Source organism: Hydra vulgaris, chromosome 07 (genome assembly GCF_038396675.1).
Source record: "Hydra vulgaris chromosome 07, alternate assembly HydraT2T_AEP".
In the NCBI taxonomy this organism is placed as follows: Eukaryota; Metazoa; Cnidaria; class Hydrozoa; order Anthoathecata; family Hydridae; genus Hydra; species Hydra vulgaris.
The window spans coordinates 12,798,903-12,870,991 of NC_088926.1; the positions used below are offsets into that span (position 1 = coordinate 12,798,903).

General features: G+C 28.9%; 1 protein-coding gene across 1 annotated transcript; it reads left to right on the forward strand.

Moving 5' to 3' along the window:
• The first annotated feature begins 3,642 nt into the window (after positions 1–3,642).
• Positions 3,643–51,195, forward strand: LOC100214881 (protocadherin-23). Its single transcript, XM_065801088.1, has 12 exons — positions 3,643–3,777; positions 3,987–4,520; positions 7,914–10,020; positions 10,610–11,338; positions 12,336–12,517; positions 19,941–20,092; positions 21,909–22,050; positions 25,732–25,866; positions 35,564–45,968; positions 48,874–48,909; positions 50,319–50,377; positions 50,610–51,195. Exons 1-12 carry the CDS (start codon positions 3,711–3,713, stop codon positions 51,074–51,076), a joined length of 15,015 nt encoding a protein of 5,004 aa, XP_065657160.1. The 5' UTR covers positions 3,643–3,710; the 3' UTR covers positions 51,077–51,195.
• Positions 51,196–72,089: the final 20,894 nt, after the last annotated feature.

The following is a 72,089-nucleotide window of genomic DNA, read 5'->3' on the forward strand; positions in this document are numbered from 1 at the left end:
TCCAATCTCTTAAAGCCAAAAATTGCTCACTTGCAGAGAAAAGGTAGATTGCTGTCTTAGAAAAAAGAACTTTAATTTGTAACTGCTATGTTTATACTAAAAAAAGTATAGAATACCATTTCAGACCGACCCTTTATAGTTTTTTTCAAGAAATCAAGAATATCAGTAGAAGCAGTGAAAATGCCAATAAATGATAGTTAACTTTTTGTTTCTAATTTATATTAACAGCCTTTTAAATGCTTCAAACAACTTTAAAAATGTAATGTTTACAGATTATACAAACTTGTTCTACTTCTCAACAACAATAGAAAACCTATTTAAAAGAAAAAATATTGAGATAAAAACTAAACATATGGTTTAAGATAAAAAAAATACCATTAAATATAGAAAAAATAAAAGACACACTCTTTCATTTCATTAAGCAAAAAAAATAACCCCAAATTCGTCCAACAATTAATATGGAAAACATAACTATTGAAAGATCTCAGAATACAAAATTTTTTAGGGGTTTTGATTGATAAAAATAGTTACTGGAAAACCCCAAAACATGTCAAGACTTGTGTACAACAAAAACAAATTCACTCATGCTCAGCCCTTATTGGAACAAATGAAAGCACTAAATATCTTTCAAATAAATATATATCAAAATATACTGTTCATGTCTAAATACAAACTAGATCTGGCGCCAGAGCATTTAACGACAAATTTTTTGAAAAAAACAATACAAGAAAATTTAAATTACTTTTTGAAACAAAAAAACTCTCAAGATTCTCGATTTCATATTGAGGTCCTCATTTATACAATAAAATACTGTTTAGTAACGAATCGCTGATAAACTTGAATAATGATAACTCTTTGAAAATAATATCAAAAAATCAAATTATTAAATTGAACAATTATAAGGAGTTTTTTCAAACTAGTTTCATTCAAAGCAAAAATCTAAACCAAAACCAAAATATAATCTAATATGAGAAAAAAAAAAGAATAACAAATTTTCTAGGTGATATTTACTTCATTTACAAAGTAAACTTGTTTACTACACTTCTAGTATAAAGAAAGTAAAATGACTTGTTTACTACACTTCTAGTATAAAGATACTCGATGACAGAACTGATTTTCAGTCTTATGCGAGCTCCCTATGACTGCGTATAAGTAATTTCAATCAAACTTTTTTACTTATTTAAAAAAGTAGATTATTTGAAACAGTTCCATAAATTAACGCAAATCATAAAATGCAAAAAGTGACAAGATATAGTGATATAAGATATATTTTATTTGTAATAATATAGAGATATACTTTTCGGAGCATTTTCTTATATTTATATCATTTTATATTGAAGTTGTATTCGACTGTTTCTTGTATACTTACTTTGTATATTTTAGATTTTTATGCTTACAATATTTATTTTTTTATATATCTATACCATCAATCTGTTATTTTTGAATGACTACTTGTTATATTGTAGTTGTAAAATATATAAGTACTAAAAATATATAAGTACTAAAAATATTTAAGCACTAAAAATATATAAGTACTAAAAAAATAAAAAAAATAAAAATAAACTTTCTGTGATCATCAACTGTGATTTTTAGAAGGATTTATTTTTCGTTATTAGAAAACTTTAAATATGATCTTGAATTGTTAAATTTATTTTTTCAAAATATAAAACATTAAACACATTCCGGCAAACATTCTATGACGGAATTTCAGTGGACCTATATATTTTAGACGGTCCAATGTAGTTTTGCTCATCGGTTACTTAGTGGAACATTAGTGGTAGCTGCAAAAATTGGAAATGTTGGAAAGTTATTGGCTGGCCGCTTGTAGCGGATGCCACTAATGGTTCACGTAGTAACCGATGAGTAAAACCCAAATGCACCGCTCAAAATGTCTATATAGGTCCCCTAAAAATCCTCTACAAAAACGTTTAGTGGGACAACATATATTGTAACTAATCCCAAGAGACACTATTTGTTTGTTTGTTTTACTTCTTTACTTTGCACTGAACTGGTACTTTGATAAAGAAATTTGAGAGAAAAAGTCGACTTTCTATAATTTAAAAATCTCTCTAATTCAAAATTTTAATTTTCACATAACTTAATAAATTTCCGAAAATTTTAAATTAGAGAGATTGAACTCAGTTTTGTGGCTAGTAGCCAAACCCAGTTTTCAAACTTGGCTGGTTCCGAGCCCCCCCCCCCCTCCACCTCCAAAATAAAAATCTGTCATTAAGACTCTAAAAACTACTAAAAAAAAAAAAAAAGCTTCTAAAATTTGAAAATGGCTCCCTAAATTCGCTGGACCCCCTCCCCCGTTAATAAGGGTGTGTGAAGGAGCCTATTCACAGCTCTGATAGTACTGCAACCGTTTTGGGCAACATTAACGTCATTTCGGACAATATTTAAATTACTCAAACAGATGCTCTGTATAATAGTTTTCAATAAGTCTGTTTAATTACGTCAAACGGGCAAACATAAATTTCTGTTTAACTTTTTATGCTAAAAGTTGACCAATGTAAAAAAAAATATGCTTTGCTGCAAATTCATACAGAAATTTCTGGCATTTAAAATTGTTGTTTACTTTGATTGACATTTTGGAACAACTTTAAAGCCAATTCTGCTAAAATGTAGTTAAAAATCAATATGGTAAATGTTTAGTCAATCTGCTAAAAAGTAGTTTAGAGTCAATGTGATAAAAATTTAGTCAAACAGCTAAAGTGTTGTTTAGAGCAATGTGGGAAAACTGTAGTCAATCAGCTAAAAAGTAATTTAGTCAATCTGTAAAAATATAGTTTAGAGTCAATGTACAATAAACCTACACTTGGACGTTAAAAAGATTCAGAAAAGAATTAAGTTATTATTTAATGTTTATTTATAATCCAATAGTTGCAAATAAATTTTGAAGATAGTAACAGTAAGTATAGGAGGGGGAGAAAGGGCTTTTTGAAATTAGTAGGGGAGGTGAGAGGATCAAAAAGAAGGGAAGGCGTGGGATTCAAATTTTTGTGACATTAATTTTTTTCAAAATAATAAGCCCTAACTTTAAAAAATAACCAATATGTCTACAATATTGCAATAATATAAGCTAAGATAGATTAATAAAATCTAATTTAAGATTAAGTAATGCTTGTTCAGCTAAGTTATTTAAAATGAAGGTTGCCTAGTATAGCTGGAAAAAAATGTAAAGAGCTATATAAGCAACCAACATTTTATTGTTCATAAAACTTAGAAAACTACCTTCTTCAGAGACATAACTGGTAATAAAAATGGTATAATTGGTAAAAAAAAAAACAGATTAAGACGTAACTGGTGTAAGTATAAGTTCCAAAACCTAATAGCAAAACGATTGCCAGACGGCTGAGGTATTAAAAGTAATAAAGAAACAAAAATTTAGCGACCTGACAAAATCTATGGGTGTAAATGCCTAAACGTTTAATTGTACTAGCTTCAATTTTCTCAAATGCCACAAAAAAGATTCCTTTGAATAATACATACCAAGTTTTAAATATTATTTTTAAAATCTCATACGCAGTTAAAGCATAGTACCATTATTTAAAATAAGGCATTTGAACCTGTTAATATATAGTCTGCAAATCATATAAATTTTTGGATAATTTATTCGGTAATCTTTTTATAATTTCTTTTTTTAAGCATTTAGATAAAGTGAAAGAAATAATTATAAATAATTTGAATATAAACAAGTTGAGAAAATGAAATCAAATGGTGTGACTTCATTTTTCGTGTTGTCCTTGCTTACAACGTACTTTACTTTTATCAGTAAGTTTTTTCTTATCATTTTACAACACATTCAACATAGTTTATTCATGTATATTTTTATGCATTTTTCCATATATATATATATATATATATATATATATATATATATATATATATATATATATATATATATATATATATATATATATATATATATATATATATTTATATAGATATATATATAAATGTTTATTTATCTAAAATTACAGATAACGAATTAACTGGATTCAGTGGTCAGCTAACAGAGGATATTTTTGTACCAACACCTGTTACACACCGTATGATTCCAATTAACAAATGGGTAGCAAGCAATGAAATTTTTTATAACAATGATGTGTTTACAAATAGAATTATAAAAATACCGAAAGACGGTCTCTATATTTTAACAGGAAATATAATCATTAAAACTGATGAAAGCAATATGTTTGAAACAATATGGCATAATGAACTATATCTAAATTTTTGCAAGTCTATAAAATCGTTGAGACAAAAAACGACTCAAACATTAAGCTTAGGATGTTTTGCGCGACTTCGAAAAGGAGAAACAATTTCAATCTCAATCGTAAATAAGTTTGAATTAAATGTTATGAGTGGTTCATCCATTGGATTACAAATGGTCAGTGAAATTGGACATATTCTTTATTTTTCATTACCAATTCCCTTACCAAACAACACAGATGCCAAAGCTAAATTTAAAATGAAAGAAGTTTTTTCAAATTTTAACTTTTACAACACTCTAACAGGTACAAATTTTAAAAAAAATTTTTGTTAAAAATATTTAGACATGTTTTTATATATTGGAATAGGATTTAGTTTAAGAGCAGAACTTTATTGTTGTTTTTGTTTCATTTCTATCACTTTGTCATAGAAATGAAACGTAAATAACATATACAATAAAAAGTAAACAAGCTTGTCTACAGTTGTTTAAAACTCATATTGAGATAAACGTAACGTTGTTTACAACAAATATAAATAATACATATGTTTACAATAAATATAAAAGTAAAAAATAAGTTTTGGAATAAATAAATAATAAAAATGAGTTTAACATTTTTTAAAAATCAAATGGACTCAAAATACATTGATGAAGACGGGGCAAGGTGGCGAACGTTTTGAAAATCTAAGTTTTTGAAAAGCTGTCAGCCATAAAGCAATAAGCACTTAGCATGTTTTTTATCATAATTGTTCATTGCCAGAATGAGTTTTCAGTTTGCAAGTAGAAAAGTTTGAAATAAAAATTAAAATGTAAAGTTCGTAAATGTGTCTTCTGGTTGCGTGACCGGGGCAAGATGACTTGTAATGCGTTTTCTGTCTTTGATTTTATAACATTTTTAAAACTACCGACTATTTTAACGAGAGTAACACAAAATAAACTTTGCTATAAAAAAATAAAAATATAGTGAAAAAAAATATATCAAAAAGAAAAACTTTTTTCTTAACTCAGAAAAGAATAGTACAAAATTACGATATTTAAAAAATTACGTTTACAATATTTAAAAAAACCAACTATTGTTTTAAATACAAGATATAAATACAGACTTGTTTCCACCCGTTTAGAAATTTTTTGTTGAGCTTTTATACGAAAAGCTATCTTGTCCCGTTTTCCCTTACCTCTCTCTCTCTCTCTCTCCCTCTCTCTCTCTCTCTCTCTCTCTCTCTCTCTCTCCTCTCTCTCTCTCTCTCTCTCTCTCTCTCTCTCTCTATATATATATATATATATATATATATATATATATATATATATATATATATATATATATATATATATATATATATATATATATATATATACAAACCAATGTTGATAGCAAAAAAAAAACTGTTTTCTTGCGGTATATTATGGCAATTGCATTATTACTAGAAAACATTTTAGTTCAAAAGACATAATTCATTAAAATAAAAAGAAATTAAAAAATCAAAGTAAAAAACATGTTTAGGGAATTTGTATGGGCCACTCAAACTTATAAAACAGTCTGTTTTTGGAACATGAAACGCCGCCACTTTTTATCAGTCCAATCCTTGTGATTTTTGCAAAATTAGAGGCAACCACTAATATTATTTTTAGAGATACTTTAACGTAACACGGTACGATTGAATATAAATGTCCTTGGCAAGACGCCTTTGAACTTTGAACTAGCATTCATACAAGTAGACAATTAAATGAGAATTAGTGTATTTGAAATATATGAATGTCTTTCACAGCCAAACGACGTATCATGTTTTTGAATTTAGCAATTTTTGGTTTTTCATATTATTTTTCTGTATTGATTCCATTTGTTGACTTGTTGTGACAAATGGTATCATGAAAAGTTATCTTAGGCATCGTTCAGACTTGCCGTATTAAGTTAATTAAGTAACAACTTAACGGAATAAGGCAAGATATATCTTTAAATATGTCTGAAACATCACATTTAGCAATTGATGTTGTAGACATATTTTAAGATAACAACGATTGAATAGTGCATGATGTTAATGTACATAAAGCATTTAAGAAGTTTTTCTAGTTGTGGATAACTACGTAGTTATTGACACAAAGCGTAACTATTGTGTGAACGATTGTATATGTGTCGCCGTCATGGATGTTTTGCATTTATAAGTAAATAATCTATAATAACTAGAAGTAGTTAGATCTTTTTGACCTCAACTTTTGTTGTATTAGTTGTACACATAAAGAATTTAGTACATGCTATATTTTATATATAGAATCTATATAGCTATATGTTATATATGCTATATGTTAGATATAGAATCTAATGGAATACCGTATAAGATAATCCTAATATTACTTGTTTAAAAAAAATATAATAATGGATATAAAGATACAATAATTGCCTAAACGTTATACAAACAAAAAAACAAATAGTATATGAAGTAACATCTTTTTTTTTTTAATTAATTTTACTCCCAACAGGGTTGCTAGCAACCGCTAAATAAGTTGGGAGTTGACATAAAGCAAAGTAGTTCTTGTCAAAGAACAAGAAAGTGGTTGACAAAAGATTTAAAAAACTGGAAATAGCATAAGATAGAAAAATATGAAACGGGGAAAGAATTTCAAAAGAACGATGTTTAAGGAAAAAATTAATACAATTCTTTTAAGCATGAAAGAACAGTTAAAGTAAATTAATGCAGATTAGCTGAATGACTGAATGTCACGCAATAATTGCACAATTAATGCAGCTAAATGACTGAATGTCACGCGAGATTGAACTTTATTTGATGTAGCAAGTGATAACTTGAGCAGTAATCATGGTAATATTTGTAGAAAAGAGAAAAAGATTTTTCCAAGAACAGGACAGAAGCTAAAGTTTAGCAGCTAGAGTAACATTTGCATTTCGTTTTTGGTCTAAAAAAAAAGACTTCATTAGAAAGACAACTCTCATACAACCGCAGCCATTCATACATAGGTGAATAAGAAATTAATAGAGGTAAAGAATGGAATCAGGAGTATGAAAATGGCGAGCAAAGTAAAGAGATGCAACGTTAACAGATGCTGTTTTATATATTTTAATATTATTTTTATAAAACCCAAGTCACCCAATTTTAAAAATATATTTGCTTTTAATTTGTTATATAGAATATTATTTTTTTGTGTATTAAAGCCTACTGTTTCAGTGTAATGTTACAGTGTTCCCAGTGGGCGCAGGCGTCGTCCGGAGGTAATCCGTAAGATGTCCGTAAGACGGGGGACGTCCGGCGGACGTCCCCCAGACGACGCATGCACACTGGGTTTTGCTTTTTTGGGGACAGTATAAGATTTAGAGTATCTAAATCTTATATTGTCTCCAAATCTAGAATAATTATGTTAGTTTACATGAAAGAATCTAGCTTATAGTTTACATGAAAGAATCTAGCTTATAGTTATCCCAATAAATTTACTTACTACTTTTCTTTCGATTGTATTATTTTCGATTGTATTAAATACTACATATACTATTAAATAACTACATATACTATTAACTATATTATACATACTATAAATAAATTACATATACTATCATGTATTTAAAAAGTTTTAAATTATATTTTGCTAGTCATAGAAAAATTTTCTTGACTGAAACTTGTAAACAATTTTTAAATTTTTTCGATATCCGTGTTAAAGTTTAGTTTTTATTATTATTATTATTATATATTTTTAGCTTTTGCTGGTATGAAAACTGTTGAAATACCTATATCTGGAATTTATAGTTTATCTTTAAACGTAATTACTAAAACAGACAAGTATGAAAGGAACAAAAATAACAGAAACGGAAACAGTCGTTTATGGCTCGAACTGAATAGCAAAATATTAGAAAGCATATATATTGAATCTGATATAGTTGACACAATTTTTATTCATAAAACCTTATTGCTTCAAAAAAATGACGTTATTACCTTTCAGTATATAAACGTTGAATTACTTAGTGGTGGATCATATAGCATAACCAGACTTAGCGAAGCTGCTGAAGCATCGAAGGGAATTTCAGTACTGATTCCTGAAAAAATATTTTTAGCAGAAACCTCATTAGTAAATCATTTTTTGAACTTTGACTATTTAGAAAACAGCGTGCAAACAATGCCCTATTTTTATGGACAGTCTTCTTTTTTAAGTCATCTAAATCAAAATCCGAGTGAGCAACTAAACAAAAATCCAAGGTTAATTGTTAAAGACTTTGGCGTATATTTAATAACACTACAAATTGATATTTCTATGGAAGTTAGTGATATTGATGTAATCTTGCATTCTGTTATGGAAACGGAGAAATCTGAAATCAGTTTATCAAGCGGACTAAGTGCGTCTTTTAAGTCTGCGCGTGTGAAAAATAACCGGTTCACATTAAACGGTTTTCTACAGTTGCGTAAAAACTCTCCTTTGTATATTACCATAAAGTGTAAAGATTTTTTTTCAATTAGAAACACGAGTTATTTTTCAATAACACCAATAAAAAATGAGATTTTAGCATTTTTTGGATATGTAAAGAAAGCGGAAGAAGATGCGCTTATCTGTAAAAATCAGTGGATGCCATTAAACGGTATTTATAGTCATTATAATAATACAATGAGCAATTTTTTGTCAATAAATCACAATAAATTTATTGTACCTACGATCGGAGTATACTTAATATTAATTAATGCGCTAGTCAAATCACCAAGAACACGGGACGGAAAAATACATCTTGCTATTTTTTTAAAACGTTTTAATGAAGAGAAGGTAGCAATAGCGGATTTACAAAATTCCTTGACAACTGAGTCTAATGAACTGTGGATATCTAATATATTTCAACTAAAATCTGGCGATGAATTAGAACTAATGACTAAATGTACAGAAGGCGTCCAATTTCTTGACGATGTTAAACTTGAAATTTATTTTTTAATGCATGTTGAGAAATCTGAATACTTCATCATGAAAAAACCGACAACCGGTAGTTATTCCGATTCAAAATCATCTGATTGGTCATTACCCAAAAGTATCTTACTGGATCTTACTTCTGGAGTGTACTATGTTTCTCTTAGTTTTCTTTTGGTGCACAAGGCTATTGATGCGGAACATGTAATTTTGGAAACGTACGTTTACAAAAACAACTATGAAAATCTGAAATACGGATTATACACAGTGTTAACATTGAACAAAAATAATCACAACGAAGATGGATTTGAAACGGTGAATGTATGTGGTTTTATGGAGCTTTCACAAAGCGATATTTTATACATCGAAGTTGTTTTTACCCCCTCATTTTATTATAAGTACATTAAAGAGTTTAGTGACTATCAATTCTCCGCAATTTTATTTTCTGAGATCCATAGAACTAGCGTAAGATTTAAGACAATAGAACAAAATGAAAAAGTTTTTACTTTTGTTAAAAATATTGAGCCAATAGAAAATCTACAATTTACAGAAGAGAGAGGTGGTTTTAAATCAGATTCAGCGTCATTTTTAGGACCGTATATGGTAGTGGAAAGGTCAATGTATATGATGTACGACGTTAGTGTTCAATTGAAAAATGTCATTGGTGAATTTGCGCTTTGCTTTCGCATAAGACCAAGAACAAATTTAGTTTTTATATCTAAAAAAATAGTTAGTTATATAAAAAAGTCAATTATACTTGAGGCTCACGGTGTTATAGATTTAACAATTGGAGAAACCGTCCAACTAATAGTCTATGGCGAGAAACAAGATAAAATGATATTATGTACAAGAGTGGTATGGTCTATGGTTGAAATTCTCCCCCCGATTCCACAACAATCATTTGTTAGCACATTAAAGAAGTATATATACTTTATTAATTTTTCTTAACCTTTTTTTTTAGTTACTATTTGATTCATATAAGGTACCATTTCAAATATTACTACAACTTGTTACTGTTGTCGTTATTATAATTTTTGTTGATGACATTCTCTTTGTATTTGTTTCCAGTCTTAATGGTTTTTTTTTGAATTTTTTAAATCTATTTTGAATTTTTTTAAATTATTATTATAGTTATTATTATTATTATTGTTGTTATTATTACTATTATTGATATTATTAGTATTGCTGTTATAGCAACAATACACAAATAACAACACAATAAACTAAATTTATTGTCATAGTAGCGTTTAAAAATTTCTAAAAATATAAATATTTTTAATAGTTTAGTAGGTGGTACGCACTCTTCCATACCGAATTAAAATTCGTATTTTTTGGGTTCATACAATAAATATTTTTATTACTGCTTTTAATTTTTTTCTCCTTGTTCTGTTTTAAATTGTTATTAATTATTAATTTTCTTTGTTCGGTTTTAAATTGTTTATAATTGTTAGTTTTTTCTTTATCTTTTTTTCCTACCTTTGATTAATTTAAATTTTTTTACATTTTTAGTTCCACATTGAATATTCTTGGAGACTACTTAAAATTCAATGAAGACGATAAAAGTCATAATTTTGACGTCGTGCAGTTTCATGATAAAAATTCTGATGTTAAAGATTCTGATCTAAATAGTGAACTAACAAGTTTTTATCAGATAAGAGATAAACTTAGTTTGGTATTTAGATGTTCTGAAACTCTTGATGACTTGGTGTTAAACCCTTTTCAACATATTTATACAAAAGCTTCTAATGAAAGAAACACATTATGGTCGTTATTAAATGAACCAATTATATCGCTGTTGATAATTGAGCCAAAAAGAAACGTTATTGATCTCATAGAAATAACTTTAATAAAAGAAAATGGCGAAAATTTAAAGCTTTTTGAAGGTTATATTACTGGAAAAAAAACTTTTATTTATGGCCACATGTATAAAGATTCAATACAAATTCGTAAAATAACTCACGAAAACAAAGCTCGACCTAACGTAGGAAAACAAACTGTTCACCTTGTTTTAATGCCACTTAAGCAGCAATCGCAAACAGATGGATTTTCAGCCTTATTTTTAAATGACAAAACCATCGAAGTTTATAATAAAGAAGTTACAATTGGCCCATGGGTTATAACCTCCCTTCCGTTTTTTGACTATAGTTTAGGCTTTAAAAATAACAGCGATGTGTTTTATGTGCAAGAAAACGGATACTTTTTAATTTCTATCAACATAGAAATTGATTTCATAACCAGGTTAGTATAAAAAGTAAAAATGTTACAAATCAAGTTACAATTTCAAAAAAACAAAAACAAAAAACAATGTATTAGATACAATGCCCTAGTCGGCTTTTGGTCTGTAAGACCCGTTTTTTCTACTTTTAAAAAACGTTCAGAACGTTCAAAAAAAGTTGAAAAGAGGTTTGTTGGACCATTTGCCGGCCTGGATGTTAAAAAGCATATTTTTATTATGCTGCTATGCATATTGTGTGGTAAGTTTAGGATTTTTAGATAAAAATGCAGCATGTAAAAAAATAAAACCAGTTTTTTGCAATTTGCAAAAAGCAAAGTTTATAGCTGTTTATAAATTTCTAACCATAATCTGTAAGTATATGTTTGAAACAACAGTCCGTAGGAATATGTTTGTAACAACAGTGTATAAACGCAGGGTTACGGTTTATGTTTAAAGCAAATTTTGGGAAAATTATTTGAGTGTATTAAATGTCAAATTAAATTGTATCCCTGTTCTTATTTTGTGTTGAAGATAATTTCCAAGCAAACTGAAGTTTGCAGCATGTCAAACTTTCCAAATGTCAACTAAAGATGTTTCAAAAAATATTCACAGTAATTAAAAGTTAGGTACTAAAATATCTCAAAATATTTGCCTGCCCCTAACCCTGTAGTTTAAAAAAAACTTTTCAAGACTTTTCAACTTCTCTTGAGTTCTATCAGTTTCTTGTTGTTTTAAAGCGATGACCTTGTAAAATTTACAAATTCTAAAGTTTAAAATGGGTTGTTTAAATCACAAATATTTTTTTCGGAAAATATAAAAAGATTTTAAAATTTGGTATAACACACCATATGATTATATTAGTATCCGCAACGGAGTTTTCTTAGAAATCGATGTAAGCATATATTTACGTTGTAATTATATATATATATATATATATATATATATATATATATATATATATATATATATATATATATATATATATGTTTAAAGTATTGTTAGAAAAGTTTTACATTACAGATGCGAAGTATATGTGATGTTGGACGAGAGTATATACTTTTTGATTGGAGATCAGCAATCAATAAGTTACACAAATATGTTATGGCTTGAAGTAGGGATGACCATTCAATTAATATTGAAGTGCAGTGCAATAGAAATAGTTACGATAAAGAAACTTTCTAGCTTTTCATTGATATTGCATGGTGAGTAATTATTTTTCAAAAATTATTTAAATTTAAATTGTTTCGATTATACATTTTATATCATTAGGTTATAGTGTATTAAAAAGTTCAACCTATTGAAAATTCAATCAGATTTTTCTAAGAAAGATTCTCTGCTTGTCGTTAAAAATATGCCAAAAACATCCGGCTAAAATAGAAGCTTGAAAGTTAAGATGCCTTGAAATTAAAAAATAAGTTTGATGAACAATATCAAATTCATCCACAATGAAGAATGCAAATATTTATACTTTACTTCATAAAATAAAGAATAAACGACAAAAATGTTGGAGAGGAAGGAAAAACCTCTTTCTAATATTTCCTAAAAAGCAGTGATAGGAAATAATAAGAAGATGACGTTAATTTTAGATTTGTGAAATGATGATATAAAAAGTTTATATCATACTTTCACAAATCTTTATAAATGTAATTGTAAATATTTAATTATAAATATTTTTTGTTTAGACCCACCTGTCGCTTCATCGCAGCTTTCCGACCCGTTACTTTTAATTGAAATTTTTTTTAGTGAAAAAGCGCTACCTTTTTTTTTTTTTTTTTTCAAAAACCACAGCTGTTAACTTTCAACTTGTATATATCAATCAGAAAAATTTAATACAAAATATTTCATAAAGCTTACATTTCTTGTCATTAAAATGGCGAGAAATATTACTTTTGAGACTATGAAATAATAGAATGACGTAACGATGACATAATATAAGTGTGAGTTTAATAGCATACATGAGTGTAAGTTATAATAATTTGTGTATGTTTCTGAGTCAATATACGTAAAGCTAAATGTCAGTTCTTCATCTTTTAACCTATTTACATTTACAATTCATTTTGAAGGCAAATTTAAAGTTCTTTATAATGAAAAAGGTTCACAAAACATTTTCAAACTTGGAGAAAAAATTGTAAATTATATGAGTAAGGAAAACATGAAGATGGGAGTGAGTGCTAAATGTACATTTTTGCTAATAGAATAATAACTAAAACTTGGTAGATAGTACAGATTCAACTACATTATAAACATGGTTCCTTGGACATTGTTAAGAAGAGAAAGATCATTTTTAGAAGAACCGGCTAAAAAGATGACAGCAGTATTTCATACAGTTTAAGCTTACTAAGTTTTTTTTATAGTCAAAATTCACAAGTCATTGCAAGCTCCAAGCTGTTACAGCAGAGAGAAATTCAATTAAAACAAAATTTCAACGTCTACACAATACTAGATTTTTTATCAGAGGAATGTTTCCGCTTAAATTAAAACATTCACAGGATAAACCTAGTATTTCTCTATAATTTTAAATGATTTTTTGTATTACTACTTTATATAATTTTAATCAAATTAGAATGATGAATTTGAGTAGTCATAATTACATTAAAAAATTATTCATTTGTTTAGATAATCAAATTATCAGAAGAACTTTACATGTTTCGGAAATACTAAACAATATTAATATTAATAAATCATAAATAAAAGAAAAGTTTGTTTAGTCTGGGATTATTAACTTATGTGAGGATCTTTAAACTCTAAAACTTTGTTGATACAGCATATGCAAAAGGGATCAGCAAATGCAGAATGTGTTGCTCCAAGTCAGTGCCGTTGCTACTTGGTCTGAGGCCCGCCCCCCTTCCCCAAAAAAACAACCGTTTATTAGGGTTCTAAAATCTTAAAAATTTTTCCATTTGGTATGACTGAAAAAAAATTAAAGCTCCTTATATTTGCAAATGGGTCCCCTAATCTCGCTTGGCCCTCCCCAATTAGGGTGTGTGCTCCAAGTATCTTAAAAACCAAAATAGAAAAGTATTTTTAAGAGAGTCGAATTCAGTATTGCAATTAGCACAATCACTAAAAAAAGTGATTGAGCTGGACTTAAGCAAAAAAAGTACCTTTAGTAAAAATTTAGAAGTTTATAAAATGTTTAGAAATATCCCAGTGTCAAACCATAAAAATATGTGTTCTATTTTGGAAAAAGTCTGAGTTATAAAGCAGTATTAACAAGGGTCGCGGAGTCGAATTTATCTATAGACGATGGGGTGGAGCATTATTTGAAAAATTTGAGTACGAGTGAATGGAAGTGTTCATGGTTTCCCTTAATGTACCCCCCTCCCCACCCTCTCCATTGTTGCTCCCTCGGCGAAGGAATTTTCAAATATATTTGAAAATTTAGAGGTTTTATATAAGGAAAAAATATTTTTCATGTAAAGAAGAAGAATTTTTAGAGGCTGGTGATTTAGTAAATAAACCCATGGTTTATATAAAGGATATTGATGAACTTTTTTATGCTATATTTGTTGAAGAGAATATTGACCTGTTTCTATAATTGTAAGAGTAATTGTAGATTCTGGTAATTGTAGTAATTGTAGATTCTGGTAATGGTTTTTTGTTTGTCACTATGAATATTTTTAATCGACATAAAAAAACTATTAATCAACCTTCATGATGCTGCAATTAAACGTTGTTTTATTATTGCTATTCTAGAGAAAGTTTTGCTGGAAAATATAGCTATATAAACTATAATTGATTGTGATGCGATGTATTTGGATAGTGGGAAAAAATGAGCACTTAGTTCCATTGATTATCATTATAGTAAATACACCGAAGTTAAAATCCAAAATCAAAGATGATAGATTATAAAAATGTAATTATTTCAGGAGTTTTATATTTTGAAATCCAAATACAATTATAGAAACTTTTATTCCAATACTTGCAGTACATGAACTAGATCTGTTACTATTTTTGGAAAAACTAATATTGAAATTGTAGTTTTGAATAATAGTTAAACTCAAATTATATATATTTTAGAGGCTGCAATAGCTTTGGATTTATGTTAACAATATTGTTGCTTGTATTATAAAGATAAAGGAAAACTTGATTTGTTTCCAATATTTGAAAGTTTAGGGAAGTTTTAAGCAAAAAAGCAAGCTACTTTTATAAAGAAAAAGAAATGTTGATATTGAATCTGCTGCTATAAAGTTCATCTTGTGCAACTTTATCATGTTAATAACTCCTTTGGAAATACTTTTTAGATACCCTGAAAGTTCATTTACAATTAATCATATTGTACCATTTCTAAAAAGTAAAGTATTCAAATAATGGACAGGTGTTGTAGAATTTTTAACACTTAGTTGAGAGTTAATGAGTTTTTTTTTTTGGATTCATCCCAAAATTTTGTCAAAGTTGTTATTTGTGTATGTAAATTTTTAAGTGTTTTAATAGCATGAAAGACAGAATGTTAATTATGAAAAAATGTTAATTAAGTATTGATAAACTTATAAGCTATATAAAAATGTGTATTATATAACTTAAAAGCTATATAATACACTTTGTTTATATGTAGTGTATATAGCTTAGTCTGATTAATATTATCATGGAGAATGTATATAACTATTTTTAATATTAAATGCATTTAGTAAATTTTTTCAAAGTTAGTTGTTTTTATTTTTTGCTATGTAATTTGTTTTAGAGAATTATGTACAAACATATTTTAATACATTATTATGGGAATACACATAGTACAGAGTAAAAATTAGGCAATGACTTGTGATGCATTTTTTTCTCTTAAAATTACGCAAAATATGTCGATAAAGTTTAGCATGCATGGTTCCTCCCTTTTTTGTCTAAAATTTAAATATTTGATATTTAATTTGATTCATTTCTATAGGGGTTCTTAATACATTTAGTTTATTTAACCAATATATTATTTTAAAAGAAAAAAAACTGGTTTTGGGGTAATTCCATGTCAAATGACCCAGAAAATTTTAAAAATGTCACTCAATATCTCAGATTTTACTGATTTTCATACAGTTGAGAATACTTAGTAAAATAAGAATTCCTTGAAAATTTTAGGCTCTGGCTCCAAGTAGATCCTGAAATATGACCATTTTATTTTTAATAGATGTTAGTCAGGCCCTTCTTGTTCCCTCAGAATTGCAATGTTTATTTAGGCGTTTCAAGTTACATAACTTTAAAATATGGGTAATGAGCCCTACTTTTTTTGTAGTGGAATCTTGTAATAGATTTTTTACTACCTCCCAGACAAGCTAGAGCTCTAAAAATTTCAGCATTTGTGTAGTCCTAAACATGTATTAAAATTGTTTCCAGGGCAGAAGAGGGTTGAAGCACTGGAGCCATGCCCCACTAATTTTTTTTTTGTATTTTCAATAAAGTAAAGATAATGTTTTATATTTTTATTTGCTCTCTTCGGTTTTATGGATTTAAATTAAGTACATGGATTAAAAAAAGTCATCCATCTAAAATGACTTGAATTAAAAAGAAAACAGACAGAACAACATTGATCTTTCAGACAACAACAATTGAACTATACAAATTGATGTTATCAGGCAATAAACAAGAACAAGTACAAACCAAAAAATTTTTTGAAGACAATATTTTCAAAGTTATTATTACATTATTGAAAATGCAAAAAAAATAAAGTGCCCCAGGCCATGGACACTCTGGTCATCTGCCCTTAGAAACAATTTTAACTTGCGTTCATCAGGACTACACAAAATGCTTAAAGTTTTAGAGCTCCACTTTGTCTGGGAGGTAGTGAAAAATGTATCACATGGTTGCACAACAAGAAAGCAGGGCACTTACCCCAGTTTCCCTCTAATGTATTAGGGCCCTGAAAACAATTTTAACATGCACATTCATTGGCACTACAAAAGTGCCAAAATTTCAAGCTAGTCTGGAAGGTAGTGAAAAATTAATCACAATATTCTGCTACAAAAAAGTGGGGACTGCCCCGTTAATAATATAAGCAAATCCATATACTTGCAGATCAAAATCTTTTTATTTTTTAAAAGATCAATGAATATAAATTAATATGTATTGTTTTTTTTTGTTTTTGTTTTTTTGATATCATCAAAGCCACATGGGTTTCTTGAACATTAAAAGCAGGTATATAAAAATTGCTAAAATTTATTAAAATTGATAATTACAAATACTTAATAATAGTTTTTAACACTTCTGATCATTTCATTTGATTTGCCACTCCCAAAAATAGCCACTTCCATGTTTTTAAGAAAAAAAATCAAATATTTTTAAAATTATGTTACTTGAAACCTCCAAACAAATGTTGCAACTCTGAGGAGACAAGAGAGGCCTGGCCAAATTCTGCTAAAAGTAAAACGGTCATATTTTAGGATCTTCTTGGAGCCAGAGGCTAAAATTTTCAAGGAATTCTAATTTTACTAAGCACTCTCAACTTTATAAAATTCAGCAAAATCTGAGATGTATGGTTACATGATCTGGGTCATTTGACATGGAATTACCCTGTTGGGAGATTTTAAATCAGGCATTCAGTGTGTTTTATTGTGGCAATCTAGGGGATTTTTATTTTGTATTTATTTTTGTTTAATTATCATTAGTAGTTGTAGTTAAACTGTAGCTGCATTAACAGCGAGTCAGTTAAAAACTCACTTTGACAGCTTTTGATAATATACAACAATCTTTAAGAACGAGAACAATTTAAACAAAAATAGTTTTTAAGTTAATATTTGATGCTAAATATATGTCTAATTTGTTCTTGAAATTGTTTACATTTGTTGAATTGACAATTTCCAATGGCAAAGTGTTCCATAAATTTGCTGTTCTGTTTATAATGAATTTGTGTCTCGGTATAAACTTGGTTTGTTCTCTACTGTATTTCTTATCGTGACTTCTGCGTGATTCTGAGAACGTTTGCTTGTTTAAAAGTTATTTTAATATTTATTTTAATTTTTAAAAAAAGTATTCTTATAGCTTTGTTATCTTGAATAAATTTATTTAAAGTTTTTAAATTTCTTTATTTATGCGTTTTTGACAAATTCAATTAATTTTTTTTTAGTTACTACTTAAGTAACTAAATTTAAATCAGAGATGGAGTAGAGAAACTGTTGATTCTTTGAATATATTTACACATGCTCTGTATATGTTATTATTGTATAAACTCTAAACTTAATTTTTTGTTGCAACTTGAAAATGCAATCCTAATAAACAAATTACTGCATGTTAATATATCAATTTAAATAGTTCTGCAATAAAATAGTTGATGAACATAACCGAATGCTTTACACAAATCAATTATAGCATTACCAGTTAATTTACCCAAAACATTTTTATACACCTCAAAGTTTATGCTAATTATCAGTACTTTAGAGAAAGTAGATTTTTTTAGATTCAGAAGTTTCAGTTTTTATGTCTACCTAAATAGTTTCTCTTCTCATTAATAATACATTAAATTAGAACTTGAATTAACTAAAGCAATTGTTTTTCTTTGCAGAAACTTTTAAAAACTTAAAGAAAAAAGGTATAAAATAGTTTATAAAATAGTTTTTTTTAATGTCAGTTCAACCTTATCAGTCAATCAAAAGATAAATTAGATAAGGTGAAAAATATTTTTCATAATTATTTTAATAATCAGAAATACTTTTTTTGTGTGTTTGTGTGTGTTTTGCTTTTTGCTGTTGAATCAAAGCATCTTACTATCGTTGTGTAAAATTGAAGTACTAACTAAAGTAGATAAAAATAGTAAAGTATAGCAAGCTATGAAGTGTAATAAGGTAACGATATTCATAGCTATCAAAAATAATTTGTAACATTAATTTTTTTTTAACTTAGATTCCTAAGCTATTTTTCTAATCTTTAAATTTGTATTGTTTAAATAAGTAATTTATTTTAAAACATAAATGTGACGCATCTGACCAAAACCAGTCAGATGTCGCGTTATGTTATATTGAGAAAACCATCAAAACATCTCAAAAATTCAATTTTTATCATTATTTATTTTTTTGCATAATTGTTTACATAATTATGTTAACAAATGTCTAACAAAAAATATTAAATGTGCTGGCAAAGTATCCCTTACATCCTAACCCATTGGCCTAATGTCAGTCAAATCTGTTTCATTAAATATGTTCCTATTTTCAAACAATAAACTAGTTAGTTACAGAAAATACAATGCTTGTATCTATGGTTGAATGGAATTTAAATAGACGTAAAAATATTCTTTAAAATTATGCTCTTAAATATATTTGTGCACTATGATATAAATCTATATTAAAAAAATTTATATACAAATTTTATTATGTCAACATGGCCTATTAAAACACTTAAAACATTTGTGGGCTAAAATGTTTTAAGTATTCCCCATAAATTTTTAGAACATGAAAAGTTATGTAAAAAAAAGATTTTGTTATCTCTATCTTTAACATACTTGAATGATTTTTGTTTCAATCTTAGTTAAAATTTGTTTTTTTTTTCCTATTGTCAGCATACTGCTTTGTAGAGTGAAGTCATTGATGACTCCACTTTTTGTCATTGATTAGTGATGTCACTGATCAGTGACATTTTGAACTCACTAAATACACTCTTGATAATACACACATGAATAATGTAAATAAAATTATACATTTTATATTGTTTTAGCATCAACTGGGACATTTGACATACTTTCTCAATACACAAGAATAAAAACAAACATCAATGGAAAAAATTTGAACTTTCAAACTAACCACACGTTTTATTGTTCACATTCTAGTTTGTTGCTAAGTGACTTTAAATGGATTAAAGATGGTCAGGTATGTCTTTTAATTGAATTATTTAAAGATTTTTTTAATTTATTTTAATGTTTTGCAATTGCTTTATTAAAAGGTTTAATATATTCATTATAAAGTTAATGCATCTACATGCAGTAAGTTAATGCATCTACATGCGACAAAATAATTTCTCTATACAAAATAGTGTGTAAAGTGATATTGGTTTTCTTTAATATAAACAGATTAGTTGAAAACTACTCCAAATAACTTTAAATGTAATTTGATGAAACTAAAATCTTAGGAGAGTTATTATTTTTTTATATAAATAATAACTCTCTTTCGTAAATTTTCCAAAGTTGGATTTGGCAAATTTATAAGGAAAAAAAAAATTTCAAATAAAAAAGAAATGAATTCAAAAGTAAACAGAAAAGATATCTAAACTTCATTAATTTAATTTGTTTTACTTTTTAATAAATTTGAAATCATTTTAACTCATATTAGTATGACAAAGACATTTTTTTGGCAATGCTGCCATTATTCATATTTAAGATAATTGTTCTGTCAAATTACAAACTCAATTAATTTTGAACGCTTGGTGTGGAGAATTAATTTTAAAATAAGAAAATGTTGGGGGGGGGGGGAGGGATATGGGATGATCCAATCCTTAAAAAAATACCAATATCCTTTTCTTTTTTTATATATATATTTAAAAAAAAAGTTCTTAAAACTAAAAATCACCTGACTCAAATGTGTAAAATGCCCAACTATATTCCTTAAAAAAATTAACTATAACTTGAAAATTATTTTATTTGGGGAAAGTATGACATCCTCTCCCCCTCCCCAACACACGCGCACACCTGTATAATATATCACGTCTGTATATACATATATATATATATATAAATATATATATATATATATATATTTATATATATATATATATATTTATATATATATATATATATATAGAACCCTTAGATGTTGTCCGAAAGTTTTTTCCATATTTTGTTGACAAAAAGTAAAAATTAAAATGCAAGACCAGAATTTTTTTTTTTTTATAATGATAGACTGCTTGCCCCAACCAAACCCTCAGTCGATGTAGCAGCACTCCCTTGCGGGTCAGGCTATTTGTCAGTCGATGTAGCAGCACTCCCTTGCGAGTCAGGCTATTTGTCAGTCGATGTAGCAGCACTCCCTTGCGAGTCAGGCTATAAGATAGTCGATGTAGCAACACTCCGCGCTTGATTTACAGTAAAAAAATAAAAATAAAAACATTTTATTTAAAAAAATAAAAATAAAAACATTGTTTATATTGTTAAAAACATTCAGAATGTTTTAAAAACATTCAGAATGTTTTTAAAAACATTCCGGTCAATTAAATTTGCGTTTTTGTGGTTTTTTTATATAACAATTAATTTGTAATTAAATTAATGGTTTTGACTTTCGTCCGGAAATGTTGGACGAAAGTTAAAAGTAATTAAAAGTGACGTATATGTTGGCGTAAGAATCACTTTTTTCCTTCCGCTCTTCCCAAAGCCAACAAACTATAGATCTATACATATATATATATATATATATAATATATATATATATATATATATATATATATATATATATATATATATATATATATATAGTTTATATATATAAACCATAAATTTAAAATTATAGTTTTAATAAAATTTGAAATAATTACAATGATAACTATTATAATTAACTTTATTAATTATTGTTATTTTTATGCACTAATAAATATAATATGTTACTTTAACTCAGCAAGAGTTATTGTGCATTTCATATGGAAACATACAAAAGCGCTTTTAACAATAGAATAATAAAAAAATATTTAATATTGTAGGTGATACTTGAGAGTAAATTTTCCAGAACTTCTGTTCTTGCATTGAGTTTTATTAATCAAACTTACAATGGGTTTTATCAATGTATCATGGAGAGGGGGAAAAGAGTTGAAGTTACACCTTTTAGTCATGTACAAAATACAGGTATTTTATAAAATGGTTGATTAGTCTAAAATCATTACTTTTTAATTTAGGCATAATTTACTTTTTACATAAATTATTTAACTTTTAAATTAAGTCAACTAGGGGATCATGTGTATATGTATACAACCCTTGGAATTAGGGTCAGCATTCGGCAATGCCGTTTGAGGTCGACAAAAAATTCCCGACCTCCTTTCTATGTTTTATGGTCACACCTTTGTATCAAACAATTATTGCCAACCTGATGCTGACCTCAAAAAGATTGAGGTCGGCAAATTATTGCCAACCTCATTTTTCCTAATTCCGAGGGTTGTGTATATAAACATGCTCCCCTAGTTGTACACACACACACACACACATACACACACACACACACACACACACACACACACACACACACACACACACACACACACACACACACACACATACACACACACATAGATATATGTATGTATGTATGTATGTATATATGTATGTATGTATGTATTAAGGCAGTTCCACTGGACAAAATTTTTTGAAAACAAAAATTAGTATTGGTGTGGAAGATTTTATGTAAAACCAAACACATTTTTATAAAAAATAGTTTAAAAAAATGTAAAACTGATTCAGGCTTCAGCATTTAAAAACTGACAAAATTGGGAATAATTTTGCAAACATAGTTATATTGAAGTATATTTTTGAAATATACTTCACACTTGAATATAGCATGTTGCAAAAATTGGCTAAAATATAAAAAATTAATATAAATATAAAAGCTTAAATGCTTTTGGATGTAACCCATAAAATATGGGTCTGATAGAGGCACTAAAAGAGACTAACTATCAGATCAATGCATAGTAAAAAAGTAAACTTTAAGAAACTCTGTAACTCTGTAAATCTGTAAACTTTACAGAGTTTATGGCATTAATCGAATAAAAACAAAACATCAGTTTAAAGATTTTTAATTATCAATCAATTTATCATTTGCTTGGGATGAATTATTTGGTTTTGTTAACATTTCTATTTTTTCATTTTAATTGTTTACTTGTTCCAATGAAAGAACTGTATGACTTTTAGACATGTAAAACTTTAATATATTGCTCATTGTCTCCAATTGTTTGATAAACATCGACATAATTCCTAAAAAACCAATCCAATATTGAGCTAAGCATCAATATTTCACATTAAATCCATGTTGTACATGTTATCTGGAATTACTCCATTTATTTCATTCTCTAGGTTTTGAAAAACTGAAAAATAATTTTATACAACAATCCTGCAGTCATGGATATCTGTCAAGATAAAGCTATTGCCATTTTCAACTTGGTTGGCCATATTTAAACTATTGTCTTGTTTTTTCCGTTATGATCCACATATATTTTAACAAAACTTTTTAGGTCATTAAACACCAATTGGTATTTCTTTTAAACTTATATAAAGTAAGTGATTTTTAAAATAATATTCCTAATCAATACTAAAGACAATACAGTGCCCATTGATTTACAGTGTTTATTTTTTAATTTATAAAATGTTGTTTTGGGTACTTCAAAATATTTAGAAACCTCAACAATCAACATTTTTTCCAATTTAATTTTTGCTAATTGCCTCTTGAAGAGTAGAATTTAAGTTATTGGATTTAGTAAAATATTTTTATTGTGCCACAATCAATTCCCAAACATTTTTTGACATTTTTGAATGCTAAAAATATAAAGATAATTGCTATGTTGGCCAAAATTATAAATATTAAAAATTAAAATATCAAAGTATGTTAACAATAGTTACTTAATTACTACAGTAAAAAGATGTCTATTATTTATTATGTATTATTGCAATGTCTGGGTAAGACAGCAAAAAAAAACATTTTTAGGTAAAATTGAATATTCAAAGTTACTCTGATTTTGATTATATTTTAGCTGAGTGGAAATATATATCTCTTTTGTAACAAAAAACATGTGAGTTTATACTATTTTGAGTTTATGTTAAAGTTTGACAAATTTGTTTCTCCGCGCAGCGGACTTGTTCGTCAAGGTTCGTATTTCGGAGTTAAAGAGTTGAGAGAGGGTTATAACCACAAGTAGCCTCCTCATCTGTAGTGGCCTTCTTGGCCTTGGGGAGGTGAATTATTAAAAAAAAAAAAAAAACTCAATAAAATACAAAAAATCTTACATAATATTCACTATATAATTCATAATATTCACAGTATGATACAAAAAATTTTTTAAATATGATATGAACCTCTGTAAAAAAGTAATATATCATATTCTCGTTGATGGAACTGGCACAGAAATTACCCAGAAAAAAAAAAATGAAAACATTTACTGGTTTAATTTAATGTCATCTGCAAGTTTAATGTTACCGAGAATGACTTTATGAAAAAGTTTATTATTTTACCATTCCACACAGCGTGCTAAAAACATAGTTTGTTCAGCTTTTAATATTTAATATGTAAATAACACCTAAAATACCATTCCCATAATCAGTTTACATTTTTAATTAAAAAATAATTACATCATTGTTCTTAGTTTTATTCACAGAATTTTCCTCATCTATACCAATGTTTGATGGAAAAAATGGAATTGTCCTAGTATGTATGTATGTATGTATGTATGTATGTATGTATGTATGTATGTATGTATGTATGTATGTATGTATGAATGTATGTATGTATACCAATGTTTGATGGAAAAAATGGAATCACCCTAGTATGTATTTATATATGTATGTATGTGTGTGTATGTTTGTATATATGTATGTATGTATAAATATATTAGAGATTTACATATTTGAGTATATTATCCCTTAAGTATATATTTAACCATTATTATTCAATTATTTCCAAAAATGTTTTTTTTTACATATAGAGGACATTTTGCAGATTTGATGTCATATTTTGCAAACTTAGATGAATTAATGTCATCCAAAGGTTTATTAATAAATAAATCTTTCAACTTTTTTTTTCTCTTCCTTAAAAATAATAAAAAAACAAAAAAATTGATATTCAAGCTCGTTTGTTCAAAGTTTATTTTTCAAATTACAAGCGTAATTTGAAATAATTTGTTGTCCTCCTGCTTACATTTTTAAATTTTCGCAAAGTTTATTAAAAACATAAATTTTTGCTAATTTAGCATTGATAATTTTTTTTTTTTTCTAATAGCAAAATAGCAACTGTTTGATTTTTTCAGAGTTTTTAAAACATAAAAATGTGAAAGCACGTTCTCTTGTTACAAATTTGTCCTTAATAAAAATGTGAAAGCACATTCTCTTGTTACAAATTAAAATTTCTTTCAATAAAAAGAGATTTTAATAGTATTTTATTTTTATAATCTTCAATTTATCAAATATGAAATTTTTATTCATGGTTTTTTTTTATACTTCTTAAATAAAAGCACTTACACACAGTTATTATTATTTCAAAAATATGACATGTATTCCAAAATATTCTAAATATGTTAACTAAAAATTATTTTACCATAGTTACCATTTAAGTTAATAAGTCTTAACCTCAGTATTATACTATAAGTTAATAAGTCTTATACCCCAGTAGTTCTCAACATGGTTCTTTGAAACATTTTATTTGTCAACATTTGTGTTTTAGAGATAAAGAGTAAAGAAAAATTCCTCTTTCTACCCTAGTTCTAGTAGTTGTTTCATTTGTTGTCAGCTATGACTTTTAAAAACTTCAACTGCTTTTGTATATTTTAGATTCAAGATCTATTATAGCATTATCATCCACCACAATCTATATTTCAGAAAACACCCAGTCTCCATCATTACTTGCAATTGCTACAGTAAAAACAGTTAACAGCAATCAAAAAATAAACCTTAAAGTAGTTTCAGGTAATTTTCAAAATAATTTTAAATTCAAATATTTGAAAAATTGAGTATTAAACTTGATATATATATATATATATATATATATATATATATATATATATATATATATATATATATATATATATATATATATATATACATATATATATTTATATTAGTAGTAGAAAATCACTTAACAAAAATTTTTTCCATTTAACACTGTGTTTCATCAACAAAGATTCATCAGAAATGGATGATCAAATTAATAAAACTTCAATTTATACCAAAAATTAAATTACAGGAAGTTGCAAATGTCTTAACTACTGTAAATTTTCACACATTTGTGGAATTTGCTGACACTATTATAAAAAGAATTCTTTAGAAATGATTACTTATGCTATATTTTTAAATTGTTTTTTTAAAAAGGGTAGTTAATGTAAATATTATTTTAACTCATTTATTTTTATAGTTTTTTAGGATATATATATATATATATATATATATATATATATATATATATATATATATATATATATATATATATATATATATATATATATATATATATATATATATATATATATTATATATTTATATATATATATATATATTTTATATATATATATATATTTTATATATATATATATATATATATATATATATATATATATATATATATATATATATATATATATATTTATATAAAATATATGAAATATATATATTTTAAACATCTTCGCTTCCAACAAGGCTGCAAGCAGCCACTAATTAAAGTTGGAAGATACTGAAAGAGAAAAGATGAAGATTGTAGAGCAAGATAACGATTGATGGACGACTTAAAGGATTGCAAATTATATGAATCAGGAAAGCAAGATGAAGGAAGCAAATTCCAAAGAACTGATGTTCAAGGAAAAAAACTAGACAAATAAGCGATTTTGGAGCACTTAGGAACAGTCACAGAAAAAGGATGAGACTTAATTGAATGACAAGTAACACAAAGATGATGCAACAATGAATTTTAGTAGATGGCACAGGAGACGCTAGCTCTTTAGAGCAGTGCCCATTAAAGCATTTGTAGAAAAGAGAAAGAGAAGCAACATTACGACGATATGATAATGGTTGGAGGTAGGCTGCAAGAGCAGGTCCAACTGTGTTTGCAATGCGTTTTTGCACCTTGTCTAAAAGAGAAAGGGCATCATTAGAAAATCCGGCCCAGATATGGCAACAGTATTCCATACAAGACCAGATTTGAGATTTATAGAGATAGAGAATAGAATCCGAAGTAAGAAAGTGACGAGCTCGATAAAGAGATGCAACCTTAGCAGATGCTAATTTAGCAACTGATTTGATATATGGTTTCCAAGAAAGATTGGAAGTAAGAGTTAATCCTAGAAGATGAAGAGTAGGTGACTCATCGAGTACATCACCGTTCATAAATATAGAAAGATCTAAATTATTGCGATAACGATTGGCTGAAAAAAATTGAGTTTTATCTGAAATAAAGTTCACCAGCCACTGTGAGCCCCATGCTGTAGCAGAAGTGAGATCTTTTTCAAGCTCAAATGCCCCCTCCAAGCAATCAGAGGATGTTGGTTTCTTATCACGACAAGAATAAATGGTAGTATCATCAGCAAATAATGCCACCTTAGATGTGAGAATATCTGGAAGATCGTTAATGTAAATTAAAAAGAGTATAGGGCCAAGGATAGAACCTTGAGGAACCCCTGAAGTTACAGAATAAGAAGAAGAGTGTTGTCCATCGAGGACAACTTTTATGCTACGATTGGAAAGGAAGGATTCGATGATCTTAAAGATGTTACCGGATACACCATAAGAAGAAAGCTTATGGAGAAGACCAGCATGCCAAACTTTATCAAAAGCTTTTGAAATGTCGAGAGCGATGGCCTTAACCTCTCCACCTTTATCTAATGCACGATAATACCTGTCAGTTATTACTGTTAACAAATCAGTTGAAGAACGAGAAGATCGAAATTACATATTAATGGTGAGAAAGTAAGGTATTAGATTCAAGATGAGAAATTAAGTGTTTGTTAATTAAAGATTCAAAAACCTTGCTTATGATAGGAAGAAGACTAATGGGACGGTAGTTAGACGAATCAGATCGCTCTCCAGAATTTTTGAAGATAGGGATAACAGATGCCGCTTTCCAGCAGGCTGGAAAGCAAGACTCCGATAAGCACTTGTTGAATAGTTTTGAGAGTATAGATGACAGCTCCGGAGAACACTTCTGCAAGACAATAACAGGTATGTTGTCCGGGCCACAACCTGTAGAAGAGTCTATGCAGGAAATCACTTTAGATACAGATGCTGGAGTGATATGAATGTCAAGCAATGGATCAACCTGTTTGTTGGCAATATCAGGTATAATGCAACTAGTGGAATCAAGAGATGATATTGATGAAAAGTTTTTAGCAAACAATTCGGCTTTGTCTTTAGGTGAGGTGACAAAGTCTGAACCATACAACAGAGGTGGAATTATAGATTTGCCCTTATTATTGATATTATTAAAGATCCTCCAGAAGTCACGAGAGCCTAATTTTTGAGATGAGATACATGATTTCATGACCTGAGAATAGCGGGTTTTGGCATTAGACAAAACCTTTTTACAATTGTTTCTGGCAGTAATAAACAGACGTCTGTTTTCTGGAGAATTGTTTTGCTGATAAATGTGGAAGTAACGGTTTCGATTGGCAATCGCAGCAGCACAGTGTGAGGAAAACCATGGAGGAGAGTGAGGCTTGACCTTGAATCGTCGAGAGGGAATAAAAGATTCCATGCCAGCCTGAATCCACGAAGTTATGTATGAAGCACATTTGTCGACAGGAAGACGAAAGATTTCTACCCAAGGGCCATCACGAAAAAAAATCACGGAAAGAATCCCAGTCAGCTTTACTGTAGTTGTAAGAGGTTCGATAATAGGGGAATTCAGGTGATGAAGAAGAATGAGATTAGTTTTAGAGAGATCAAACTGTGATCAGAAGCACCTAAGGGTGAATGTGGAGAAACTGAGCACTGACTAGGATCAGAAACAAGACATATGTTGAGTAGAGAAGATAAATGATTCGGGTTGTCTGGAAAGCGAGTTGGAAAGTTGACTATTTGAGTTAGGAATTGAGAAAGGCAAAAGTTGTGGGCTTTAATGCCTGCCGAATCACTGACACTAGAGCCAAGCCATTCAGAGTGGTGAGCATTAAAGTCACCGACAACAACTAAATTAGCTGATGGATAAAGAGAGAGGGCTTGGTCAATATGATCAGAAATAACATCAAAAAGAGTGCAGTCTTGAGATGAAGGAGAGCGATATAGAACAAAGAGAAAGGCAATAGAGTAAAGTGGTGCTAAACGAAAGCACATAAAAGAATAGTCTGTGGATTCAAACCTAGTTTCACGACAAATGGGTGAATTACGAATGTAAATGCCTAGGCCAAGCATGTGACTATTGGAGTCTTTACGAATTAGAGGAAGATAACCGTCAACACTAAGATTGCAAGATGAGACAGCCGAACTCAAATTAGTCTCACAAAGAGCAAGTAGGTCTGGTGAACTTTGCAAGAGATAAGTCTCAACAGAAGAAAAGTTACTTCGAAGACCCCAAATATTAGTGAATGATAGGTTTAGAGAACTTGGTGATGATGATGGTTTTTTGTGTTTTATAGTTTTTGGTACTTTATTCATTTTTAAATTAGATTGAAGAACTTGACTCAAAGCATAGATAGCACTCAGAACACCGTTTAATAACCCAAGCAATTGCCTCATTACCTCATTACAATGCACACCAAAAGTACAAACAGGGACACCATCCATGCGCAACATAGCACTGTTAATACTTTGATATTTTTCAGCTGTTGATGGAATCAGCCTCTCTGAGAGCTACCACAGAGTTTGGGAAACCTGACTACCAGCCGGCCTCAGAACCATAAAACTGAGTTTTAGAGCTGTACCCTCATTAGGAGATAATAGAATGAGTTGCCTAGTCATAAAAACAGAGACACAAGCAAAACCCATGCATTGAGACAAGAAGATCCAGCATTCAACATCCTAAACTGTAAACAATGTATTAAAAACACATCTGCGCCAGCCTAATAGATGAAGAAGGGGTGCGAGGCTGGTCAACAGATAGAATCTGTTTACCCTTTAAGTCTTTGCCTAGGAGGCCTTCTACAAGACAGTAGCCGGGTGCATTTAGCATCTGCCCAAGATGAGTATTTTTATCGAGACACCATCTCTAGCCTTTGCTCAACCAAGAGCCCCAAGGCAGGGGGTGTTTTAAATCGGAGTTGGCATCTCCTAGCCTTTGCCTAAAAAGGCGTATCCTACAAGGCAGCAGGAAATGAAGCAGATTGTATATATCTTTTTTGTCTTAAATTAGAGAGTTTAATATTTTCTTAAATTAAATTGTTTTTTAGTAACAAATGCATACACTAAACAGTGCAAAATCAGTTTTTCACTAACATATTTGGTGGTCAGATTTTAAAAGCCATAACTTTGTGTATGTGTGTATATATAATATATATACACACACACATACACATTATTTCACAAAATAACTTTCAATTCGAACTTTCCCCAAGAAAAACCTTTGGGGGTATGATAGTACAAGTATGAAGGAATACATCAGAGTTGGTTTTGAAATTTTTCATCATCGTTCTTGAAAGAAAAGTTGCTTTGAAATTTGCTCTGAACAAATGAGTTACATTTTCTATTGAAAACATTTATTCTATAACATTCATTTATAACATATTTATTCTATAATAAGTATACTATACGCAGTGTACTTACAACTTAGAAACAACAACAAACAAGAAAGCATTCAATTTCATCTGAAATTTAAAAAAAAAATCAGGTTTAGCTTAACAGATCAAGCAACTTAAAAAAGGGTTACTCTTATTAAATATAGTTTTTAAAAATTGATTTTGAAGGGTAATTTCTTACATATATGTTATAATATATGACATTCTCTACAAAGAAGTTAAAAGGAATGTTTGCTGTTGTAATCAATCAAGCAGTTTTGAAGATTCTTAGGGTAGTTTGGATGATTACTGGGCCTTTTGAACCGTTGCCAATGATGGTTGAAGTCACAATAGAGTGATTCTGTTGCTTGCTCTGAATAGGTGTCCAGTGAGTGGTTGTGGTGATCTGTGGTCTGGTGATCTTGTGATAAACTGTATCACATAAAAAAAGACAGCAAGGGCTTTGGGAGTGATACTCGTGTTTAGAAGCTTGAAGTAGGAATCCTTGAAGTTTTCAATCAAGATGTGTCTTGAAGAACATTTTTAAAGGAAGCTGAGCAACTGCATCAAACTTTCTGAATGTGTCAATGAATAGAAATGCTAAAAAGCAACATGCTTTTCTGTAAGTTGTTGAGGCAAGTCAACATTTTGTAAAATCTTTAAACTTGAAAAACTTGTTTCAACACTTTTGTTAAGTGTTGAAGCAAACTTGTTCATCCCTCTGTTTGAAACTTTGCATTCTAGTTGGATCTAGCTGATAGAAAAAGTTCTATTTGCCTTGATAGCCCTGGAGAAAAAGTTTTCATCAACATAACACAGTTTCTCATATTATAAAGTTTTCTTATTGTAATAAAAGAGTCACTTAAACAAAAGCATATTTAGCATATATAACAAAAAGAAAATATTTTTCACCTAAAGTAACTGGAAGATGCCTTTCTATTCCTTGACTAAGATGCACAGTGCCATAGAGTGAAGGAACCTTGTTAGCTATCACAGAAGCACCTCTTTCTGCTGCTTTTGTATTTTTTTCTGCAACTTCTATCAAAGCATTCTTTTTATACAATTATGTGGAATCCTCCAATCAGTGAAAAGCATACTGAACAACATTTCTCAACAACTGGCTATTTTTTCAGCTGACTGGTTGTGTTGTTTGGAAGACCTCAACTGATTGGAACAATTGGTTGAGGTCTTCCAAACTTGGCTTTTCCCACATAACAAATCATGCAATCACATGGTGATTTTTTTGTTGCAGGATGAATCTTTATGTTTTATTAGTCAGGCAGTGAGGGAAGTTGAACATCTTCGCCATTGTCTCTTTTTCTAAGGCCTACTTGACAGTTTTCACAGATACCAATTGGGACTCTTTGATCTTCAAAGTTGATGGCTTGACCAAAAACTTCTTGACAGCGTTTAACCATAAAGTCAGTCAGTTGTCCATAAAGTCAGTTAAAGTCCATAAAGTCATAACCATAAGTCATGTCATGTCCATAAAGTCATAACCATAAAGTCAGTCAATTTTAAAATTAATAAAAGGCCTAGGAACTCTTACTTAAACAAGTTGCTTATCTTTATTTGTAACTTATGTGACAAAAATATAAAATTTTTATATAAAAAATATTTTATTTCTTTTGATTAATCTTTTCAATAAGTCAAAAAATCAAAATTTTCAATCATTTTCACAATATTTTCTGATGCAATGTGCAAATATTTTTCTTTTTTTTTTAAACTGTTCTTGAATTAAAGTTAGCAAGTAACCAAGTAACCAGCAGCAACTTCAGCAATTTTAATAACAGTAGCTGGTTAAATTGTTAAAAAAAAAGATAATAAATCTGTCAGAGATAATTTGTTTGCATGTCTTCATCTTTGCTTTCTTTTTTAAAAGTTTGATAATGTTAATAGCAGGTTCTGGTTGTTTCCAGCAGGTTCCGGTTGTTTCCTTGTATAATTTTTTTAAATCTCAGAATTTTTTTAAATTCTCAGAAATTGTTTTATTAGTCTTAAATTCGCCTCAAAATCAAGGATTTTTTTGACTTCAAAAGTTGTGCTTTGAATCGAAAATACTTTCTGATTTACAACAACCAACTATGAATTAAAAATTTTTTTTTTTGATACACATGAAAAATTTTAATTTATTGGGTTTGCATTTCTATTACCATCTTTTAGAGCTTCATGCAGATAGCAAATCATATTGGACAACTCCATTCTTTTTGCAATGATATGTTTTTTTTAATGTGCTAAGAAGATCTTGATTCCATGATTAATTAATTTTACTGTTAAATATAAATTTAATTTGCAACAAAGTGAGTCAACTCTTAATTTTTAAACAAAGGTGCTGAGGTAGTAGCTGAAACTGTTAAAAAAGTGTTAAAATTTATAGGGTAGGGTGGGAAATTTTTAAAAGGGTTGATTTATGGTGTAATGTGGGGTAATTCTTCTGAAAAAATAATAAATCAACATTTATTATTTGTTCAGAAGAAGATTTAGGTAGAAGTGTTTTTTTTCTGTATATTATAAGTGGTTAAAACAGCTCTCTTTTTAATTATCAGCTTATTAGGCATATTCTTAAGTATATTTTTTATTCAAAATGGTATGTACATTTAAAAAATGGGGTCTAACCCATTGAAAATGTTTTATCTGGAAGAGCAATTACCAGATAATTAGTTTTTTTTGAAAGAAACAACATTGCTGGGTGGGATAATGTGGGTCTATATGTCAATGTGTATTGTATCATTAAAAATCTAATGCTTATACAACAATTAATTTACAAACAATAAAAACCTTTAAAATGAAAGTAAAAGTTAGAAGTATGACTATGTTGATTTTTCTGCAGTCATTAATGCTAAGGATTTAGATGATCATTAAAAATCTAATGGTATTATATTTTCTATTGAAATCAGTATATAAAAATTGAATTTCTATTGTGTAAACATGTCATTTTTGTAGGATGATGAATCTCTAATGCATAACACAAAAAATTTTTTGATAATTTTCAATTGAACTTTTGCTTTAAATTCTTTCTTATACATAATTTCATCATGCTTGTACATAAAGTACTTCAACTTTCAAGTTTATCATATATTCAATATAGAGAATTGTCATGCGATTTGTTCTATATATTTAGAAAATTTGTAAAAAAAAAAAAAAACTATAGAAAATGAACAGCAAGAAAGCTCTACGAGAATCACGAGAGAGCTCTACATTCTTTGGAAAACAGAGAAAAAAATATTTGTATTTCTAGCTTAGCACTTTGAACAAGTTCTTTTGTATTTAAAGCATCTATTGAAGTACTATTATGTTTAAACTTTTGATCAAATAATTTAAATAATACATACTCGATAAATATATACATATAAATATATAATATAATACATACTCGATGACTTCAGTCATATATTACTATAGGTTGGTATATTTTATTGAAAAAAGATTAAAATGCATTTCATACCCATATTGCCCCACCAGTTAGGGTAATGTGGGTCTATTGAACTGAACTCAAATCATTGCTCCTTAGACAACTTTAAAAATTATGTAAAAACATTTTTTGATGTAGTTTGTGAATGGTGTCTAATCATGATTTTTTAAGAAGTTTTCTTTAAAATATTGTTTTGCTATATGTTTTTTTTGCTCAAAAGTAGCTAAAAAAAGACTTAGATTTCCCTCTCTACCTTACTTAGTTTCAAATCAAAATCTGATTTTAAAAATTTTAGTTTGAAAGCATTGCATCATTATGAATGATGATGATGATGGTGATGATGATGATGACATCATTATCACTACTATCAACAACATCATCATCAACATCATCATTAACACATTATCATCAACATCATCATTATCATCTTCATTATCATTTTCATCATCATCACCATCATAACCATCATCATCATCATCAACATCATCATCGACATCATCAGCATCATCATCATCATAATCATCTTCATCATCAGCATCATTATCATCACCATCATAACGATAATCATCATTAACATCATTAACATCAACATCATCATTATCAACATTATAGCAGCCATGGCTGCTATAATGTTGATAATGATGATGGCGCACAGTTGTAGCGCACTTGCCTCAGAAACAAAAATTCTGAATGAAAGTCAACTGCAATGTTTTTGCAATATTTAGTAATTTTTGGTGGAAGCCTATAAAATTTTAAACTAAATTCACTGGTTCACAAGTTTTATAGTGTCTTGTTTTTGGGATGTTATGCCATGTATGGTATTTTCAGTGTAAAGCCCTTTTACTTTTAAACTAAAAAACTAAATAATAACTTTATATTGAACTTTTGATTGGTTTTAAGCTTCATACCAGAGTATGAGTTTAATTAGATTATGTGAGTTAAACTAATTTCACATTTTAGTATACAGGCTTTAATAAATAGAAATGTTAAATTTTAAATAAGAATGTAAAATAATAAATTGGAATGTGAAATGATAAGTAGGAATGTATAAATGCATTTTACTCTAACTTCACTCTAACTGAAAATTTTAGCAAAAATATGCAAGGATGTACATTTAGCAAAAAAGTACCTTAGAATGGATGTACATTTAGCAAAAATATACATTTAGCAAGGATATACATTTAGCAAGGATGTATATTTAGCAAGGATGTACATTTTAAAAAAATGAACATTTAGCAAGTATGTACATTAAGCAAAATTGTGCAATTAGCAAAAATGTACATTTAAAGTACATTGAATTTTGAGGATTTAGTTAATACTTACATTAATTTTTATTTAATTGTAATTTTAACATAAATTTTTATTTAATTGTAATTTAATTGTAATTTAATTTATAATTTTTAATTTTTAGAGTATTAATTAAATAAATAAATGAAGCACCCAAATATTGTTGATAATTACAGGAAAAAAATAAATACAAATACTAAAATAATAGTATTTAAATCTTTTAATATTTTTTTAAATTTGCTGTTATTATTTTAAATGATTCTATTTTTAGGTGATCAAAAGTTCTACCTATTTCCAGAAGAGACAAATGACTTTTCATCATTATACTTAAATGGGACATTAGATTATGAATCAAAACGGTTTTATAAACTAAAAATTTTAGCTACATTTCTTCATGATAAAGCAGTTCAAATAGAAGAAAAAGATATAATGGTTTACATTACTAATGAAAATGATAATAAACCAACCTTTACAGATAAAACAACAGTATTTTTTATTAAAGAGAATATTAAAATAGGAAGTCGACTAACAAGTATTAAAGTTGAAGACGAAGATGGTAACTCAAATTTTACTTTTCATATAACCTCAGGTGAAAATGACCAACAATTATTTAAAATTATTCCAAACACTGGGAACATAATTATAGATAAAGAGTTAGATTTTGAGAAAATTCAAGCTCACAATCTTTTAGTTAGTGTGCATGATGGGTTGCATACATCGTTTAAACATATCAAAGTTGTTGTTTTAGACGTAAATGACAACCTGCCAGAGTATTTGGAATACATTTATGTTGTCAACGTTACTTTAGACACTCTTCCAGGCACTCATTTACTGAGCCTAAAAGCAGTTGATAAAGATTCTGGTATGTTTGGCGAGTTACACTTTAGCATAACGTCGGGAAACATTCCAAAAACATTTGAGATGATGCAAAATGACCTAGTTTTACATAGGAAAGTTCCAGCTGAACAAAATTTTGTACTTACAGTTGAATTGAGGGACGGTGGAGGTCTTAAGTGTGAAAAAGAAGCGCAAATTCTTGTTCAGTTTATAGAACAACACACAGGTTCTTATTCAATTTTTGATGCATCAGTTTACAGTGTCGCACTTGTGGAAGCGTTTCGTGGAGAGCGTGAAGTCATTCATCTTAGTATAAACTCTGGAGTAAAATTGTTTTCTTTAACATATGAAGTTGACACATTAGGAAAGTTTAGTAGCTCTGAGTTTTATGTGAATAGCGATGGAATACTGATGACCAATGCAACCATTGATTATGAAACAGTTATTGAGTTTCACGTTTTGATTAGTGCATGCATTCAAGTCAAGAGCGGAAGATTATGCAGCATGGCGTATGTTGCTGTAAGAGTGACTGACATAAATGATAACTATCCAAAATTTATGGAAGAAACGCTTGCCATCAGTATATATGAGGACACGCCTACTGGTGACAGTGTAACACAAGTAAGTGCATCTGACAAAGATTCAATGAAAAATGGTGAAGTTTATTATTCTTTATTAAACCATGAAGATACTTTTTCCATTGATAAGTTGACAGGAGTTGTAATATTAATCAAGAAATTGAGCTATTCTGAAAATACGGAGTATGTTTTAAAAGTGATGGCGACTGACCAAGGTTTTCCATCTTTATCTAGTTATTGTACAGTAGTGGTTAGTATTTTGTTAAAATTGACTGATATCGCAGGCGCAAAGGTTTCTGAAAACAAAAGAGCGCCTCAGTTTACGAACAAAGAAACAAAGTTTGAAGTTTCTGAAAATTCGTTTATTGGTACTTTAGTGACAAAAATGAGTGCTGTTGATGCTGACGAAAACGCAAAGCTTTCTTTTAGTTTAGTTGAAATGCTAAATGATGCACCCTTTTTTAGCATAAACCAGAAAACAGGAATCATAGTGACTGTCAAAGAATTGGATTTTGAAAAGACCAAAGAACACAATCTTTTAGTTAGTGTGCATGATGGGTTGCATACATCGTTTAAACATATCAAAGTTGTTGTTTTAGACGTAAATGACAACCTGCCAGAGTATTTGGAATACATTTATGTTGTCAACGTTACTTTAGACACTCTTCCAGGCACTCATTTACTGAGCCTAAAAGCAGTTGATAAAGATTCTGGTATGTTTGGCGAGTTACACTTTAGCATAACGTCGGGAAACATTCCAAAAACATTTGAGATGATGCAAAATGACCTAGTTTTACATAGGAAAGTTCCAGCTGAACAAAATTTTATACTTACAGTTGAATTGAGGGACGGTGGAGGTCTTAAGTGTGAAAAAGAAGCGCAAATTCTTGTTCAGTTTATAGAACAACACACAGGTTCTTATTCAATTTTTGATGCATCAGTTTACAGTGTCGCACTTGTGGAAGCGTTTCGTGGAGAGCGTGAAGTCATTCATCTTAGTATAAACTCTGGAGTAAAATTGTTTTCTTTAACATATGAAGTTGACACATTAGGAAAGTTTAGTAGCTCTGAGTTTTATGTGAATAGCGATGGAATACTGATGACCAATGCAACCATTGATTATGAAACAGTTATTGAGTTTCACGTTTTGATTAGTGCATGCATTCAAGTCAAGAGCGGAAGATTATGCAGCATGGCGTATGTTGCTGTAAGAGTGACTGACATAAATGATAACTATCCAAAATTTATGGAAGAAACGCTTGCCATCAGTATATATGAGGACACGCCTACTGGTGACAGTGTAACACAAGTAAGTGCATCTGACAAAGATTCAATGAAAAATGGTGAAGTTTATTATTCTTTATTAAACCATGAAGATACTTTTTCCATTGATAAGTTGACAGGAGTTGTAATATTAATCAAGAAATTGAGCTATTCTGAAAATACGGAGTATGTTTTAAAAGTGATGGCGACTGACCAAGGTTTTCCATCTTTATCTAGTTATTGTACAGTAGTGGTTAGTATTTTGTTAAAATTGACTGATATCGCAGGCGCAAAGGTTTCTGAAAACAAAAGAGCGCCTCAGTTTACGAACAAAGAAACAAAGTTTGAAGTTTCTGAAAATTCGTTTATTGGTACTTTAGTGACAAAAATGAGTGCTGTTGATGCTGACGAAAACGCAAAGCTTTCTTTTAGTTTAGTTGAAATGCTAAATGATGCACCCTTTTTTAGCATAAACCAGAAAACAGGAATCATAGTGACTGTCAAAGAATTGGATTTTGAAAAGACCAAAGAACACAATCTTTTAGTTAGTGTGCATGATGGGTTGCATACATCGTTTAAACATATCAAAGTTGTTGTTTTAGACGTAAATGACAACCTGCCAGAGTATTTGGAATACATTTATGTTGTCAACGTTACTTTAGACACTCTTCCAGGCACTCATTTACTGAGCCTAAAAGCAGTTGATAAAGATTCTGGTATGTTTGGCGAGTTACACTTTAGCATAACGTCGGGAAACATTCCAAAAACATTTGAGATGATGCAAAATGACCTAGTTTTACATAGGAAAGTTCCAGCTGAACAAAATTTTGTACTTACAGTTGAATTGAGGGACGGTGGAGGTCTTAAGTGTGAAAAAGAAGCGCAAATTCTTGTTCAGTTTATAGAACAACACACAGGTTCTTATTCAATTTTTGATGCATCAGTTTACAGTGTCGCACTTGTGGAAGCGTTTCGTGGAGAGCGTGAAGTCATTCATCTTAGTATAAACTCTGGAGTAAAATTGTTTTCTTTAACATATGAAGTTGACACATTAGGAAAGTTTAGTAGCTCTGAGTTTTATGTGAATAGCGATGGAATACTGATGACCAATGCAACCATTGATTATGAAACAGTTATTGAGTTTCACGTTTTGATTAGTGCATGCATTCAAGTCAAGAGCGGAAGATTATGCAGCATGGCGTATGTTGCTGTAAGAGTGACTGACATAAATGATAACTATCCAAAATTTATGGAAGAAACGCTTGCCATCAGTATATATGAGGACACGCCTACTGGTGACAGTGTAACACAAGTAAGTGCATCTGACAAAGATTCAATGAAAAATGGTGAAGTTTATTATTCTTTATTAAACCATGAAGATACTTTTTCCATTGATAAGTTGACAGGAGTTGTAATATTAATCAAGAAATTGAGCTATTCTGAAAATACGGAGTATGTTTTAAAAGTGATGGCGACTGACCAAGGTTTTCCATCTTTATCTAGTTATTGTACAGTAGTGGTTAGTATTTTGTTAAAATTGACTGATATCGCAGGCGCAAAGGTTTCTGAAAACAAAAGAGCGCCTCAGTTTACGAACAAAGAAACAAAGTTTGAAGTTTCTGAAAATTCGTTTATTGGTACTTTAGTGACAAAAATGAGTGCTGTTGATGCTGACGAAAACGCAAAGCTTTCTTTTAGTTTAGTTGAAATGCTAAATGATGCACCCTTTTTTAGCATAAACCAGAAAACAGGAATCATAGTGACTGTCAAAGAATTGGATTTTGAAAAGACCAAAGAACACAATCTTTTAGTTAGTGTGCATGATGGGTTGCATACATCGTTTAAACATATCAAAGTTGTTGTTTTAGACGTAAATGACAACCTGCCAGAGTATTTGGAATACATTTATGTTGTCAACGTTACTTTAGACACTCTTCCAGGCACTCATTTACTGAGCCTAAAAGCAGTTGATAAAGATTCTGGTATGTTTGGCGAGTTACACTTTAGCATAACGTCGGGAAACATTCCAAAAACATTTGAGATGATGCAAAATGACCTAGTTTTACATAGGAAAGTTCCAGCTGAACAAAATTTTATACTTACAGTTGAATTGAGGGACGGTGGAGGTCTTAAGTGTGAAAAAGAAGCGCAAATTCTTGTTCAGTTTATAGAACAACACACAGGTTCTTATTCAATTTTTGATGCATCAGTTTACAGTGTCGCACTTGTGGAAGCGTTTCGTGGAGAGCGTGAAGTCATTCATCTTAGTATAAACTCTGGAGTAAAATTGTTTTCTTTAACATATGAAGTTGACACATTAGGAAAGTTTAGTAGCTCTGAGTTTTATGTGAATAGCGATGGAATACTGATGACCAATGCAACCATTGATTATGAAACAGTTATTGAGTTTCACGTTTTGATTAGTGCATGCATTCAAGTCAAGAGCGGAAGATTATGCAGCATGGCGTATGTTGCTGTAAGAGTGACTGACATAAATGATAACTATCCAAAATTTATGGAAGAAACGCTTGCCATCAGTATATATGAGGACACGCCTACTGGTGACAGTGTAACACAAGTAAGTGCATCTGACAAAGATTCAATGAAAAATGGTGAAGTTTATTATTCTTTATTAAACCATGAAGATACTTTTTCCATTGATAAGTTGACAGGAGTTGTAATATTAATCAAGAAATTGAGCTATTCTGAAAATACGGAGTATGTTTTAAAAGTGATGGCGACTGACCAAGGTTTTCCATCTTTATCTAGTTATTGTACAGTAGTGGTTAGTATTTTGTTAAAATTGACTGATATCGCAGGCGCAAAGGTTTCTGAAAACAAAAGAGCGCCTCAGTTTACGAACAAAGAAACAAAGTTTGAAGTTTCTGAAAATTCGTTTATTGGTACTTTAGTGACAAAAATGAGTGCTGTTGATGCTGACGAAAACGCAAAGCTTTCTTTTAGTTTAGTTGAAATGCTAAATGATGCACCCTTTTTTAGCATAAACCAGAAAACAGGAATCATAGTGACTGTCAAAGAATTGGATTTTGAAAAGACCAAAGAACACAATCTTTTAGTTAGTGTGCATGATGGGTTGCATACATCGTTTAAACATATCAAAGTTGTTGTTTTAGACGTAAATGACAACCTGCCAGAGTATTTGGAATACATTTATGTTGTCAACGTTACTTTAGACACTCTTCCAGGCACTCATTTACTGAGCCTAAAAGCAGTTGATAAAGATTCTGGTATGTTTGGCGAGTTACACTTTAGCATAACGTCGGGAAACATTCCAAAAACATTTGAGATGATGCAAAATGACCTAGTTTTACATAGGAAAGTTCCAGCTGAACAAAATTTTGTACTTACAGTTGAATTGAGGGACGGTGGAGGTCTTAAGTGTGAAAAAGAAGCGCAAATTCTTGTTCAGTTTATAGAACAACACACAGGTTCTTATTCAATTTTTGATGCATCAGTTTACAATGTCGCACTTGTGGAAGCGTTTCGTGGAGAGCGTGAAGTCATTCATCTTAGTATAAACTCTGGAGTAAAATTGTTTTCTTTAACATATGAAGTTGACACATTAGGAAAGTTTAGTAGCTCTGAGTTTTATGTGAATAGCGATGGAATACTGATGACCAATGCAACCATTGATTATGAAACAGTTATTGAGTTTCACGTTTTGATTAGTGCATGCATTCAAGTCAAGAGCGGAAGATTATGCAGCATGGCGTATGTTGCTGTAAGAGTGACTGACATAAATGATAACTATCCAAAATTTATGGAAGAAACGCTTGCCATCAGTATATATGAGGACACGCCTACTGGTGACAGTGTAACACAAGTAAGTGCATCTGACAAAGATTCAATGAAAAATGGTGAAGTTTATTATTCTTTATTAAACCATGAAGATACTTTTTCCATTGATAAGTTGACAGGAGTTGTAATATTAATCAAGAAATTGAGCTATTCTGAAAATACGGAGTATGTTTTAAAAGTGATGGCGACTGACCAAGGTTTTCCATCTTTATCTAGTTATTGTACAGTAGTGGTTAGTATTTTGTTAAAATTGACTGATATCGCAGGCGCAAAGGTTTCTGAAAACAAAAGAGCGCCTCAGTTTACGAACAAAGAAACAAAGTTTGAAGTTTCTGAAAATTCGTTTATTGGTACTTTAGTGACAAAAATGAGTGCTGTTGATGCTGACGAAAACGCAAAGCTTTCTTTTAGTTTAGTTGAAATGCTAAATGATGCACCCTTTTTTAGCATAAACCAGAAAACAGGAATCATAGTGACTGTCAAAGAATTGGATTTTGAAAAGACCAAAGAACACAATCTTTTAGTTAGTGTGCATGATGGGTTGCATACATCGTTTAAACATATCAAAGTTGTTGTTTTAGACGTAAATGACAACCTGCCAGAGTATTTGGAATACATTTATGTTGTCAACGTTACTTTAGACACTCTTCCAGGCACTCATTTACTGAGCCTAAAAGCAGTTGATAAAGATTCTGGTATGTTTGGCGAGTTACACTTTAGCATAACGTCGGGAAACATTCCAAAAACATTTGAGATGATGCAAAATGACCTAGTTTTACATAGGAAAGTTCCAGCTGAACAAAATTTTATACTTACAGTTGAATTGAGGGACGGTGGAGGTCTTAAGTGTGAAAAAGAAGCGCAAATTCTTGTTCAGTTTATAGAACAACACACAGGTTCTTATTCAATTTTTGATGCATCAGTTTACAGTGTCGCACTTGTGGAAGCGTTTCGTGGAGAGCGTGAAGTCATTCATCTTAGTATAAACTCTGGAGTAAAATTGTTTTCTTTAACATATGAAGTTGACACATTAGGAAAGTTTAGTAGCTCTGAGTTTTATGTGAATAGCGATGGAATACTGATGACCAATGCAACCATTGATTATGAAACAGTTATTGAGTTTCACGTTTTGATTAGTGCATGCATTCAAGTCAAGAGCGGAAGATTATGCAGCATGGCGTATGTTGCTGTAAATGTGACTGATATAAATGACAATTATCCTCAGTTCTTGCATGACATTTATAATGTTTCTATTTATGAAAATATTTATATTGGTGATATGATTATGATTGTAATAGCAAAGGATATAGATGGAAATGAAAATGGATTGGTATCCTACTCTTTATTAAATTTTCAGAATACATTTAGAATAGACAAATCATCCGGTAAAGTTTATTTAGCTGAAAGTCTTAACTCTAAGTTGCATGAAGTGTATAAGCTTATAGTTGAATCTTATGATCATGGAACGCCTTCTTTACGATCCAACTGTACTGTTTCAATAAATGTTTTACCTAAATTAGTTTCAAATTGTGATTTGCAAGAAAATTCTCATCATCCTGAAATTTTTATAAATTTTACATCAAAACTTTATTTGCCAGAAAACTCACCAATTGGCACTTTTCTTACTAGAATAGAAGGATTTGTTTTTGATTTAAATCAAAGTCTTACTTTTGATTTAATTGAATTTAGTGAAGATATGGTATTTTTTACAATAAATAAATTTTCTGGAGAATTAGTAACTGCATCTGTAATTGATTATGAGCATATTCAAGAACATAATGTTATTATTAGTGTTCATGCAGGTTTTTATTCAACATTTCGACGAATTAAAATTATTGTAATTGATGAAAATGATAATAATCCAGAATTTTTGGAATATGATTATTTTTCAAATATTGACAATGAAACCTCAATTGGTACTGAGTTAGTAATGTTGAAAGCCATCGATAAAGATTCTGTGTTATCCCAAAAATTAACATTTGTAATAACATCTGGCAATGATTTAAATTGCTTTGGTATAGAAATCAATAAAGTTATCTTGATGTGTCCTTTAAATTATGCTGATATATTTTTATTGCATGTTTCAGTATCTGACAGTGGTGGAAGAAAATCTAATCGTAATGCCCATGTCACTATCCGTGTTAATACTGAGAGTTTTAATTCCATTTCATTACTGGATAAGTTTATTTATAAGGTTCGCATATTGGAAAAAGTAAATGAAGAATCCCAAATTTTAAAACTTAAATTCAATAAAAAGTTAAGAAAATTTCCAATGACATACAAATTTGTTACTTATGGAAAATATAAAAGTTCTGACTTTTATGTCAGTAGCATGGGATGGGTGACTATTAATGCAACTGTAGATTATGAAAAAACAAAGGATTTCTACATTTTAATAACTGTGTGTGCCAATTATATGAAGTATGAGTTATGTGGACTTGCCTATGTTTTTATTAATGTGGTTGATATGAATGACAATGCACCAAAATTTTCTTTGGAAAATATTGAAGTAGTTGTTTTAGAAAGCACTCCAATAGGTAGCATGATTGCTCAAGTTACAGCAACAGATTCTGATATGTTGAACAATGGTGAAATTTTTTACACCCTTTGGAATTACACCGATGTATTTTCAATTGACAAAGACACTGGAAAGATTTTTTTGCTTCACGATTTAAGGTTTTTTGTAGATAAAACTTTTAATATCACTGTTGAGGCAACTGATAATGGTGTGCCAATTTTATTTTCATTCGTTAAATTGTTTCTTACAATTAAGCCTGACACAAAAACAACATTGGTTTCAATCGATTCTTTTAATAATAAGGGTCCGCCCTTTTTTTTAAACTCTAGTATAACATTTGAAATAGATGAGAATTGCCCTATAGGTACTTTGGTTGGAACTGTAAAAGCTTTTGATTCTGATAAAAATTCCAAACTTGTTTACAGAGTAGTTACTTTTTCAAAAAAACATTTTTTTAAAATAAACAGTAGCACAGGTGATTTACTTACAGCTGATTTTATTGATTTTGAAAAATTCCAAGAATATTACTTTTTAGTTTTTGTTGAAGACAGTTTGTATATGTCTTATCAAGAGGTGAAAGTTAATGTGATTGATAAAAATGATAATAAACCGGAATTCTCTGAATATTTGTATGAAATCAAAATTAGTTTAGATACCAAACCAGGAACTCTATTGCTAAGACTTGCAGCAACTGATAAGGATTCTGAGAAATATAATAAACTTGAGTACAAAATAGTTTCAGGAAACATAATGGATTATTTCATTTTAAATGAGAATGCAATATTTTTACACCGAAATATTAATATTGATCAAACTTATGAGTTAATTATTTCAGTTACTGATGAAGGAGGTCTAGAAAGTGAAAAATGTGCTAAAGTGATTATTTCTTTTGTAGATGAACTAAGTCATTCATTCTCTTTGTTTGATAGATATATTTACAATGCAAGTATTTATACAAGGATGTTTAAAAACACAAAAAAAGACTTACGTATAGTTAAACTTGAACTCAATTCAAAATTTGAAAATGTTGAATTAATTTATGATATCAATGCTATAGGTAATTATGAAAACTCTGCTTTCTATGTTAACAGTGATAAATGGTTAATGACAAATGTATTGTTAGATTATGAGAATTCAAATGAGTTTCACATATTAGTTATGGCTTGTGCTAGTCCTTTTCAAAGGAGACTTTGTGGTTTAGCCTACATCTCAATAAATATTCTTGAAAATAATATCAGTGAACCATTTTATTCTGTTAAAAAATACATTATAACTGTTCAGGAAAACACTCTAGTAGGTCAAATGATTGCCCGAATTCCAGCGTTTGATACAATAAGTTCACCTATAAATCACAAGCTATATTATACTCTCACAACTTACAATGATATCTTTTTACTCGATAAATATGGTAGACTTTTTTTAATTGGACAGTTGAACTTTTCTCTTATTAGTTTATATAATATTACTATTCAAAGCACTGGTAAAAAGCAATCAGATGGTTTTACTTTGCTTGTTAAAGTGGAGCCAATCAACTTGCACAATCAAACACCAAGATTTTATTATTCAAGTTTTTTTGTGAAAAATAACTGGATTGTAGTTGTTATCGTGGCTTTTCTAGTTCTTGCTTTTGTTTCATTGTTGTTGTGCTTCAAACATTTAAGGTAGTTTTATTATTTTACTATTAAAGCATAATCATTTATGGAACATGTTGTGGGAGGGTCTGTTTATTATGATCAGACACCATTATTTCTTTGTCTATTACCTAATAATATGAGTTATATGATACATATTGTACTTATATATTGACACTTGTGAATTTTCTAAAAAAAGTTTAATAAAAAATAGGGAGAAGCCTACAAAATTAAAAATCTTATAATCTCCATTTTTGAATTATGTTTTTGGAACATAATGCCAATTTATAACTGTATTTAATTTATTAGGCCTACAACTAACTTTTTGTTAAAACTGGCAGACTTAGTTTTTTTCTTTTATTATTATTTGATATTTATTTTCTGAAAGACATGAGCATTTTAGGAATATCAAACCTTTCTTATTGATTACTGTATTTTTTGATAAGCAAAAAGTCTGACAAAAGTTATTTTAGCATGATCAGACAGACAGTATCTTTCTGAAGTTATAAAAGGTCATCGAAATGTTACCATACACTAATCAGCAATCTGTTGAGATACAAATCTCTGATGTGGTAAAAGATCCTTTTACAGATCAGTGTTATGACTGAGTAAAGTAAAGTAAGTATTCCAAGTAAAGTTGAAGTGGTTTTGCTCAGTCCTTCTTCTTCCAATCCTGTTAACTTAAATATTTGAATCAAATTTAACAATATAGAAAAGTTCTTTTCATTATATAAATCTTCACACCCTATTGCTTCCAATGCATTTTTTGTGGAAACCTTGGCTAGCTTAACGAATACATTGGTTATTGATTATTGAAAACATTGCTGGCTTATTGAATACATTGCTGGTTTATTGAATACATTGCTGGGTTATTGAATACATTGCTGACATTTATTGACTAGCTTATTGAATACATTATTTAAAAAAGTAAATTGATGCAAAGTTAGTTTTTAATTCTATTTAATTTAATATTTTTTTACAATGATGGCACCAACTTGTGTTAATGCTAATGTATTACTAAGTTTAATACCAAACTTTGTAAGTTTTTTTCAACTGATGGCTAAACTTTGTATGAATTACTAGAACTTTGTATGATGATAAGGACTAACTTATAACTATTCAGCTGAAAATGCAATGTTAAATTTAAATAACTTTTGGAATTACAACTAATTAATTTATTTTTATTGAGAAAAAAGTATATTGTGTAAAAAAACATTTTTTTACACAATATACTTAAGCTATTAAACTTAGGTTTAGAAATTGAAAAAGAATGAAAAGTAATAAAATAATCTTTATCTTTTATAAAAGATAATTATTAAGCCACATTAAGCATACTAAAGTCAAATCTTTAAACAAAGTTTCTTTACTTTTTTTATCCTCTCATAATGGCAACATTTTAAAAATATGTCTTTGCATTACGTAAAATGTTTACTTGTGGGAAAACTCTAAAATGGGTCGTCTATAAATTATGTCACACTCTAAGGGGGATGGGGGGAGGGATTAGCCGTTTTTGATGACTCATACAGGACTTGTAATAAAGAGTTATAAAATTGTGACAAGAGGAGTAGGTGGAAAAAACAGTCGAAAAGTTGCATGACATAATTTGTATTTTATTGTTATTATTTTGTGTTGTCTATTATTTCAGGTTGTTGTTTTATTGTGTTATTTATTGTTGTTGTTGTTTTTTGTTAAATATTATTATTCTATTGTTGGATTAATTGACTTAATCATCAATATTATTTTTTACTTCTGGTTTTCCGAAATTTTATTCTAAAACAATGCAAATCATTTTTATTCTAAAACAATGCAAATCTTTTTTGTTCTAAAACAATGCAAATCTTTTTTATTCTAAAACAATGCAAATCATTTTTATTCTACAACAATGCAAATCATTTTTATTCTAAAACAATGCAAATCATTTTTATTTTAAAACAATGCAAATCATTTTTATTCTAAAACAATGCAAATCATTTTTATTCTAAAACAATGCAAATCATTTTTATTCTAAAACAATGCAAATCATTTTTATTCTAAAACAATGCAAATCATTTTTATTCTAAAACAATGCAAATCATTTTTATTCTAAAACAATGCAAATCATTTTTATTCTAAAACAATGCAAATCATTTTTATTCTAAAACAATGCAAATCATTTTTATTCTAAAACAATGCAAATCATTTTTATTCTAAAACAATGCAAATCATTTTTATTCTAAAACAATGCAAATCTTTTTTATTCTAAAACAATGCAAATCATTTTTATTCTAAAACAATGCAAATCATTTTTATTCTAAAACAATGCAAATCGTTTTTATTCTAAAACAATGCAAATCATTCATTTTTTAAATGCTTTTATTTTAGTTGCTTTCTTTTTACTTAGAGTATTCCTATAGTGGATAATATTTTACAAATATACTAATATGAATATTTCACATGTATGGCTTAATTTCATCCACTTATAGTAATCCAGGCTAGATATTAATCAAAGCTGAGTACAATAAGATATGAATATGGCCATCCTACCATTTTTTGCAGCTGGAGCTGAATGTAATGAATTGTAATTTTAGGATTATCGAGGAGGAATCAAGCCAGGGAATTTCATTTAAATTTTAGTTTAAAAAAAATCTTTCAATAACTAAAAGAATAAAATAAGGCCGAAATAATTACAAAATATGAATAGGATTCGGTCTATTGACTAAAATTTTGTTACTTTATGATACTTTAGACCTTCTTTTTACGTAGCTGATAATATTCTTTTTTTGAGACATTAATTTCATTGATTATTAAAAATCTTAAAAAATCCTAAATATTAATTAACTTAAATTATTAACTTTTTACTTTTTCTATTTTTCTGGTTACAAAAACTATTTTTTTAATTTTTTATATATTTTTTCTTTTTTTTTTTTTTTTTTTTTTAAATTCTTTTTTTATTTAGAAAAAAAAAGATTTTAAACAGCATGCTTAAGAAAAGGTAAAAAATATGTTTTTGAATTTTAATTTTTTTATTTAGTTATCTATGTTTTTATAAAAATTATATGACCCAGGTTTCAAATTCAAAGCTCAAAAAATAAATTAATGGAAGGAAATATAGTGAGTATTTTACAGCCCATCTTTTTCTAAAACATAATTATTCTAATAAATAAATTCTCTTTGTTTAATAAAATCTCTCTTAAAAATCTCTCATTTTTATTAAGTGTAAAATCGCATAAGCTCGCTTTATGCGATTTTACGGTAAAAGCACTTAAGCTATGAACATTCATATCTCAGGCATAAGTTAAGGTTTTTCAATTTTTTTTCGGAATTATACAGACAACTGTATCGTTAATTTATATTGTAAAAATAAAATAAAATGAAAAACTAGCAAATATTTTATTTTAAATAAGAACAGCTAGTCTGACGTAACTTTCAATTTCTCATAATTTTTTTTTCAAATATTGTTAACTCGGTGATTTGATAATCCTTGCTCTAAATTTGATCATTTTATTCAATATTTGGTTATTTTGTTCTTAAATTACTGAAGTTACATGGCGACGGTATTGTTTAAATTTCTTTTAATTATTACCAAGATAATCTCTTCAACAAGATTACGGTGACAGTAAAGTTGTTTGAAAAAAGAAATCATTCCTTCTACTACCTTCATTCGTCCATTAATCTCCTCTATTATCATTCGTGCAAATCTTTATTAATCACCTCTATTATCATACGTGCAAATCTTTATTAATCTCCTCTATTATCATACGTGCAAATCTTTATTAACCTCCTCTATTATCATACGTGCAAATCTTTATTAATCTCCTCTATTATCATACGTGCAAATCTTTATTAATCTCCTCTATTATCATACGTGCAAATCTTTATTAATCTCCTCTATTATCATACGTGCAAATCTTTGGAAAGTAAAAATAAAAATTCTGTGGTTAAAAAACTTCTTCTATTACTGTTAACAATATTATTCTTTCTGTTGTATATTTTGTTATGAAGGTTTCTTGATGCAAAAAAACAGTAAATCTAATTTATCTCTATTCATTGATTGTTTGGTGTTGTTTTTTAGTGTTGGTGGTAACTCGCGTTCTTTTTAAAATTTATTTTGATATTGTCTTTGCATTTCAATTGCGTTTTCAGACTTACAGTAGCATTTTAGAATCAATTTTTTTTTTCGAAATTTAGTCTAGCTGTCATTATTGTATTCAGGGGTTGAATCTGCAAAATAAACACAAACAGTTTAGTTATTTACAATTATTTAAAATGTAGTAATAATTTAATGATAATAATATTTCATAAAATAAAATTTAAATCATAAACACCAAGTATACAATTAAACTGTGTGTACATATTTTCGGAACACTGCATATTTATGGAATTAAATATATTTAACTTTAGGCCAAAAAAAGAAAACCTTGTTGAACTGCAAAATATACTGAAGTACTTTTTAAAACCAGGTAATTTTAAATTTTTGATATTTTATCTTCACCTAGGGTGATTATTGGGGGAGGGGTTCATAGGCACATACTCTTATACAATTTTTTTATAACTCTTTGATGACGTAAAAAGTAAAAAGAAGAGGCCACGAGAGGATCACGCGTTAAATCCGTTTTTTAGTCTAATGTGTATGCAATTTTCTTTTTCTGTATAAACGAGCTGTTTTTTCTAACAAGTATTTATTTTTTTAAGCCGAATCGATTGAAGCAAGTATTTACTTCTCATCGGAATCTCTTCATTCCGCTTTTAATTCATCAAAGTTCCCACGAAAATGGCCGGTTTTAAAAAGTGCAATTTCAAGCAATGATCTTTCATCGAAAGTCAATGGTATCGGCAGCGAAAATTCAAAACTACTAAATAATATTCAAAAAAATGATTTTAGTAAAACTGGTTTTATTAAAAGTAAAAAACCAAATCTTTTGGATTTAGCACTTAGTAATTCTCGAATGAATAATGGTTTGCCGCACCAATATAGGACTAATAATTTTCCGCTACCAAATACGTTTTATGGCTCACCAAAGCAATATACGGCTAACGGTATATCCTCGAACCAAAAACTGCATGCAGCCCAGGCTATTATAAATAAAGAAAAGTATATTTTTAAAAACGGTATCCAATTGATAGATATTTTTGATAAAATAGAGGAGTTTGAATGTTAAAACAAGATATTATGTTTTAATACTTAAATATATTGAACAAATTATATTGTTTAAACAAAAAGCTAATGCACGAATTATACTTCGTGTTTTTTAATTTATAATAAAATCTTGTTACAAAAGTTTAGTTTTTTTTTTTACTTTTTTTATTATTTTTTTGAGTTTTCCTCTCCTCGACATTTTTAGAGCTCCTAGGCACGAGAGACCAAAAAAATAGAGATTTAAAACCGGAGTCCTTTTGGGATTTCTGTTTAAGGTTTTGTTTTGTAGTCTTCTCAACGTTCTTTTTATTTCTAAAATAAAATTTATATGTAAAAGCTCGTTTCCAAAGCACTAATTTTTGTTCTCGCTTAAGCAGATTTAAGTTTAAGCAAGTTTCTGCGACTAGTTCTCAGATTTGCAGTTTAAAAGTTAACGCTTAAGTAAAAGTTATTATCTTTTCCCCTCAAATCAATTTTGTAGTATTTAAAGGGATTTTTTCTTACGTCGAATTAAACTGCAAAACAAGTGTATTAGATTAATTTATGAATTAGGCGATTAAAACTTTTCTTAACAATTTCACTTTTCAATAAAATTTTAATATTTTAAACAATCATTCTAACAAATTTTAGTATTTAAAACAAATAAAGTGGATTTTAAGCTGAAAATTGACATTTTCATTTTTTTCAGCAAATTTTTTCAGTTTCTAAATCGTTGTACCCATTGAGCTACAGTTTCTAAATCAATGTTGTACCCATTGAACCACGCTTTCTAGCTGTGTAAAGCAAAAAGTTGGAGCACAGCAGATTATATTTTTGTTTTGTTTTTTAAATTGTATAAAAGTTAAAATATTTCTTTAATTCAAAGACTTGAAATACTCGCTAACTCGCTTATATTTTAATGAAAGATATTAAAATAATGGATGAATTGGAAATAAATATCAATCAGCATTATTTGTATCGGTTAAACAATAGTTTCTCTCTAATAATAATAAATATAAATAAAAACTATTATCTAAGAGTAAATATAAGTACACATATAAACTGCCTGAGAAATTTAATTAAAATCAAAAGACGATAAAAAAACAATTGTAAGGTAAGATTAACGTTGGAACCTAACAAAAAAAGATCTTAAATTTGATCTTTTTTTTTTAAATAACATCCTGGCACTGAATTCTAATTGGCTTGTATTTTTAAATAAAAATAACCTCCGTTTCTAAATTATCGAATCTTGTAATATCACATCTTCAAATTGCTATTTGCTTGATACAGGATAACTTTCAAATAAGGTTGTCTCCATTCTCAAAATAAGCCGATTAACACACCTCTTGATTTTAATTAGTTCGTTCATGTACCAACCCAAACCTTAATTGCACAAGCTTGATCCCTATTTTATTTTATTTTTCTCTCCCTATTTCTTAAGCTTTAGATTTATTACGTTCACAAAAAAATGTAATTTTGAACAGGAACTTATTTTAAATTTTTAAGACGTCATTTAATTACTTAAGAGTGATTTTCTGTAAGAATCAGACAGAGCTCAATAGTGACCCTCTTCAAAGTTGCTAATTTTTTAATATGTTGTTGCTATTCATACTAGGGGCTCAATTACAAAAATTTTTCAAAAAATATTAATTGGTTCTCTGGATAGTAGATGTCAAAGTTTGAATAAACTTTTTGAAATATTGACCGAATGGTGTTGAAGGCATTTTTAAACTCGAAAAAAAAAGCAAAAACTAAATACTTTACAATGAGTATTTCACTTGATTATTGTTTTTTGGCTAGTTCAGACCGAAAATTAGTAAAATTGGTAAAGAAAATTTTTTCCTTGACTAAATATCATTCTTCAAAATATGCAAAAAATGATTTTTTTGTCATTTTTGGACTTCGTTTTCATTCAAAGCCGCAAATATCCCATAATTTTTTTGTTGTTGTTATAAATCTTTACCTATTTAAGTACCTAAAAGTATAAAAATGGGGAAGTGAAGGCCTAGCCGCAAAATCCAACTCAAAAACGAAATTCTAATTTTTTGACGCATTGGTTGTGACACAATTTTGGTTAAAGCTCTGGGTTCACTGTAAACTTCACTTAAAAAAAACTTTTTTTACTTTTTTAAAGACATTTTGATTAAATGTTTACTAAATATATTACTTACGTGTTGTTGCTTTGAACGGAATAATTGTGGACCTTACATGAGAACTACTCCAAATGTAGATGTAATGTTGGTGATGATGTTAAACTATCAATAGGCAGCATCACAGAATGTAAGAGATGCACAACAGAAAAAGGCAAAGAATGATGCATATAAATAACTAGATGAAAAAACAGCATTTTGGTTGAAGGAATATTCACAGAAGATATTACCCGTGATGTTTAGGGAAGGACTACTTTGGGAAAAAAAGGCATAAGGATGCATATAGATATTTTTTTTACCAAAAAAATGATATTTTCAAAAAACATATTTATCAAACAATTTTATATCACTACATTCAAGTGTTTGCTCTGCTATCCCTATTGCGAAATCAGTTCTAAATCAGTTTCACCTAGATGAGCCAGAAATTTTAAATATTTTTGCGAAATTGGATAATGCTAACTACTCTGTTGAATTTATGTACAAGCTGCACAAGCTATGCACAAGCTCTGCAAAAATAAAAACTTTAAACTTCTACAGTACAACTTTAATGAGCTTTGCTATGGAAAAGACCAATTCGATAGGGAAAGTGCATCCGCTAAAACAATACTAAGTAGTTACGTATATGCTTGCAATGACGTAGTAACAGCAGTAGATATCGCAAGAGCAGTGAAATATGGATATGGCTACAAAAATGGTGTGGTTAATGTAGCAAAATTTGAGAATGCTTATTTAACCGGTCCTAAAATGCAAAATATAAGCAACTAGTACTCCTATGAGTTCCAAGTAAACTTCATGACTTTGTGGCATTACTATAAAATTGGAGATGGAGTTAAAGTGATTTACAACAACCTTTCAGTTGAACCATCAATTGAATTGCTTGTTCCATTCACAAGTACTAAAGGGAGCTTTCAGCAAAAAACCCTGAGTGGAAAAAAGAATATAAGAAATTGTGGTTTAAATACACAAAGTTTTTGCCAGGAGACTGGTTGTATTGAATCTTTTGAAACTATTATTGAGTTAGTAGAGCATATGCTGAAAGAACAGCACAAAAGATCTGAACAATCTTCTTTTTTAGATAAAGTAAAAAAAGTTTATATTGAAAAGTTGAAAGCAACTTTGCAAGTTCATTATAATTCTACAGTCGGTTAAGATCACGCCTACCCTAATAAACAAAATATATTCTCAAAAGTTCCATAAATTAGGTTGGGCATTGCCAATGCCAAATCAACATCGGTTAATACCAGGCCTACCCCAATGGTTGAAAGGTAATTGGGTTGCAGAGGTAAAAATTTTGTATATATTGTTAAACCAAAAACTTATTATACATAAAACTAAGTAAAAAGGTAACATTACATCAAAAACAGTATTAAAACTTAAATGATTATATATTACAGAAATGAAGTTTCATTTATCCATAAATTTTGTGTTTAAATACTTTCAGATAACTGAAGTTGGAACTTTAATTGACTGTATGAAAAGTGTTTTATTTGGAAAAAATTGTTATCAATGCACAGTGGGCCAGAATGCACTTTTACTGGACAAAATTCATAACTAATTTAATATTAGAGCTATATTCACTAAAATTAGTATGAGTACTAATATGATGTCTGCGCTTTTTATGAAGGTAATATTTTTTTATTTCGTTGCTATGGATACCTTTATTTTGCTTAGCAACAACCTACTTTTGTTATCTGCAGATATTTTATAAGTGATATATTCACTAAATTTGGCATGAGTACCAATATGAGATCACACTTCTTACAAAAGTGATAATTTTTTTAATTTAGTTGTTATGGATACTTATATTGCTTAGTTACCGGATACTTTCCTTAGTTACAAAGTGGTAAATTGATATTTGAATATCTTATCGGATTTTTGACCCACCTATATTGAATAAAAATTGAGTATTTAGGTAAATAATGTTTTAGGAATAATAAAAGCAAAAAATAGTGCAAGAAAACGTTATCAATTTTAAATTACATCAAAAAATTATAAAACAATAATATCGTTTGATGATTGTTTAAGTAATTGTAAAACATCTGAAGGAAATACTTTATGATTTGTTTGGTGTGATTTTGATTTACGCAATGATGAAATAACAGGATCACTGGAAACTAGGAGTCTATTGATAAGATCAGTATTTGTTGCTTTTCTGGATGTTTTTCGGCTGAAATTTTCGCGATAAGATTTAAAGTCTTCATTTCTAGCCTCTTGAGCTTCCTCTGACATAAGTCCGATGGGTAATGTAAGGCTTTTAATTATGTCATGTCCATGTATCAATACTTTGTGAACTGATTGAGCCATGTAATACCATGGATAAAGGGACACATATAGTCTAAAAGTGTCAAAACAATAATCCTTGAACTTTAAGCAGTCTATTTCATATCCTGAAGAGAGCGTTACCAAGATAATGTAAAATCTGAATATAAGGTTTTGGTCAATACCCAGAATTTCAGCTGTTTGTTCATATGCTGCAAAAGCACACCTTGAGGTATTGCCATCATTACTTGTTCCAGAACCACCACTTTTAGGGAAATCAACAACAAGTCCCATTTTGTACATAAAATCAGTCTGAATCTTTTGTTTAGCTACAGATGCCTTTTCTTTGTGTTCTTTAGATCTTGCTTGCCACTTTCTTGTTTCTTTTTTATATGCAATGTGCAATAACATCTCAAAAAATCGAATCCATGCATGAAGACTGGAAAGACCATATTTGAACTCTTTGTTAGTATAATCTATATTAAGGATATCAAGACTATTCATATTTTTTGGAGAGACACCACACACTGAACAGCATTGGTATGAGTTATTTTTTTCAGATAATATTGTTTGAACCTTCCCATCAATCATTGTAAGTTCAATAATACATTTCACTTCAATAGAAGATCCGCAAACCTCTAATAAAATCATACCCAAGCTTTTTATCTCACTTTTAATGTACTGATCTTCTTCAATCACAGATTCCTTGGATTCCATTTTGTATGCAAATCTTATGGGTCTACAATAGGCTGTGGAGGACGACTTTTGATTTCTCCAAATAGGCACCTTTTCGTTGCTGTTGTTAAATCCAGTCAAATCCAATGGGACAAGACAAGTAATAAATAATGATTCTTCACGCTTTAAATCTCTGTTATTGTCGGGTTCTGATAAAACTTGTTTATAAATGCTTTGGCCAGTAGCACCATCAAAACCAGCCTTACACGTTAGTGTCATTGTTTTTATTGCTTTGTCGTTCAATATCAAGTGCCTTAGCACAGGTTCCTGAACTGCACAGATTCTTTGCAAAGTATGAGTCATTATATCTTTTAAAGGAACTGAAACTGAATAGTCCTCCACTGTTATGTTTGCAGGATAACATTTCAATTTTGCATCTCTGACATCATTGTAAGCGGGGTAGATGTTATATTCTTTCTCCAAGGCTCCGCTTCTAATCAATTGATAGAAAGCTTTTGTCAGACTTGCATCAATTATTAAAGCCAGTGCTTCGTCTGCTGAATATTTAGTTGCTTTATCTGTATTTGATATATTTAAAACATTCTTGGCAGCAATAACAACAGATTCATCTCTAAATTTTTTATTAGCAGCAAAAAATAGTTCATTGGATGAATGAGATTCAATTAAACAAGATACACGCCGTTTTTTAGTTTTATTAGAACTATTATCAAATGCAACTGGTTTTCGACCACGTCTACTTGCAGTTGGTTCATTGTCTTTTTTTCTGACAATTAAATATTCATTAAGCCAGTTCACAAACTTCTTTTCAACATTTTTCACAGTATAGTTTGCAGATTTCCACTTTTTTTTATACAAGTAAACAAATCGTTGAACAGCATGTCTAAAACCAACGTCTTTAAAATCAGCAAATTTTGGCTGAATAAATTTTAATATATCTTCAGTAATATTTTGTTTTGAAATACTAAGATTGTTTTTTTGGAGAAAATTATGAATGTCTAAGTTTAACAAAACCATATCTAAATAATTATTGTAACAAGTATTTTGTATTTAAAAGTAAAATGTTATAATATATATGCCGCCTGGACTACTAATACTTGTTAGTAATTAAGTTACTACAAGTGTTAGTAATTAAAATTAAAAGTAATTAAATTACTGTCAGTGTTAGTAATTAAATTACTAACAACTACCGAAAATATGTTGTTGCTATGTTATGCAAAGTAAGGTATCCATAGTAACCAAAAAAAGTTAACCTCATAAGAATTCTCAATCTCATTTTAATACATACCCCCAATATTGTGTATTTAGCGCAAGTAAAATACTGTTAAAACAACGTTAATGTAAAAACGAGTTGTTGCTATGCAAAATTTAGTACCATAGCAACCAAGTTAAAACATACATAAAATCTGAACGGGGATTTAAGGGGACGAGCAATCAATTAAAACTCGATTGAAGCATCATATAGCTCAAATAAATATAAGACAACACATGGCAAATTGTGGTAATTATTAGTTATTGTGCGGCAAAAAATAACTTTCTTAAGAAATTTTTTTTTTTAATCTGTGATTTTCAAAGTATAACTGAGATAACATGCTATGACAAATTTATTTCACACATTGGTTTTTGTTATCTCTAAATACTCTAGAATAACATGTGCTAATTTTTTGTTTCAAAAACGTAGATGTAATTGAAATATAACACAACGTTGACGTCACCGTTAATTACTTATTTATAATTTTTTTATTTTTTTATTTCATTTCAATATTCAAATGCTTAGAGTCCTGGTAACTAAGGGATTTAATATAAATAAATTATCAATAGATTTCTCCTAATATATGTAGATACTAAAATTAAATAGGTTTTCAAGATTAGACAACTAAAATTTTTCCCATTTTGTCCACCTACTGGCCCACTGTGCAATGGCCTAATCGAAAGATAGCATGGTATATTTAGATTATCACATCTTATGTAAAATAAATCCTTTAACTTCAATTAATCACCTCGGTGATTACTTCTTAGCAACAAATGATTTTGAAGAAGCTAATAAACTTATGAAGCTAATAAACAAAGAAATGAGCTAAAAAAAAAGTTAAGTTTTATAAGAAAAAAATTATTGTAAAACAACATGTAATTTTTTTTCAATAGCTCTCAAATACCCCACAACTATTATTCTTCTAACTGATAAATAATTGAAATATGTTTACGTTACGTCTTATAGAATTTTTGTAAACCCAGGGCTTTAACCAAAATTGTGTCACAACCAATGCGTCAAAAGATTAGAATTTCGTTTTTGAGTTGGATTTTGTGGCTTAGCCTTCACTTCCCCATAGATGTTTTTATACTTTTAGGTACTTAACTAGGTAAAGATTTATAATAACAAAAAAAAGATTGTGGGATATTCGCGGCTTCGAATGAAAACGAAGATCAAAAATGACAAAACAACAACATTTTTTGCATATTTTGAAGCATGATATTTAGTCAAAGAAAAAAAAATTTCTTTACCAATTTTATTAATTTTCGGTCTTAACTAGCCAAAAAACAATAATCAAGTGAAATACTCATTGTAAAGTATTTAGTTGTTTTTTTTTCCAGCTTAAAAATGCCTTCAATACCATTTGGTCAATATTTCGAAAAACTTCAAACTCTAGATAGTAAGAGTCAAACTTCGACATCTACTATCTAGAGAACCAATTAATATTTGTTGAAAAAATTTTGTAATTGAGCTTCTAGTATGATTAGCAACAACATATTAAAAAAATAGCAGTTTTGAAAGAGGTTACTCTAAAAATTTGGTGTTTTTGGCTAATTCTTACAGAATGTTGCTCTTAAGTATCTGTTTGTTGCTATTTGTTATCTGCTTGCTGCTATTTGTTGCAGCAATATTTTAAATATAAGAATGTAAAATATCTGTTTGTAAATCCGGCAAATATACTAACAATTGTTAACCTAATATAGACATTTATTAATTCTTATAAATAATATCTATAAAATCTAATCTAGTCATTTATTAATTCAATTCTAACCTAGACATTTAACAACAGTTGCTTCAAAAAACACAACATGAAAAAATAAACTAACTATAAATAAGACTAATTTTTTAGAACATTTTTTCTTTTATTTGAAATGCTTTGATTGCTTATGACGTTTTTAAAAATATATCATTGGATATTTTAAAAAGTGGAGTGTGATTGGAAACTTTATATATACGCGGCATTTCATTAAAAACTATGTTCTCCTGCGTAGAGGATTCTAATCGCACGGTACTTATGCAATTTAAGTCATTACATAAATTAGACTTTCTGAGTGCATTTACATGTGAAATGACAAAATCCTTGAAGATTTTTCTAGGACGATCTAAAAAAAGTACAAAATAAAATTTTTGCCCTAATAATTTGTGCGCTGGAGCATTTGCTTTAACTGCACCCCGGTAGCTACGGTGGCACAAGCCTCTGCTTGTGCCCGTTCTTTCATGAACTTATCGATTATGAAATTTGCTTCATATTTAAATTTTTTGTAAATATACAGTATCATCAATATATAGTAGCTATAACTTTTTTATTTGGTTCCAGGAAGAAATGTTGTCATCCGATCCTTCAAGTTTAATTATTTTTGTATACATAGTACATGTGTACTATGACAGCATGTACATGTTGTCATAGGAACTATTGCTTCTACAAAATAAATTCAACGTTTATCAAATTTTTTTGAAATACGGTTTTAAAGCAGATAAAAGTTGATCTGAAAAAACTTTTATCATTTCATTGTTTGTTTCAAACAATGAAAAAGTTACATTTCAATTTTTTATATTATACCAAGTATCTTATTAAAAACAATTGGTTTATTAAATTAACATACTGTTTAAAGGAGTAGGTCCTACTTTGATATCTTTTAGCTCATATCCAGGCAAGGTCGATCGTGTTTAGATTTTTCTACCAACGAATCGTTGGTGTCTTAAGGATTATCTATCAAAAAATCTAAGCCCGATTAGCTTGGAGTCATAATTATCTGGTAATTTATATATATATTATATTATATATATATATATATTTTTTTATTTTTTTTTATTTTTTTTTTATTTACGTTAGTTTATTGAAATGACTTCAAAAAAAGAAAAATCGTTTTATTTTATATATTATAGCCAAATAATAAAAAATAGTTTTTATATTAGACATTTTTGGTAGTTTTTTTATGATTTAATTGTTAAATCATCAACTAAATTAAATTTACTGTTTAATAAAATTCTTAATTTATAATGGTTTGTTATTAAATATTGTGCAACATATAAAACATCTCTACAAATTAACAAATTGATGATATAAAACTTTACAGCAGAGTCATTAAGGCAGATTTTACATAGTTCTTTAAACTTAATATTTAAATGTTACTTTTTTGGCCTTTTTAATCAAGATATACTCATTGATGATTGGACAAATAGTTGTTGTTTTTGTTGTTGAACGGTTAAATCTATTCAAAAACAGATAAACGCATTGCATTCTGTATCAAGAGTACTGAAAGTTAATGAATCATTTAGTTCTAATCTCATAACAAGAAGAATCCATAAAGTTTTTATTCTATCCCAATCACAACTTTCAATAAGAGGATATATATGAAGTTAAGTCAAGTATGTGATTATATATTTTTATATCAAGTATGCTTTTTTTTTGAATTTTATGAATTTTTTGTTCTTTTCTTAAATATTAAATAAACTTATACAATAAGATAGTTAAGATTAAAAAATCGTTATACCGTAACAAATATAATAAAATATACAAGTCTCAAAATAAAAACATAATAAATAGAACGCGGAGACTCACAGAAGACCTTTTAGGTCTTATCATCGAGAACCGCTCGTGAATATTAATTGCATTATAATAACATTTAATAAAGAATAAAAATGTCAAAGAAATAATTTGCGAAAAACATAAATTTCGTAAGAATATATAAATAAATTTGTAAAGAAATTATAATTGATTCTTATATATAAACACAAAGTTTGTATTAAATAGTACTTATTTCATACACACATAAATAGTGAATCCGATATTATTGTATATTAAATAATAATAAGTTTCATATTTTCATAAAATGTTAAAAATATTAAGATAAGTCTTCAAAAGATAAAATTATTTCTTTCAGTTTTTTTGTGAATGAAATGTAATTCCATTCATGGGAAAAATCAAAATTTTTGAAAACTATTTTGTTCCAAAAAAAGCTCCTCGAAATGCGATACATGAGTATCCAAAATTAGTTAGAGAAAAAGGTTGCTGTACTAGATTATCATTTCTTAAGTTATATTTATTTTTTTCTTTCAAGGTATATAAGTTATGAAAGGAAACAGGAGATGCGTTAGTTTTACATTTATACATAAAACAAAGTATATTTAAAATAATCAGTTGATAAATATTAAGAATTTTCATTTGAAATAAAAGTGGTTTGGCATGAGCAAGTCGATCTTTATAATTGAAAAGACAAGCAATATGCTTCTGCTGACGATAGTGAGGTTGTAGTTTAGATTTGTTAGTATTACCCCAGGCAATGTTTGCATAATTTATATGGAAGTGGATTAAAGAGAAATATAATTGTGTTAAACTGTGCTTATTTAAAAAATTTCTAGCTTTATACATCACTTATTTATAAATATTTATTAACCTATATTTCGAGCAATTTTTTTGGACTGTAAATCAATGTGATATTTCCAAACTAAGGTTTTCATCAATATAGATACCTAAAAAGTTAGCAGCTATTTCTCATTTAATTTGAACTTTGTCAATAAAAAGTAAAGGCATGACAGGAGGCAATAACTTTTATTTTGAAGTTTGATGAAAAAGTGTCCAATTTGTTTTCTCAACATTGAGTGACAACTTATGTGATTATATATATATTTATATCAAGTATGTGATTATATATTTTTATATTAAGTATGTGATTATATATTTTTATATCAAGTAATTGATTATGCATTTTTATATCAAGTATGTGATTATATATTTTTATATCAAGTATGTAATTATATATTTTTATATCAAGTATGTGATTATATACTTTTTTATCAAGTATGTGATTATATATTTTTATATCAAGTATGTGATTATATATTTTATATCTTGTTTGTTTTCTTCTAATACACTTGATGTTTTTCGACAGTAATGATGAGCACCAAGCAGCTAACAAAAAATAATTGTGCAAGTGTTGAGTGTGCAATTGTGCAAGTGTTTTGAGTGATAAAACTTAGTAAACAAAACAAATCCCTTGAGCCTGGGTTTGAAAGTTTTTTCAAATACTTTCCACAACACAAATAAAATATGATGCTAGCAATGTGACTACAAAAACCACATGTTCTTAAACCAGAAAAACACCCACATGCCCAAGACAATACTGATTCTAGACTATAGATGTTTGGCAAATATTCAATAAATACCCTATACTTAGTAGTATTTGAATGTCTTAACTGAATTTCAGCGAAAATCAGTTTATAATTTTGAATTTGTTGAATATTTTTATCTTTCAAAATAATATGTATTTCATTTTTATTTAAATGTTCTACTAGAAAACTGTAACTTTTCTTTATCTGATAGCTACAAAATGTGAAATTTTGGCTTATTTTCAATAGAAAACTTTGGAAAATTATTTCTATTTAATGCGTCGAGTACGGTTCAAATTGCTTTTTAATTTTGCTTTTTGTATTTAAAAAGAATGATTTTAATTCATTTTGTAAATTAATTTTATTTTTCATTAGACTTGCAATAACTTTATCGTTTTAACAAAAATTTAAATGAAAACAGTTAATCAAAGAAGCAGCTATTCTAACATCAGTCATTATATGAAGAGTACACGGGAAAAAACGGCATTGTCGCATTTAAAAAGTTTTAAGAAAGTATTTATGAATCATCTATAAAAGTCTTTGTATAAAGTTAGGGAAAAAAAAATTTCAATAAAAGTTACAAATTTTTTATTAAAATGTAAGCTTTAGATAAATTAATCAAGAAATAATTTTGTTAAATTGATTTCTTGTGCATGCTTATTTTGCAAAAATAATACATATTTTTCCAAAATAAGCATGCAAAAAAATATTAAAAAAAGGAAAAATTAATATTCACTATTAAATAGTGAATTTTATTAAGTAGATGAAACAATTTAAAAAGAAAACTTTTTTCTGACTTTTAAATTGTTTTTCCATGCTTTATATAAGGTTACTTTCTATATATGTTTGTGTGCCACAAAATTTGAAATCAATTTTTGAAAGCTTTTTTCTCAACCAATTTTGCTCAAATTTTGCACACTTAATCATTTTCGATGACAATACAAGGAAATGGAAAAATTTGACCAAAAAAAGTTAATTAAGTTAGCAAAAATTTAATTTGTATTTCCCCATAAGGACACTAAAGTAATTTAAAAAAATTTAAAAACGTAACAGTAATTTTTCCTTCTACAAAAGATAACAAAAAAAGAATTTCTAGGCCCAATAGAATTCTGCTTGCATAAAGCATGGATTTGAAAAAAGAATTTTTTTTTGATTTACTAGTTAAGTTGTAAAGTGTAGTTTTGTATTGTTGTTAAAAAAAAATAGGCCAAAAATGTCTGTAGGTCGGACATACTCTTTTAAAATAATTGATACCATTTAGAATGATACACAGCTTTACTGGCAACCAAATTAATGCATTCATTCAAGCGGTGCCAACACTAGATGACCAACCATTTTTTCACTTTTAAAAAAATTTAAGAAAGCAATCTAGATGCCTAGTACCCACAGTAGCTAGTCTTTAACAAATGAATTTTTTTTATTTCCAAAAAAAACCTTCCATAAAAAATTATTGATTCTGTGTTGTCAATCAAAAAGTATCCTTTCTCTTTTTGTCATCTTCCCTTTTTCGTATTTATTTATGCTTTATATTAGTATCGTCAGTCCGGAATACAAGTAGTTATCTAATTTATGTAAATTGTATATGTTAATGAAAAAAATTCATTTTGTATAACTTTACATTGTAACGTTATACAAGAATTATTTTTTATATCCACATAACTTTAAAGTTATTTAAATTAGATAATTACATATTTATATATAATTCTAATAAATTTTCGATACGACATTTGTATTTCAAGCTGACGATATATATTCCAAATTGACATTTACAAATTACTTTTGATTTTATTTACAACTTACTTCTGAGCGTAACTTACGTTTCATTTTTAGAGGATTTTCTGTGAGCTTCTACATTTAATGCTCAAATAAAACCATTAGGTCGTCTTGGAGCACCTTAATAACTTGTCAAAAATTAACTTTAACCCTGATTTTTCTGTTTGAAAACTTGGTTATCTATGAATCAGTTCAAAGTTGTTTGACATATCTTAAATAAGTCTTGAGGAATTCTTGCATTACATGCATCAATGTTTATGAGATTTAAACAACTTTTCTGCTCGAGTTGTTGTTTTTTTTACTTATGTATTTTTTCATAGGCAACATGCAGGTAATTTCCTATTAACATCACGAGACCTAGTTTGATTTAGCATTTTGAAATTGTCTTTGTTTGTCTATGATGTAACTTTAGCAAATGCTGGAGGATATGTCATCAAAGAAAACTCGAAAATATGTTGTGTAGTGGTACCAATAAAAAAACACTATTGAGGGGAAAACAAAAACCTGAGTCAAAAATTGCTAAAAATTTATAAATTGTCAAGTCAGCATTTTGGAATTTTAAGATATTTCGGGATTTTCTGCGTGAAAAATTCTATAATTTAGAAAAGATAGATTAAGTAAAGGGATTCACTAGAGTATTATCAATAAAGTTATATAAATATTACGTTAATTATAGATTACATTAGTTTAACAAGCTCTTTGTTAAAAATTTTGTCGTTCATTCACCAAGCCAAATGCTGAAGATTTTCCATTTTCCGTTTCCTAAAAAAATTAATCATTACAAAATAACCCCTTACGTAACAAATAATACGTACTTCTTTCAAAAAAAATGTCTTAATATGTTATACTGACCTGTTATAAAATACCAGTTGTTATATGTTCCCTGAGATTATATAATACACTGAGAGTTGTAGCTTTAATAAAAAATTTTGCTTTTTAAAAAATTTTAACATTTTAAACATTATAAATAGTGGTTTTAATTAATATTTATTAACAAAAAGAATAAGTAATAGAAAAAATAATAAGTAATATTTTGTGATAGCACTAGTGTATAAATAAAGAAAAATATATTTTTCAATACTGTAAATATGCAAAGTTTTTGAGTACTGTCATTTCAGTGCACAGTTACATGTTATTGACGCGTAAAATACAATTGACCGCCATAGCAACGATTAAAATTTTTACGGATCCTAAAACGCCTCTTAAATATGAAGACCACAATGGAAAAAACGGCAGAGCCACATTTTTATAATTTTTCAGTTATGGCCCTTGGGTAATAAAGCATTGAAAAATGCTTCTTTTAAGCCAAGTTTCAAATGAAAAAACCGACATAGTCTATGGTAAAATGGAATAAGAAAATATGGTATACAATGGAAAAAACAGCAGTGTCCATCAGTGACAAGGAAAGAAAAGGCAGGGTCCATATAATAACGTTATATGTGACTCTGCCGTTTTGATTTCCATTGTGATCTTCATATATTTAATTATTTCATAATTATTATTTGCTACACTTAATGGCTTTTTTATTTTAAATTAATACTTTTTGAGCACGTAAACACCTATGCCTCCGCCTTTTTTATTGCTTCCTCGTGGTTGGCTAATTAGTTTGTAATTTGCCAAACTATAATTAGAATTCAACTCTAGAGGACATTCTGAATCATGCCAAGTCTCTGACAGAGATATGACGTCGAACGTGTAATTTATAATAGATAGAAATTCTTTAAACTTTTCAAAATTTTGCCGCATGCTTCTTATGTTTAAGTGTAATATAGAAAGTAAATTTAAATCTTTTTTGATTTTAAATTCATAAGGATCAAAATAGGGTGTTTTTATTAAGCTCATTTGAGTTCCAGTACACAAGCTCATTTGAGTAACCAGTACACAAAGAATCTATACTAAAACAAAATGGCTGACTACGATGCTACACCTATTGTTACAGACAAGCCAAAAAAGAGAAAGAAAAATGGCAGTAAGAAAGACATAGCAAAGAAACAGAGGTTGTCATCTCATGTAACTGGCCCTGACTGTAAATGTATAAGACTTAAATGCTTTCAAACAGTCAAAGAAGAGAATAGAGCTTTGCTCCTCGAGTCATTCAATGCATTACCAACAAAGGATGCTCAGGTGAGTTCTTCTTTTAAGTTTTAAATTAAACTCTTTAAATATAGTTCTAGACTATTTTTTTATTTATAATACTAGCTCTAGATTTAGGTCTAGACCTAGATTCATAATTTTAATGCACCTGTTATTCCACCATGAACATGTTGACTAAATAAGACAAAGAGTTTCTCATTCTCATTTTCATTCAAATTTAGTTAGGTCTAGAATAGCTAGACCTGTACATCTGAATCATAACCATGGTAGACATCTGGTTGTATTACTGTGTTATGATACCCAAGGCTGGTATTGTATGTTTAATAGGCATTTTTAACTTAGTTTTTTAGTGGGGTGGACCCAATATCACAGTTCATTGTTCTATTTGAACGCAGCATACCAACAAGCCTAGACGTCTATCTAATAAAAAAAAACTTCTTTATAAAATCGATAATTCCATTATGTTCAACTATCTATAGACAATTCTTGATAAAATCGATCATTCTATTATGTTCAACTTTCTGAGTAGGTCCTAGCACAAAGCAGTGAAACTTATTAATTCTAACAAAGTAGGTAGGCTTACATATTTTTAAATTTTATAAAAATGCTTGTGTTTCCAAAGATGTGTGACCGGTTGCGTTAATAATCTTATATTGCTTCTTTTTACAGGATTCCTATCTTGCTTCACTGATCACAGTCGCGGAGATTAGCCAAAAAAGACCTCAAAAGGAAGAGCCTAAAAGTGCAAACAGTCACAGCTATCACTATAAAGTATTCCTGAAGAGTACAGATGATGTTGACCCAGATTCATTTGCCTATGATTGCTTTCAAGCCTTCATCTCCATCTTTGGAATTAAGAAAGGGAGACTTGAGACTATCAAGAAAAGTCTTGCTACAACAGGTAATTTATACTATTAGCAATAGTTTTTTGTTTCAGTTTGTGGAATAAAAAAGCTATTTTTTCTTATCATAGTTAATGTAAAAAAAATGCACATTTTTCTATAATCCTTTCTTGTCTATATATTAATATTTTTCAATATTTAAAAAGAAATGTTGAAATTCATAAAGAGTGCTGTTATTCTCTGAACATGTATTTTTATAACTTTATTTTAATTTTTTTTTAATTTTTTTTACTCACCCTAGGCCTGCCTCCTGTTGATGGACGAGGAAAGCATGGCAGTCATCACAAAATATCTGATGAACTGCGGCAGAGAATAAGAGACCACATCTCTTTGTTTAGGGGTCGGCAGTCTCATTACTCACAAGAGAAGACGAGACGGCTGTACCTGCCAGAAGAACTCAGCATCTCCAAGATGTTTGATTTATATCAAGAGAAGTGGCCAGGAGACAGTTTAGTGTATGAGTCATACAGGCTTATATTCAACAACGATTTTAACATTGGCTTTGGGTACCCAAGAACCGACACTTGCTCAGCCTGCGACCAGTTCTTGGCAAAAATAGAAATTGCTACAAAGACTCTTGAATCAGACCCAACAAATGAAGTCCTCATAAGGGACCTGAAGCAGTTAAAATTTCAAAAAGATCTCCACCAGCGAAAGGCTGACACATTCTACCGGAGAAAAAGAGACGTTAAGCGAACGGCCAAGATTACACCTCATCTTGAGGCCTTTACGTTTGACTACCAAAAAAATGTCAACCTACCCAACAAGTCCACCAATGACTTTTACTATAACAGAAAGCTCACATACCAATCATTTAACATTCACCAACTATCAACTGATGATGTTTTTCTTTACTGCTATGATGAGACTGTCGCTAGGAAAGGTTCAGATGAGGTGGCTTCTTTCCTGTATGACCACATCACAACCAAGGTCAGCGAAGAGGTTACTCACCTTGAACTATTCTGCAATTCCTGCTCAGGACAGAATAAGAACTTTACCCTGATTCGGTTTTTAGATTATATGGTGCACCATAGAAAAAGGTTTACCTCAGTGACAGTGACATTCCCTGAGCGCGGACATTCTTATATGGAGTGTGACAGGGACATGGGTCCAGTAAATACAAAGTCTAGTGCTAGTGTTCCAGAAGACTGGATAAAAATATTTAGTGAAGAACGAAAACATCCTACACCATTTAATGTGACTGATGTTAAACAGGATCTGGTCAAAAACTTCTCCGGCTTTCTAAGGCCATTGTATAAGAAAGGCCCGTTCCCCACGCGCCCCATTCGGGAAATGGTTTTTAACAAGGATGAAGGTCCAGGGACCGTTTTTCACAGAGACTCATGGAACGGTATTTTCTTGAAAACAAACATCATTGTTCCAACGAGAAAAAACAATTTTTCAGTATGCACAGCAGTGCCAGTAGCTTTGTATGAAGACAGACTGGCTATATCAGCTGCAAAGTACAAAGACCTCCAAGTCCTCAAAAAATTTACCACCAATGAGGCATTCTATGATGCTCTGCCGTATGACGATAAAGTTGAAGATGAGGGTCAAGACCAGTGAATGTTCATGCATTTTTTTATTTGTTTAAAATAAAAAAATTTTAAAATTTAATGGTTTTATATAGTTATTTCTTATGTGTTACAATAGAAAAACAGGCAAAGTCCTAATCAACGGAAAAAACAGCAGAGTCCAATCTGAACACATTTTGAAAAAACAAAATTTTCCATGAGCTAACATGATTTTCAGAATATTTATTTGTTAAAATTTGATGCTTAAATGGATGACCTTCCCTTAAAAATTAAAAGAATTGACAGTTTCTCACATAATTTGTAATAAAAAGGTTTCAAACCTTTAATTTAGGTTTTCTCAAAATGTGAAAAATGTGACTCTGCTGTTTGAGGAGCCCAATTGCAAAACGCGCGAGTAAATTTATTTTGAGAAAACAACGAAAAACTGAACTAATTATAGTTGCGCATCATAATTAACAGAAATTAATATTTTCATTAGCTATTTTTAGAATAAAAAACTTTCAATTGGTCTAATATTTAAATGAATGATAGATTTTAGTATATATAATCTGGAAATGAAATCAACTCAAAAATTTTTTTATTTTTGTGCGTTTTGCTAATGGGTTTCGGACAATGCGATGTACATTTTTGTTTATCCGCCATTATGTGTGGTTCTCCTGACAATATAACCAATATAAATTATGACATTAAGGTTTTACTTCCAATATAATTTTTGAGGGTGTATGCCAAAAACAACCTTGTAAATTCGCAGTTCAAAAACCAAACCGACAAGCACCTTTTTTAGATGATGTCATAGGTTTATGCAATCGAAATGAACTAAATCTAAAGAACTTAATGCAAAACAAAAAAAAGTAAAAATGATTGTCTTAAAAAACATAATTCCTAAAAAGGATCTTCAAAGCTTAAACTATGCAGTTGAATGCTGGAACTCATTGGAGCAAAAGAAAATCTTCAAAGATATTCTTGAAGTAAATATTCCAAGATAAACTTACTTCCTCTCAAAATGTAACTTTGTAATAATTAACCTTGTATTATATACAGTGAGTGATTAATAATAAAGAAATAAGAATAATAATAAAGAAATAAGAAATTCCACTTATCTAACTCCTTTAAGGTAGACAGTTATACCTTTAAGGTAAAAAAAATGACCAAAATGATCACATATGACCAAAAATGTTCATATGTGATGTAATTTGCTACCTTAAATTTAATGTATAATTTTTACCTTAAAGGGTCATGATGCATAGGAACATGCTCTAAGACCTTGCAGCACATCCTCCCAAATTTTTTTTTTTATCATCAGAAGACTTATTCTTTTTTCAAAAATGTAAAAAATACTTTTTATATCGGGGGCTTAGGGAGAAATCAAGTATTTTTGGCCAGTGCCCAGTAATTTTGTTGTTTAAGATAGGTAACAAAGAACCATGTGGTATATTCAAATTTCTAGTATGTTGATACTGATATCAAATTACCGACCACTAATTGCCGCTTTCCTAGAACTACGTTTCCTGAGAAAATAAAAAAATGTTTCTTAAATTTCATCATAAATTAGATCAAAATTTATCAACAGAATTTAAATTTCATCTAAAAATCTTCTTTTCGTTTTAGATTAGTGACCATAAGAAGTTTAACTTCTCTTATTTATTCCCTGAAATAACTTTGAATGTCGTAACTTTTAAAACAGATAATTTTTTTTGATGAAATTTGAAATCTGTTAATAAATTTTGATCGAGTTTAATATAACACAAAAAAAAAATTTTTTATGAACCATACTCTATGGATGGGGGTGGGGTGGTTAGGGATTAGAGGATCTTCATCATGCCCGCGAGCGTGTGTTTCAAGTTTCAAAAGTGAAATTGCAAACTGAAATATAAGTTTATTAAATACTTAGTTCTATTGCTATTTCAGTTATCACTTTTATTATAATTCATTTAGGGATCGTCCATAAATAATGTAACACTAAATCTATTTAAAAAACAAAAGTCGGAGTTCTTAAACTCTTTTAGGCGGCAATTTTCATTAAACTTAATGCGCTATTTTGATTTTTTATTTAACTTAAAGCGAGAGAAAACTTTTAACCTTTTTTGTTTTGTTTATAAGTGAAATAGAGCGTTGCGTAATTTATGGACAACCCCTTATTGCAATTACTGTTTCATATATTAACAATAAGCAACTGCTAGCCGTCACTAATTGTTAATAATTGAAATAATAACTCCTTACACGCGTTGACGTATGATCTGAAAACATACTTTTGGTCATTACATTGAAAATTTATTAATGGGGCCGATATATCATGCATTATTATAAATGCATATCAGAAGTTTTTATTTGAAGCAGTCATTTAAAATGCCTTATTATGCAAAAGAACTCGTTGATTCGGTCAATTTATTTGCATTCGCAACTTCAGGAAAGGCAAGGATTTAAGAACTATAAATAATAATGAAACAACATATATAAATCTAAATAAAAAGACCACTCAAAGATTATTATTCAGCTTATAACTCAGACCTTGCTACCATGCTTTCCTCAAAACGTATAAAAACGCTTTAGGGGAGGGGGGGTTTGGTGCGGCGTGGGGCCCCCTGCAATTGCTGCAGCAGGGGGTGCGTCAGTGGTGCGCCTGGATCTGGGGGGGGGGGGTTGATTATCTTTTAGAGGAGAAGAAAACCGAGAAGTTTTTTATATTCCCTATTTTTTAATGAGTTAAATGTTTTATAAAAGGTAATTCATTAAAAGTGTGATGATTAGGAAAATTTTTAAGAATTTTGATTATTATATCTTTTAAAAGAAGAAGAGTAAACTAAAGGAAAGTTATTTGGCTTGTGACCAGAATATAAGGGTTCGATTCCTTTCTCTTTATTTATAAATTAAATACTTAAATTATAAAAATAGAATAATCAATAAGAATAATATTAAATAATATTGTTATAATCTTTTCAAAAATGATTAAGCTTAAAATGAACTGAAACATCTTAGTAATTATAAAATAATATTATGAAAGTAAAGGCGATTGAAATCATAATTTTTTCTTTGAATTTACAAAATTAAATAATTGATTATATCTATAGAGTTAGTACTGTGAAGGAAATTAATAAAAAAATTTGTATCAATAAATGAAAATCATATACGTTTTGTATAATGGGCTTATAAAATAATAATTAGCAAGCTCGAGTCAGCTACATTTTAAAAATTACGTTAAACTTTACTTTAAAAAAAATAATAACTTTATGATATAGTCAATTATTATCATTTTTGTGGAAAATAGTAATGAAATTTTTTCTAACATGTT

Bases quoted from the DNA above. Each gene is read 5' to 3' on its own strand.
- LOC100214881 (XM_065801088.1), top strand. From the start codon at position 3,711: ATGAAATCAAATGGTGTGACTTCATTTTTCGTGTTGTCCTTGCTTACA. The intron at 22,051-25,731 runs GTATTTTATAAA...TGTATATTTTAG, and splicing joins TAGTCATGTACAAAATACAG to ATTCAAGATCTATTATAGCA. The intron at 50,378-50,609 runs GTAATTTTAAAT...TATTTTTTTAAG, and splicing joins GAAGTACTTTTTAAAACCAG to CCGAATCGATTGAAGCAAGT.